A 71,312-nucleotide genomic window follows, 5' to 3' on the forward strand; every position below is an offset into this window, starting at 1 on the left:
TGACTTAGATTAGGTAAAATGAGAACTGTATTGTTTGTAAATTGACCTTCCTCTAAAATCTGCTAAAAACTGTTTATCATCTATGAAAGGGGTTGGCAGCGGCTGGCTGTCAGAGCCCCGCTAATATGCACGTCTCTGATTGGTAGAAAGATGCTGCTTTCTACCAATAGGATCTTTGGGTATGTGTGGACCACTCATTGTGGTGGCCCACTTCAATGTATCCATTGGTGTGACTTACACCAAGGTGAGGAAGTATCCAAAACTTTTAACAGATATCCTATCTGTTAAAATCACAAGTGACTTGTAGCCACTTGTGCGTGTAACCCCGTTACAATACCCCACTCGCTTCCGCTGGGGCTCTCAGTTCTTCGCGCGCTGCAACTGCAGCGAGTGATCCGTGGATGCCGTCCGCGTCCGAGATCTCGGAGCGGTATGGGAACTCGGTACCTCCGAATGAGGTGCCGTTATACGTATGCAGCGCCATCAAAGATGACGCTGTGGCTGTCGAGCTGCACTTTGATGCGGAAACGCGTCAAAGGTGCGATTATTACGTCGGATTCTTCCATGAGCTCCGATGGTTTCAAAGCAAGAAGACATCTTCTCGCAGCAAAGTGCCCGAGTGGCAGGCACTTTGTCAAAGTTGGAACGCCTTTGTTGAAAACTTCAACAAGAGGCCGAGTGCTTACCGTGATCGGATAAAGCAAGCGCGTGATCGCTTCGAGACGTACTCGAAGCGTGGAAAGCTGGAGCAACTCCACGTTGCTGCGGAGGAGGCAAATGTGCCGTGCGCTGTGCCCGAGGGTTTTCAGTGCACGAAGTGCTTCCCAGGTACGGTCCGCTTGAGCGACCGCGACCTGAACGGGTACACGTCGTTCCGTGTGCCCGAGAGTCTCAAAAAGCTCCGTGCTAAGTTCTTAGCACGTGAGGGTTCGGGCGCTAGCGATGATCGCAGCGCTCGTGTTACTTCCGCTGCGCCAGCGCGTACTGCTCCTCGTACGCCCTCACCATTTCCGGAACGTCCTCCAGCAAGGCGTTCCGCGGCTCCCATATATCTCGATGGGGAGGAAATCCTCTCCAACGAATACGAAAACGAGCCCCTTGAGGGTTCGTTTTCGGGATACTATGGTCAACAATCCGCTCAACAATCCAGCGGGTTGAGCCGCGGGCGTCACGGATCGGCGGTGGCGGGGGTGGGAACACGCCCCGGGTATGATCAGCCCCGGGCTGATCAGTATGCGCCTCTCCACGACCGGGTGACCGCCGTGGAGCGTTTGCAGGGCGCTGAGTTCGCCGCCCTGAAGCAGGAACTGGCGAACCAGAAGGCCCAAGTCGCGGCGGTCTCGCAGACCGCCTCGAATATCCAGGTCGAGCTGGGGACCCAGATGAAGGGGTTGCTCCAGCGCGTCCGCGCGCTGGAGGAGAGGCTGATCGTTGCCGAGGCCAAGGCTTCCGCTTCTGCCGAGCTAGATGGCTCGTGCTGCAGGTATGGCTTCAGCCGTCCGACGTAAAAGTCGGATAGAGGCGCATGCTAGACGGTATGTCTAGCGTGTAAGCGTTGCCGTGCCGTGCCAACACAGTGAACGGCCCGATGAAGCGCGGAGCAAGCTTGCTTGCTCCGAAATCCGAAACGGCATGTCTAGGCAGGTTTTGTGTAGCTAACAAAACCAATGAACCAACTTTCAATTCATTTGTGTTGCCTCTGCCCGCATTGTCTGCGTTCAGCTTCTGTTGATCAACAGAAGCTGCTATTGTGTCTTGGACAAACCGAATCACGGCTTGTCTTTTGGTGATGAAACTGATTGCATCCGAGTTGAAGTCATTCAGCTCGCTCTCCGCTAGAGGCCCGGCCTCTGCGTGGTTCTTTGCGGTGTCTGCGCCCTGCGCAGACCCGTGGTCGTTGGCCTTGTTGTTGGGGGAGTCTGCGCCCTGCGTAGACTCATGTGGTTTGTCCATTGTTGTAGCTGACACTGTGCAAGTGTCAGCGGTTTTCTGCGGCTGCTGTATTGCAGTCGTAGATCCTCCCCCACTTAAAGTGGGAGCCATCACTCCGAGTAAACTCGGTAGACGTGGATGTCGCATGGCATTCACGTAGAACGGTGTATACCCGGTCGAGGCATGCACTGAGTTGTTGATGGCAAACTCTGCCATCGATAAGCACTCGCTCCAGTATTGGAACGAGTGAGCGTAGCTCTTCAACATATCGACGAGCACGCGATTCACGCGCTCGGTTTGGCCGTTCGTCTGCGGATGGTCCGCAGTCGACATTGAAAGCTGTCTCCCAAGAAGTGTAAACACTTCTTGCCACAGGTGCGTTGTGAAGCGCGGGTCTCTGTCCGACACGATGTCGGTCGGCATGCCATGGTGTTTGAACACCATGTCGACGAACAGACGGGCCGTCTGTTTCGCGGTCACTTCTGCCGGCACCGCAGCAAGATGTACCATCTTGCTGAAGCGGTCGACGAAGACCACAACACCGGTGTTCCCTCCGCTGTCCGGGGGAAGACCAAAGATGAAGTCCAAAGACATGGACTTCCAACACTCCGACGGAGTCGGTAGTGATTGTAAAGGAGCCTGCGCGAATGGCGCAGGCTTTACGCGTTGGCATACCTCGCAAGCACGGATGTACTTGCGCACCCACTTATACTGGTGGTGCCAGTAGAAGTCGCGCGTGAGAAGGACGTATGTCTTCTCACGTCCGATATGTCCCGCGGTCGGGGCATCATGGTATTCGTACGTGATCCTGAGTCGCAGGTCATGGTCATTCGGCACGACAACGCGATCCGCGTTGTCGTCGACTGCATTATAAAGAAGCAGTCCGTCGTGCACTCGGAAGCGGTGTGCACGCGCTCGAAGGTGCTTGGGCAGCTTCTGACGGGACTTGTCAGAAGGCGTTGTGCCATAGGCCAGCAAGAGCTTCGCGTCCGCGTCGTGCGTGTACGCGGCCTTCACATCGTCCAACAGAGACGATGTGGGTTTGCTCAATCGCATGACGTCAATGGCATTGACGTCAGCAGCTTCTGCGTAGTCCGGCCGACGTGATAACGCGTCGGCCACTACATTCAATCTGCCGGGTTTGTAATCGACCCGGAAGTTATATTTTGCAAAGAATGAGAGCCATCTCGCCATTCTTTGTGATATGTGTGGCGACTTCACTGCGGTGCGCAGTGAAGCATGGTCGGTGTAGACCACAAATGGTCTACTTCCAATCAAATACACTCGGAACTTTGCGAGTGCGTACTTCATGGCAAGGAGTTCCTTGTCATGCACCGGATAGTTGCGCTCAGCTGGCTTCAGCTGACGCGATTGGTAGTAGACGACACGATCACGGCCCTCGTGATCGTGCTGCATCAACGCACATCCAATCGCGAAATCGGATGCGTCACACACTACGTGAAATGGGCGATCGTGGTCAGCCACTGCCAAGATCGGTGCCTCAGTCAAGCCCCGCTTGACTGCATCGAATGCCTTTTGGCAATCGGGTGTCCAATTCCACACAGCTTCTTTTTTAAGAAGCTGTGACAGCGGGCGGATCTTGCCCACATAATCCTCCACGTACTTGCACAAGTACGTGGCCAAGCCAAGGAACTGCCTCAGTTCCTTGACACTTGAAGGCGTTGGCCATTCGTTAATCACTCTGACCTTTTCTGGGTCAGGGCGAACACCATTCTTTCCTACGAGACACCCGAGGACGGGTATCTCGCTCGCCCCGAAGATACACTTCTTCAGGTTCGCGTAGAGCTTATGCTTTCGCATAAGCTCAAGTAGCTTCCGGAGATGCACCCTGTGCATCTCTACGTCGGTCTTTCCGTCCACAGCCCGGCTGTGGGTGAACACATCATCGAAGTAGCTCGGTGCGAAGTCGCGCACCGAGCGCAACAAGTGCGTCACGCACCTGTTGAAACTCGAAGGGGCATTCTTAAGCCCCTGTGGTATTACCAGCCATTCCCAGAGCATGCCGCTTGGCGTACTCACTGCCGTGAGAGGGATATCGCTCTCACGCATTAGGATTTGATAGAATCCATCTCGAAAGTCGAGATCACTGTAAACGGTGCTCCCGACCATCGAATCGATGATAACATCTTTTCGCGGTATCAGCGTCTGCGCCGGTACCGTCGCATCGTTCGGCTTGTTATACGCATGAACGATGCGCCATCAGCCCTGTGGCGTTTTGACACAGAACGTCGGAGCACTGTGCGGGGACTTTGATTCCCGCACTTGTCCTGCTTTACGACGACTTTCAAAGAAGTCGTCGATCGCTTTTACTTGCTCTCGCGGCAGTGGCCACTGCCGCGTAACACAATACTTCGTGCCCGGCACGAGATCAATCTCGTGCTGAATGCCTTTATCCTGCGGAAGCTCCGCAGGAATCTCTTCCAGGAGTACGTCTTTGTACTCCCTCAACAATTCGTAATAGGGACTCGACTTCAGCAAGTCCCAACCTTGTTCCTCGAAGCGCTCTCGCTTCGTCTTCGCACTGAGAGTGTCTTCACTCTCAGTGGTACTTCCCATGAAGAGCAGTCTCAGCTCTTCGCTCTCGCTCTTCGTTCTTTCGCTGTTCGACAGAACGCAGACTTGCTCGATGCGTCCATTGCGCAAGTCGCGTGTGAAGCGCTTCCAACTCATGGCTGGAAGCGAAGTCAACTCCGACGCCGTCGTCGGAGGATTCGCGAGTCCCATTTCGCGATACTGGAATCCAGTATCGGTGCGTGAAGACGCTTAGCGTCTCGACATCCGGCGTCACCGCCTCAGTCTGCCCAGCAGACTGCTCTTGTTGCGTCTCGGTCCCGGACCGAGACTTGCGCAGCGTTCTTCGCATGCGCCGCCTTCCTGTTGTGCGGAGCCCGGCTCCGCACAGTTGTTCTTCTGGTCCAGGCCCGGCCATGGACGGTTGTTCGCCGGCGGACCCTGTCCGCGGGCGCGCGGTATCAAGCCCGGCTTGACCGAATTTTCCTTCGTGCAGCCCGGCTGCACGGTAATGTGTCCCTTCGCCGGCCGACCCTGTCTGCGGGCGCGCGATATCAAGCCCGGCTTGATCTCATGGCGCTTCGTCGTACAGCCCGGCTGTACGACAGCATGCAAATTGCGTCAGTGCGGTACGTTTGCAACCGTCCGCACTGTTTGCAGCGTCAACTCCCGGAGTTGACACGCCTTCGTCACCTCGACGCCATTCATTGGCGGAGCCCCTCATGCCCGAGGGTGCGTCGGCTCCCGGAGCCGACGCGCCGTTGTCGACCTGACCTCTTCGGGTCAAGGACTGTCCCTTACACGCTTGAACGTGGGTGTTGGTTCCCGGAACCAGTACATCTCTTCCTTCCGACGTCGGCAGCATTGCCGACGCGGGTTTCACTTGTGCGCGCCCTCGCGCACTCCTTGGGCACTCCGGGACAGCGGCATAAAGCGCTGTCTCGACTGGTGAGTCGCGCGCACCAGCAGGTGCGCGCGCTGCGGTAACAGGGCCATCGCTCTCTGTTCCGCTGTCGCGTCCGAAGCGCACGAGCGTGCGCTTCTTCCAGTCTATCACCGGATCATGCCGTGCAAGCCACGGCATGCCCATTACTACGTCGAACTTATCGTCCAGGTCCAGGACGATAAAGTGTTCGACAAACACTCGTTGTTTGTACGAGAAGCGCACGTTCACGACGCGCTTCTCAGTCTTCACGATGGCACCTGTTGCCAGTCGTACCTCCAGAAGACTTCGAGGTACATTTACCTCCTCGAAGTCAAGACTCGGCAGGCTCCGTAGTCGAACAAAGTTGTTCGACGCGCCTGAATCTACCAAAACTCGAAGAGAGTCACTCACTCTCTTCGAGTAAACCTTCAAGATGACTAGGTTTGGCCTGTCATCTTGTTTCTTGCAGTGAGAGCTGGTCTCACTGGGGGCTGCAGTCCTCAGTGCCGCGTGCCCGATGCTGGCACGCGCGACTGCATCACCAGTAGGGCGCCCCGCGCCTACTGGATGTTCGCGTTTTTTATTGGTCCGCGGCGATGCCTAGCATCGCCACGACGGCCACCTCCAGGGGGCATGGGAGCTGTGCACTCCCGTGCAAAGTGACCGATCCTTCCGCAACGGAAGCATCGCACGTTACCTCCCTGCTGCTGGTAACCAGCAGTTGTTGCGTTCGAGAGGTCCATAGGCTCCGGACCTCCCGTCCTCGCTACCGGGCGCGGTTGCGGCCTCGGTACGTTCACATGGAGTTTAGCCTGCCGCAGGCTAAACTCTTCTTGCATGGCAAGAGTGATTGCAGCTTCGAGAGTACTCGGGTACTCTCGGAAGAGATAGGTCTTCACGGGCCCATCTCTAAGTCCTTTCATGAACGTGACGACCTTGGTCGCCTCGTCAATCGGGTTAGTCACGATATTTGATACCAAATATCGTGCGCGCTGCGCGTAAGCATGGACGTCATGCTTACCCTGCTGAAGGTCGAGGAACTCCGCCCTCGACCGGAACTCGTTTTGCGGGTGCTCAAACGCTTGTTTGAGCTCCTCTTTGAACACTTCGTACGTGCTCAAGCACGTAGGATCGGAGAGTCGGCGTCCATACGCCCAACTCCTTGCGCGTCCGCCAAGGCAGGACATGGCGAACGCGACTTTCGACAGCGGGTCGACGATGCGTCGAGCCGCTATGGCTGTGTCAAGCTTGACAAGCCACCGGAGGAGAGGCTCGCCTCTCTTCCCACGTAATTGCTTACGCTCAACTTTAATGGTTGAGCACGCGGTGTCGTCCCTGACGACGCCGTCACTGAGGAAGCAGCATCACGCTGCTCCTTCATGATGAACCCCAGAGCAACACCATGTTGCTCCGTCGGCGATAGCGTACGCAGCATTGTAGCTATCGCCGCTTCTCCAATGACTGTTGACAGTCGTTGGAGGGCTTCCCACTCTGGGTCAGACAGGTGGGGGCAGTCAGCGCGTGCAACATGCGTTGCAGGCGTATTGGAGCTCTCCATGGGCACCTCCGTTCACATGGGGTTCTCGGCTCCGCGTTCGTACACCTCGTACGAACGTCAAGTAGTCGGTCGTTGGACGGACTACAAAGTGCTACCAGGTGTAGTGGGCCTACTTTGGCTCACTACTTTAGCTTACACGTTGCGCAACGTGTATGAGGAAGCGTAAGTACTTCGTAATTACTTAGGTTAATTATATTTGAATACACAAATATAAGTTAAGTAAGATAGGATTCCAAGTGACTTAGATTAGGTAAAATGAGAACTGTATTGTTTGTAAATTGACCTTCCTCTAAAATCTGCTAAAAACTGTTTATCATCTATGAAAGGGGTTGGCAGCGGCTGGCTGTCAGAGCCCCGCTAATATGCACGTCTCTGATTGGTAGAAAGATGCTGCTTTCTACCAATAGGATCTTTGGGTATGTGTGGACCACTCATTGTGGTGGCCCACTTCAATGTATCCATTGGTGTGACTTACACCAAGGTGAGGAAGTATCCAAAACTTTTAACAGATAACCTATCTGTTAAATTCACAAGTGGCTTGCAGCCACTTGTACGTGTAACCCCGTTACAGAGAAGAAGTATATAATATTCCAACCGGGTAAAAATCGGTGGTCCCGGAGTCAAATATGGCAGCGGGATCCCCTTGTGGCGTAGGACAAAGGTAAAAGGATAGTCAATGAGGGCCCCGTTTTACTGCATCCAGTGAGAAATCGGGCAGAGCCTATTTGAGACTGCGGTAAACACCTGGTTACTAATCCGCCTTTTAGAGTTATGGAGATAATCGCCTTTAAAGTTAGCCGAATGATTTTCGGAGTTAAGTAAAGTTTCAAGAAGCCGCAGGTTTTGTGTTTTGAAAACTCAAATGTTTTGAAAACTCAAACAGTCACAAAACTGAAATTTCCCCGCACATTGCACCACTCTATTGCAAATCACATCGCAATCCACCACTCTGATACAAGCCGCAGCGACGCCGTCAACTTCCGCGCCCCCAAGCTTCATGCCGGGCTCTTCCACCGTGGACCAACCACTGTCAAGTTCGCTGACGCTGATTCCCCAGTCCCCAAGTCAGTTTGCAACTGCAACTACGCCCCAAGACGACATCCAACTTGCACAAAACTCTCAACGATTCTAGAGTCGAGATAGTGAGCGAGATATGGAGAGTGAACGCGAAGAAGAGATGAGTGACGATCCAGATGACAGTGCGGACGAGGGCTGATGTGAGGAAGAGAGTTCTATTGAACAGGAGAGCTCCGATTTGACGGCTGACAGTGTGGAAAGCGCTGATGAAGACGACAAGGTCATAAGTAACAATTGATTGAAGTCGATCTTCAGCAGAAGGTCCCCAGCCTGATTCAGGCGGATGAATGCGAACGTCGTTGTCTGGAGGGGAAAGAGCGTGAGATCGAGTGGTTGGTGTGCTCCCTTTCGTAGATGACTCGCTCGGAGCGAACGACAAGTATCTACACGGTGCTTGCATTGCTGATGTAGACAGACACTGTGACTCGTCGCCGAGGCTCGGGAGCGCGTGACAAATTCCACTACGAGTTCGTGACGGTAATATCGCCCCGAAAGTAGCTTAACAAGCATGCAGCAAAAGTTAATGTTGTGTGGCTTGTGAAGTGGTCTCAAAAGATTGTCGCAGAAGTTGCCGATGTGGTTCCTGCACGAGTTCGTCTGCAGAAGGCCAGCAATGGGAAAACGGCAAAGTATTATAGTCGCGAGGACTACACCATGCTACTGGCAGGCTTTACATGGACCGCTATTTACGACATCCACACCTATATGGATCGAATCAGCCTGTGAATGAGGGAGCTAGCCCCAGCCACGACGCGAAAGCTGCTGAGCCTTCACTGTCTAACTATTCGTATTCGTTCTCTTTGGTCGAACGTTTGTGACCTCTGCGCTATCTGCCAGTCAAGAATGCGGGGCGGACCGACTGCTGATGAATCCGAGGAGCTTGGGCTTCACACAGAATCAGCGAGACGCATGAGGTAAGAATGAGTGATGTGGATAGAAGCAACGTTTTATTTGGCGAAGGTCACTAATATCATTTTATTCTACCTTATGCTGAACAGAAAGGAATACAAAGCTGACAACGCAGCAACGCGTACCGATGTGTCAACCAATGACACGGCTGTCATTGTCATGGATGTTTTTCAAAATCTGATAGTCCCTTCACTTTCGTCAACGCCATCGCAGTGGTACATTTGTTCGCTGTGAACGTCAACGTGTTTAGGATCTTCTACGAGGATGACGGTATTCAAACAAACTACGTGTACGATGAGAGCGTCAGTGGAAAGGGCTTAGATCAAGTGAACTATATGCTTGATCACTTTATTCGAACGTTTCTTGTTCCGGCTGAGAAGAAGAAGCTGATAGTCTATGTTGACAACTGTTCGGGTCAGAATAAAACAACCTCCTGATCAAGTTCCTACTAGCCCATGTTCAAATGGGCGTCTTCGAGAGGATCGACTACAAATTCTTTGTCAAAGGACATACAAAGAGTTCCTGCGACATAGGTTTCGGGCACATTCGCAAGCACGTCTCACGGCAGGATCTGTGGACCATGGACTATATTGTAAATACTGTGAAAGACTCGGCGACAACGAACACTACCGTACACATATCCCGGTGCGGCGATTTCTTCATGAGCTACAAACCACTGGTCAGTGAACTCTACAAGACGTTAGTTGGCGTTCAACACTACCAGCTTCTCACGATGAACCAGGTGTGATACAGTGCCGAAAGCGTCCCGATAGCTTGGTGGAAGAGAGGATCTTCGGGAAAAGATTGACGGAATGCTCACGGAGGGCACCAAGGTTACCAGGATGTTCACCACTTCCTATCCGCGCTTCCGCCACCGCCGAAAAGGTGCCACGATGAACCAAGTAATGCGTAAGTACGTGTCAGACGAGTTCAAGATGGTGCATTGTATGCAGTACCGACGGAAGAGCAAGATGCTGACGCTCGACCGGTCAAACAAGCGCGACGTGGGCATCGCGCAGCAACGGCTGCTGCGGCAAAGACGAAAGCTGAGCGTCGCGGACGAGAGAACAATGCAAAGAGTGCTGGAACAGCAAACAAAAAGCTGAAAGCGACTCGTGATATGCGAGAATGTAGATCTGGTCACATTGATACGTATCTCCATGTCAATCAAAATGTTACTAATGTGAGCAGATGTCATTCAATTGAAATTGGGTGAGAAATCGAGAATTTTATTAACTTCCCGTGTGAATCCGAAGAAACGGACGACGCCATTGGCTCCGCCGCGAAATTTGACATCTAGCTCGCCAATAAAAAATAGATTCTCTTGATTTGAATTTGGCTGCGCCGCTCGCTGGTTTTGTATCAAATCTTCTGCGTTATTGTCTGCGCCAAACGCAGACAAGTTCGAAAACCCACTTGAGTGGTCGCCATACAAACTGCTGTTATTTCTGGAGTAATCCAGAATGCTCAAAATTTGTCTACGTAGGCAAAGACAAAATGTACCGTAAAAGTCGCTTCTTCCAACGGAGGGCCTTCCGCAGCGGCAATATGTATAAGAGCTGGGTAGACTTTTCCAAGCGTTCAGGATAGATACACTCGGTATGAAGCTGCCGGTGATATGATTGTGGGTTCTTCGCAGAGATTGTGAGTCCAAACTATCATCACAGAACACTCGGCGGCCGCAATAAACTCAGTACTGCAGGTGTCATCTTGGGCAATCGACTGCTTATGGCTTTTGTAGGCGTAAGTGCATCCATTCATCTGAAGCACAAAACCCGTGATCGATATGCGATCATCCTTTTCACTGCCGAGATCTGCATCTGCATAAGCCGTGAAATGCAAATCAGGGCTTGCGGGCTTCTTCCACAAAAGTCCATAGTCCCGAGTGCCTTTTCAATGCCGTAACACTCTCTTCGCCGTCACAAAATGCTCCTTGGTGTACTTACTCATATACTTTCCAAGGGTTCGCACTGCTTTAGCGATATCCGGGCGAGCACCTTGCAGTAGGTACTGGAAACACCCACCAGCTCTCTGTAGGGTATGCTGGGGTCATTAACCTCTGGTTCGTCCTCCCCCACAGGTTCAGGCAGATTTCCTAGTGCCTGCGGAGTAGCAACGGGCCGGCAGTCTTCCATGCCAAAGCGCTTCAACACTTTGTCAATGTAGCCACGTTGTGACATCCACAGTGCCTCGCCAGGAACATAAGAAGCCGCCATACGCAATAAATCAGTAACAGGACCCAGGTCTTTGATCTGGAACTGGGCTTGGAGTTCACGCAGAACAAGTTCAATGTTTTCATTAGTCCCCACGACAATCAAATCGTCTACATAGATGGCTACAAATATCGGGCTGCCTCCCACTGAGCGCGTGTAGATGCCTCCGTCCATCTTATTCCGGCGAAAGCCACACTTCCTCAAATATCTGTCCAGGATCTGATACCAGATCAATGGCGCTTGCTTCCATCCGTATAAGCTGTGCAACAACTTGCACACACGACCCGATCCGTCATCGAAATACTCAGGCATCTCCATGTAGATATCAACGTCATCATCAATCGGTCCATTTAAGAACGCAGTTACAAAGTCTACATGACGGGCGGAAAGCCCCAAGTGGAGAGCCAACAGCAGGATAAATTTCACTGCTTCCTGTGCGACTACAGGAGCTTACGTCTCCCAGTAATCTACACCATAACGCTGCTGACATCCTTTTATTGTGATCCTGGTTCGGTAACGCACGACATTTCCCTGAGCATCACGCTTCCTCGCCAGCACCCACTTGCCTGTCAGCACCTTTTGTCTTTGGGCCGCTCAACTAGCTCCCAAGTGTTGTTTCGCATGAGGTCTCCATACTCCTTCTCCAGAGCTTCGATCCACTTTTCTGCATCAGGTCCAGACAAAGCTTCATCTAATGTCTGCGGCTCCATCAGAATATTCACAGCCTCAATTACCAAACTTAGCGGAATGTCTACTTCATAGTCTTTGTACTTCGGATTTGCTCGTCGTATGCGAGTCGAGCGTCGAAACGACTCAGCAATATCACTCAGTTCTTCTTCATCCTCATCGCTCCCACTGTCACTAAGTGCATTAGCAACTTCCGTCATCGGAACGGCGCGATCTCCAGACGCAATAGGAACTGACGTCTTTTCCTCTAGATCATCAACTTCAGCAGCATTGAGATCAACATCACAGTCAACCTCACCGCCAACCACTCCCTTCCCCACCGAAGGTGAGGTTCCTCGCGATATCTCAGGCAGCTGACTAAGAACAGGACTGCCGCTAGGCACACCCCGCTGGTCTCGCATATCCTGGCTGACATCAGCCTCAGCACGTATGGTACGCAGGGGGTTAGCCCCGCGCAACAACTGCTGATCCCCCACCGCAGCAGGAGAAGTTTCCTCAGGACCACTCGACAGCCTTGCATTAGGCGCACCTGTACAAACCGGGGTATCCACTTCAGTATCGAAGGTAGCAGCGGCATCACCGTCGCAGCGGCGGCGCTTTAAAGGATGCTCATCAGAGGTTAAATCACTGTTATCACATTTTACTCCAGTCACAGGTAGTCGTACGAAAGGAATCACTCCAGGCAGAGCGCGTTTACGCCCTTTGTCATAGCAATTCGCGAGCAAGCGATCCACATAGCTTCGGTCGACAGTCCATCCTTCGTGAAATTCAACTGATCGGACCTCTTGCACTTTGCCAGTGATCATACTTAATACACGGAAGCTTTCAGAATGCTTAGCAAAACCCATGAACAAACCAGCCTGTCTGGATTCTCTAACTTTGACTTCCGTAACTTTTTGGGCGTGAATACGAACACTAGATAGCCCCAAGTCCGCAGCTTGGACACGTCAGGGCGCTCACCGAAGCGCCGGTAGTACGGCGTCTCCCCACCAAGAGCTTTTGTTGCTGAAATATTCCTCACTTCCACCGCAAAACCAAATCCCTCCCCCCACAGAAGGTCGGGCATGTTCGCAGCAGTCAGAATGCAACGCACTTGAGCCGCGACGATACCGTTCATCCTTTCCAGCAGTCCGTTTTCTTCGGGACTGTATCCATTCGTCCAGGTATACTCAATTCCTTGAGAAGTGAGGTACGTCGTCATCTTGTTGTTGAGGAGTTCACGGCCTTGATCAGAGTTCAAAACTTCAATCTTTTGGCCTTGAGCACCAGCCACTTGACGTGAGTTAACCCTTTCGTGGCAGAAGGGCGCAAAACTCGCCCTTTGAGCATGTTTGCAAAACAGGGTAGCCAAACACGCCCTTAAAGGGAAAAACGACTCAAAACACCAATTTTAAGAAATTCCCAATCAAAGAGCCGTTTGGGGTGGACATCATGGGATGCTGACCTAGCCGAGCACCCCATGTAGTTTCAATCTACATCCGCCAACCGCTCGCACTCCTGCACATGCAATCCTGCGTAACATTCACACTGTGATTCACCATGGTAATGTATTTCGAACCTGCTCCGCACCCTTCCAGGCCAGGGTCCATGTCGGTCTCCCAGTCTCACGTGTGTCGTCGGCTATTGAACAGTTCTTTTGTCCACGAAGGGAGGCGGGGCTGCTAGCTAGACGAACTGTTTGTGGCTCGTGCGGTAATGCATTTTACAGGTCCATGGAGACCTGTTAAGTGCTGCCGTCGTCTCGTAGCTTTTAGTTTTGGCCAATCGCATCTTGCGATTACGGTACTCTGTTTTGTTTCATGCAGTGCTTGAGAGGCCTAAGCTGGTCGGTCTCTTTGGAAAGAGGCACAGGCAGATCTCGCTTGTAGTGGATGGAACCGGAGCCACCCTTGTCGATCACTTCAAATAACCGCTCGCCTAGTAGTTCTCGCATGGGGAAGCGCTTCAGAAAGGTCTCCTTGCCCATGCTGATTCCGTCTTTGCTGCTGGCTAGACCCTTGAAAGTCTCGCGCAGCAGCCGCATATCCTCATCGCCAAACCGCTTCGTGGCCTCTCGCTCCTCAGATGACAGCCGACGGCCCGAAAACTCGCGAGAGAGCGGCGAGTTCCCCATCTTGGCTCAAGTCTTCACACAACCAGATCTTTGTAGCTCCTTGTACTCTGCAGCAAGATGCAAGATGGGAAATGAATAACGTCGAGGATGACGCTAACAATAGCTGGTAGTTTTGCACAGGAGTCTCTTACCTCGTGCACGTGCACACCGTCCCGTACATTTACCTCACGCAGGACGAGAAGCAAATGGACCGCAACACGGCCATGCAGGCGGTCAAGTTGATCCTGCATTTTGGCTTCAAATTTGTGCACAAGGATCAACGCACGCGTGGCGGCAAGAAAAAACACTCTGGCCACATCAAGGTGGTTGGTCGCAACGTGAACGCTGAGGCTCACAACGTGAGCGAGGGGGTGTGTCTGGCTCGCGGCGCTACCACCATCGTGCTCCTTACTACGGCAATGATATAAAATAAAGCCAGATTTTTAGCTAAGTGATAACACTTCGCTCACCTCTCGACGCACAGCCACTCGTCCACCCGACTGAATTCCTGGTTAAGCGGCTCCTGTTCCTTCAAAGAGACGCCTGCGACGACGTTCTTCCTGCAGCGCGTTAGTCTGCCGTACTTAGTTCTTCACTACCACATCGCCCCACTACAGACCCGCTTGCACCTGGTAACTCCAGCAGGCAATGGCCCCCTCCTCGGGTCATGATGGTCATCACAGCCACCAGTGTGAGCACATTCTGCAACTTGTACCATTTTCCAGGTACATTTATCATCCGTCGCATTCCATTCTGACGATGCTGGGCATTAGCCGCGCGCTGGGTCTCCGCCCGCAGGCGCGTCTGGGGATCCTCCCCGCTGGCCGGCAGTTGGGGCCGACCGCGGCGTCTCGAGGCTTCGCTTCCTACCGTTCCCAGGCGCCGTCCAAGTGGACCAGGAGGCTGCTCATCGGTGTCCCCACATTGGGTGTACTCACCTTCGTGGTACCGTGTACTCCTAGTAGAAGACAGCCCCCAGTCGTTCGAAACCGTGAGGGGCCTGCTCACGCCGGAGGCGACAATCTCTGGCGCCTGTAAGTACGCATGCTCTGCGAGAGCGTGAACCAGCATGATAATGCGCTGTCATTCTACCAGGCAGCTATGAAGAGTCTCAAGGCAGTGAATGCCATCAGCGTCCGCTGCGTCGTCGGCATAAAGCTCATGGACCAGATGGGGAAATGTTACCACTACCTGTACGTGGTTGCGTTGACAGTGAGCTGTGAGATTGTTGGGGTAGTTGTATTCACTTGATTATTGTGCTGGTTTTTATGGGTAGAGGGCGGCACGAACCAACAGAGAAGCTCTTCAAGAAGGTCGTCCGTCTGTACGAGAAGTACCGTGGCGAGTTCTCCGAGAACGCCCCGTCTCGTTCGAACGACCACGTAATGACTTAGCAATGTCCTGTGGTGGTAACTGCTGAGTTATATACCGTGCCGAAGTTGTAGAGGACAGCGTGAAACGGCGGAGAAGTTCTTCCAGACGGGCATCCATCTATACGTGAAGTATCACGACGAGTTCTCCGAGCACCAATCTCGCTCGACAAGCAATGTCCTTGCGGGTCTTGATCTAAGCGTTAGCAGCGTGTTGATTCACTACGCCCAGCTGATGGTAACCTTAGCGAGGTGTCCGCCTTGCGCCAGCTTCTGGTTCCACTCATGCGCAGAAATCTGTCCTTGCGAAGCCTCTGGCCAGGTTTGACGACTTGATGTCTCTGCAAGCTATACGAGATGAACGTCGACGTGGACGAGGAGAAGGATACGACGTGTCATTCTACCTGTAGATACTGTAATAGATTAGCAGGGCGTACCATTTACGAAGAAGCGAACCGTGAGCTGACCTAAGCGATGAGGTCACAACCACAATTTTCCAGGAAGCGACAAACGCTTCCAGGTGGTTGCTGCCAGCACCGGCAGCCTGCGAAGGACGAGGTCCAGCGCTAGTAGAGGCGGAAACCTTGCAGCAGCGGACACGTGCTGCGACCCATACCGCTGTCAGGGATGGTGGGTGCGGTAGCGATGTACCAACATGTGCCAAGCATCGTGCGTTTGAACTGAACTTGTGAGTGATCTAAAGTAATAGACTTCATTTACCAACTTTGTTGCTTAGTGACAATGTCTACTCTCCTCGCACTCCCGCTACCGCCGCAATTCTCTCCAAGTAAAAAGCAGGCCTCGACGCCAGCATCAACCTCGCCCTGCACGACCACGACGCCAGAAGCCACCTCGTCATGCACGACCTCGACGCCAGAAGCCACCTCACCACGCACGACCACGACACCAGAAGCCACCTCGCCATGCACGACCTCGACGCCAGCACCGACCTGCAGCGCCTCGGAGGCTGCTAACTGCTGCGCAGCGAGTCAGCGGCCGCCCCAATATTTTCACATCGGGCAGGCTGGGGCTCAAGCGCAGCAGCAGCAGTCTTCGGTGCCTGCTACAAACTCGCAGTCGGAGTCAGAAGCTCCAATGCATGCTCGGCGTTCGAAACGCCTGCGCGCCATTCCACCGGTCTCGTACACGACCATGTTGGGGCCGCCTGAAAAGCGCCCACGCCGGTTTGCTCTTCGGTACGAAGTGAACATGCTGGTCGACCACCGTACCGAGGATGGCATCGAGCAGTTCCGGGTGACGTGGCGCCACTACCCGCAGTCCACCTGGGAGCCGGCGTCCATGCTCAAGGACGACGGCATCCCGGACTGGTACTTCCACGTTGTGCTGCAGTGGAAGTCCAGTGGTGGGGGGCAGCCATTCATGAAGTGGGTTAGCGAACATGTACTATTCGCCCGTCTCATGCAAGCGCGCGGCAATCAAAATGATTGCGCGCAGCATGCAGTCGATATGGCGCTGCAGCTCCTCGGCCATGTCGGCGCCGTCACACAAGAGATGAAGAACGCCGACATGGCCGCCGCGAAGAAGAAAGGCATCGATTTGTCAAAAGGTATGAGCTTTAAGAACTTACAGTTTTACCTAGATCAAATAGTTAGAGGGCGAGCGATGGTAGATGTAGACATGGATATATTCAATGCTAATATTTGTGAGGGGGGGAAGAGAGGGGTCGAGGGCCTCAAAGGACTCAACCTTCCCACAGGCATCTATCTTGTGTCTGCTTACTCGAGATGCATGCGAGGCCACTGTTTCTGCCTACAAGTATTAGATAAGTTGAGCTTAGTATGGGAGGAAGGTGAAGCCTGGGATCTCCAAGAGGAGGAAACATGGCTTCGCCGTATTAGCTTTGTTCGGCGCTTCCAGCTGATTGGATAATAAATCAACCTATATTTCCTTTCATTGGCTCAAATTGTACAATGCATAATAGAGACCTTTCGAAGCGACTGTTTGTTGTGGTTTGTGGGATGCGGTTATCTCACAAACCGAACATGCCCTTCTCGTCGCATAGAGATCATCGGTGTTTACTTGAACAACAAGAAGGTAACCATCGTCGGGGTCAACCCGCTGTCGAAATTCGGAGTGTGGTCACCTCCATCGCCTCGGACGTCGGCCGGGTCCTGACTTTGACTTGCCACAGCTAGGCGCACTGGCACTGTCGTTCTTGCGCCCACCGTCTTCTGGATCCAATTCCTCGTGGTTGATGTGCTCGTCTCCGTGGAAGCCTGACTGGCACTCGTGGTCTGGCTCGCCTTGAGTGGTTGCCGGCTTCGTAGTGCTCCGCTCTCAGATTCGCTCTCTTCAGAGCTGCTGCGTGTCTAGGGGCTGTCTGAGCACGCTGTGGAGTCCGCACGTAAATTCACCACCCCCGTAGGTGTAGCGGCTTCAGACTGAGGAGGTTCATCATGCGTGTAGCGCGCTCGTGTATCACTCGTGGATCCGAGCAGCCTTATCCGAGTGGGGTTCTTGTAGTGCGAACCTGGAGCGGGGCTTGGACAGAAGGTCGAACGCGCCGTCGCGCAGCGTATGGTCCTGCCTGCAGGCCACGCACACGCTCAGCGAGAAGTGCTCGAGCAGGACGTGGTCCAGGTACTGTTCGTCGTCGCCACACTCGGCACAGCGGCCTACGAGTAGGGAGTCCCTGCCCGTGGGCTCCTTGCCAGGGAGCGAAGGCGATCCTCAAGGGTCACATGAAACACTTCAATAACATATAGGTTGACTACCGGTACGGAGTATCAAACATAGGAGTTTAGCGACCTCGAAGAGGTTCCAACATCCAACAAAGATGTTGGATAGAGGGGCGACAACACCGATTTTTCACGAAGAATTTGTGGGATACGATAGGTCCGAAACGGCGCGTGGACGTTTTTTTTTGTTCCTATCCCACAAACCACAAACAACACTCGCTTCGAAAGGTCTCTATTAGAATGAAGGCTGTTCTGTATGTATGACCACATACAAATGTACTGTAGCTATATGCATCGCTATCTTAGTGCTCACTTCAAGTAAGTGTAAGAGCGGTACAGCCGCAGTGAAAGCTCGACCTCAAACTCCAGTAACTACGTAAACTACGAGCTAGTAGTAGTATTAGAATATTGTCAATCAATATGGATACGTAGACTGTAACTTCATTTCAATTGTAGTATACGTTTCTTCTTTGCCACCCACACTTGCCTGGATTCAGCCGCGGTGACTTACCACTGAGGTTGGAGATGCGGAAAGCATGTATTAGTGCAATGACAGCGCTATACTGAACGTCAGTATGTATGGGTGTCCCACCGTCCCCTTATCTAAGCTTCGCTATGACGCCACGCTCTTACGTAGTTTTTACAAGAGTAATTACGCTTTCACGTCGCCCCTCCAATCGACATGCAGTATCTAAATGTGTGAGAATTATCACCCCTCTTGTAAAGTCCCAGCGCAGAGAAATCAGTTCACTATTCGAATCGTGGCAAGCCAGTCGAGCGAAAGCGGTATGTTGTCGCGCATACTCCTGCCACTTTAGTTATCTCCTCTCTTGCTAACCCCAAATGTTTTTGCGCGATTTAGACAGAGAACTGGCCATAAGTAGGGCGGTCAACAATACTGGTGAGCGCGCCGCCCCTGCTCACGATATAAGGGCCAGCAGCACAGCTGTTGGGGACCCTCGTGATGCAGAGGAAGCAGGGCGAGAGGGGTTCCAACGTCGTCGCCAGGCCGACCCTGTCGATAACCTGACGGCAGCTTCGCCCCCCGCCGTCCATGAGCAAGTCAACCAGGAGGATGGTTGGCCGCTTTCGGAAGGAGTTGAGTCTAATCTGTCAAGCCCAACAACTTCCGGCTCTCCAACGTCAACGTACCCCCAACTCGAGGTCGAGTGCGTTAGCCATGGCCCTGCTTCCCAACCGCCGACATCCAACCAGCTCTTCGACCAGCTTCACCACACCGTTCCGGTGTGGAGACTCGTGGAATATAAGCCTGACGCAGCTGGCTACACACCGAACAGCCGAAGGTATCCTCTGTACGAGTTTCCAATTGCGCACGTTCAAGATGCGAGCGATCGTGCAAGGGGGCTGCTAAGCCCACACCTCGCCAAGATGGTCACGTTCAGCCCCCAGCACTTCTTCGTCGAGCTATTCTTCATTTACCGGTTCGTTTCGAAAAAGAAGAATGCGACTGTGCTTCCAAGTTTGCGGGAACTCTCCGCTGCATGGGACGGCTCCGTTGAGTCTATTGTCAGGTGGAATGGAGTGGGCGGTCAGGACGACTGGTTCGCAGTGTTCAACGTCCGCTTTAGCGACTTCCGGACGAATACCTTGCTCGGTGTTAAGTGGAGGCTTCATGAGCTTTGCGCTGAGCGAGAGTTTGGTTGTCCCCTGCACTGGTAGTGCTCCGAACCATACTTTAGTACAATAGGCAGATGCTCTTTTCCTCTGGGATTCAGGCATTCTGCCTGAAGGCGTTCCAGCCGCAACTGTGCCTCCGGTTCAGCGATCATTACTTCTTTAGCTGATTCCCAAATGAAGTTCGCTGTTTTAGCTGTGTACGGATCGAAGATCTGGTAGCTTGGCTTTGAAAGTCCATTTCGTGCTACTACTACAAAGATCGGTCGTTGTAGCAACTTGGCAGCTAGTCGTAGCGTAACATCAGAGCCCCAGAAGCTTCTGGCGATGAAAGCTGCACTCTTTGAGCTCGTTTGAGCTATATCTTCCATGTACTCCATCAGTAATTGCTTCGATTCCATTTCCGATAAGTTACTCGTATTTTCCATGCAAGCTAGTAATCGTAACTTACGTTCGTCGTGCTGGTACTCCTCGTCAAACCCATGCATCATAGCAATTTGCAAACCTTTCTTTAGTTTTGCGGTTAAGTTCTCGATGGCTTTTTGTTTTTCTGCTGTGGTGAAATCTGTGTTGAGTAGCGCCATGGCGATAGCATAGTATTGGCAATTTCCTGTTCCTGGTGTGGCTACGCCCTTTAGACCACAGTATTCAAGGACTTGGTGGCCTGCTGTCGTTGCCCATTCCAGGTCATCAATGACAAGATTGCGTAATTGTTCAGTGTCCTCCCGCTTCGGTTCCGGGTTGCTGCGACTTATCGCTTCCATGATTAATCTCTGTTGTTTGGACAGTGCTGCTGGTCGACGAATTTGTCGAGGGCCACTATCTGTCGGCTTTACAGCTTCCTTTCCTGGTCGACCTTGCGATTCCTGCTGGGATCCGTCTTCGCTGACTAGATCTATCACGTTCTGTTGATGGTTGTCTGTGGACACTTGCAGTTCTGATGATGACAACCTCTTGCTCTGTATGTGTTTGTAGCTGGTATTACAGTCTGCCCTCCCAAATCTGAACCCCCCTCAATCGATATGATATGATAAGTGATCAGATTTTTCATTTTTGTCGTCCCCCGATTGTTGTAATAGGAGTTTCCGATACTAAAGCAAAGCACTCGATATTCCCTCTCAGTACTGATAAGTGATAAGTTCTGGGACCAAATATCATCTATATTAGACAGGTTTAAAGTGGTGCGTGATTGTTTGCTGCTTTCTAGACGCGACTAAGACCCTGGAAATCATGACGGCTCTTGAACGTGGCCAGCCAGCCGTTTGAGAACTTGGGGGGCTCCGGGCTTTGGTTTGGATGAGATCGTCGGAAATGGGGACCCGGTTGCCCTGCTGCGCGAGTACCCAGAGCTTTAGGGCCTCGTCGAGGCCAGGGTAGCTGACGACATGATTCGTTTTGCGGTCGTCGCTCACCACGGCATCAAGGATCTCGGTGGAACGTTTGAGAATACTGGAGATTGTTGCCTGTGCGGGGGCCTTGGACAATTGGAAGTGAACGCGACACCACTCTCTCAGCTCGTTTTGCGTGAGCTTTGGCTCGCGCACGTGCTTCTCGATCAGCTGCCGCTTCTCCTTTTGAGTAAGGTTTCCTGTGCGGAGCGTGGTTGTCTTGGATGGCATGATCGCGAGCTGGGGTGCGAAGAATGGGTGTGGGTGTGGCGAACAGGGAGGGATTCTTGAGTGAGAGGCTCTCACTGAGAGCCAATCATGCTCCCTTCTGAATATGATAATTTGCCAAATATGATAACTGATTGAGCTGGCCTTTTCTCCCGTGATAATCATCTGTGGGAGGGCAGACTGTACTGCGTTTTCCTCGCGACTTCGGTGTGATCCACGTTGAGATAGGCGCTGGTACTGCACTTGGGACTTCCGCTTGAGATTCGTCTTGGTTTCCGTCGTTATTGTTCGTGGCTAGCGAAGTAATAGGATGCTCAGTTACATCGTGGCGATGCTGTAGACTCGTCCACATACCTTCAAGCTCTTCGAAGCTAGTTATCGTTGATTTTTGCTTGATAAGTGTGGTGAGATCTTGTCCATTTACTGTAATGCAGTTTGCTTTAGATTTCCATTGATCTGTTGAAGCTCGGCATTGAACAACCGTGTGGCCAGGCTTACCCCAATTGTAGCACGGAGAAGCTGGACTGCTACCAACGTGATGGACTAATAGTTTGGTTCCTAGCCAGTTAATAAATCTGATTCCCTCCAAAAAGGGCGGGCATCCTGGGGATCGAAAGAAAAATTCCCACGCTCCGGTTTGTAGTGTCTGGCGTCCCGAGGTAGGTTCTTGATACGTACTAAATTCTCCATCAAATCTCGATCGTAGAAATGCATCAACGGCTGCTTCATCTATGAATCGCGAGATATTGAGTAGTTTGATTTTGTAGCGATCATGTTGACGTTCATTGGTGATACCATCTCTCCCTATCTGGCGCGCCCAAACTCGTGCTGCGTTGTCACTTGGTGTTCCATCTCCAGAAGCGACTTCAGGGTGTACGTTTGTTAATACAAACCGCCTGCTTTGAAATGGGATGGACTTGTAAATTTTTGACCACTTGTCTGCAGCTTCTCTAGTCCAATAAATTAGGTGGACCGAGTGTTGCTGGGCATTGTAGCACACCTGCTTTGTCTCGCCTAGCATTTGTGTCAACTGTTCCATATTGAACCCTCGGCCTGTCGCTCCTTGAAGCACTGCGTTGCATAGCCGATCTCGATTCTGAAAATCCGGGTAAACAGGGAATTGGCCCGGTAGTCGAAACATTAGTTCTCCTTCAACCTGAGCGTGGATAGTATTCTGAATTACTCGTAGCATCTCGTTGTTGCATGTGCGCTTCAGAAATTGAGGTAGCTCTTGCGCTAGAATTGTGCCTTCTAGCAGGCCTTGAATAATTATTTTTTCTGTAAAAGTTGGCTCTCTCAGTTCGGTTGGAAATCCGTACGGCGTATCGTAGACGACTCGCATTTCAGCGATTTCTTCTGGCGAGTATACAGCGGTTTTGAATCGAACAATATTTGAATGTTGTTCTTCTCCCATCGGATCGTCGTCATCTTCGTGGGTATTTTTGAGCAACGGGATATTGGACCATGGGTTTTCATTGCGTGCGTAGTGTACCTTGATCTCACTTTCTTTCAAAGAAATACCATCCAGTAGAGTTCGCCTACTGTCGAAAATGGATGCAGCAAGACCCTTGAGTCGTCGCAGCCATATTTGCGCCGTACCATCGTGCTGCACCACTTCTAACTTGAAGAGCCGGATCAGACCTCGAAGTTTTTTTGTTGGAGAATGGGATAATGAGATTTTTCTTCTGATAACTCCTTTTGGTCTTGTTGCTTGAACGCCATCGTGAACATTTGCTGCATGACTTGATTGCGTGTGTGTTCTTCTTGCTGATTCATCTGTTCACCTTGATCAAATGTTCTCTCCATCTCGACCACCAGTTCACTGAAGGGGGCTTGTTTCTCTGGTATCCCTTCCGGGTTCTGGCTCTTGTTCTCGGATGGCTCAGCTTCCGGCTCGATTTCTCCAACTGGTGGTGGTGTAGCTGGTGGTTGTCGCTCCGTTGATTCAATTGCCTCCTGATGCATTGTCTTCACGACCTCTTCTTGTCCACTCTGATCTTCAGCCTTCTCTGGTTCCTTTGGTAGCTTTGTCGCCGTTGTTTTGTCTTGGTGGAGGGCGCCAGGGTCCGGTGGGTGATTTCGGGCCTCCATGGTGCACGGAGATGGCAAGATCTTAGTGCTCCCAATTGAAGACCTTATAGTTTAACCAAGCTTAAACTTCAAGGGTTGCTCGAATGCTGCTCCTTTTGCTGTCGGTTGGCTAGGTGGTGTACTCCCACGCACCACAGGTTGGTTCTTATGCGGCTGGTCGGTCTGCGCGACTGGTCGCAAAAACGGAAGTCAGTTGAGTTGACAAGCGCAACATCTTCGGTGGTGAGCACTTTAGATCTTAGTCTCCGAAGAGCTGTAAACCGTTGAGGGTTCCGTTTCCCTCTGTTTTGGCTAGTGAGCAGGCATACATGCTGCGTCTAGAGTGGTTTGGGGAGTGGTTAGCGATGACCCAGGATGTGATGTTTCTATTGTTGACGTCTCGGCAAATTTGATCAAGCTCGACGATATCGAACTTGGCAGGGAAGCAGCTGATCGTGACGATAGACACCGAATCTCAGTCCCACTGATGACGCAGACACCATACAGAGAATCAGCGAGGTCCAGGGAACCAGAAATAGCGCGCCAAGATTAGTGGTGTAGGAGAACAAGTAGGGCCGGTACTAGGACATGACTCGGATTCAACCAGCACCAGACACCGCCGCCTGCGCGTCAAGACCGGCGAGACCACGGCGGATCCGTCCACCCTGAACTCGAGCAACGACGAAAGCGACCGCGATATCGACGCCGACGAGGGCGGCGTCCCGGCAGACGTGACACTCTGCGTCGGCATGACGTAGCAAGGGTAACACATTAAAGAGAGTTGATGTTTCCATCTTCATCACAAGTGGTCTTCGCCTTCGCACTACCGGGCACGGGATATACTTTGGCCAACCCGACATTCCGCCAAGTCAGTGACGCCTCCAAGATCGAATCCCCGGGACACCAGGATTGCTTGGCCCAGCGTCCGTCAACCCTCGTTCCAACCCAACGCTAGAGGAACGGCAAGCAAGGCAATGCAAGACAAGGAAGAGCGATCCAGCCCACCGACGGGTACAAAAGGTGAGGATGAGCAGCTTCACGGAAGATCGGAGTACCCCCTCGGTTAGTCGGCACTTCGGGCGCCGTGTGCAAGAGGATCCCCGCGATCCTCAAATTTCGCGGAGCCGCTTCGCCACAGTGGATCTGGAGAGCGCGTGCATACGCAGGAAGGGTCCTCATCTTGCATGTCTACATGTTACGGTTACGAGGCGCAAGGTTGGGCCTACAGATCAGCCCAGGCTGCGGCTAATAACAAGAGTAAGGTTTCTTGTCAGAGTGACAGGGTTTGCCTGTCGGCAACTGGGATTCTTTGGAATGAAGTTGAAGTTGTAAGCGAAGAGGAATTGTGGTGAAGTGGTTCTCAAAGAATTTGGAAATGTGATAATGAGGGATCCGGACCACGTCATAAAACCGCAAGACTGACAGAGCTGGATCCAGATCCAAGGGGTGACAGCAGATTACTACAAGGTGTGGATCTGGGCTATGGAGTACATGAAGTGTGTGGATATGACGTGCAAGGGCTCCTGAAGGCAACGCAGGGTATGGGAAGGCTAGATCCAAAGGTTGGATCAATTTGGATCCAGGCCCAGTCTGGATCAATTTGGATCCAGGCCCAGTCTGGATCTGGAGTTATGCGGTGGATCTACAGCTGTGGCCCGGCGGAAGTAATCAAGGGAAACGCAAGGAAGGTAGACAGGGCATGTAGAGTCGGTCGACAGTGATGGGAAGATAGGATCCATAGGGATGATAGGACTTTGGGATTGGACCGAACTTAACGGTAATCAGACCTGAATTTGCTTTGGACATCGCAAGACCTCCCTTCCTCGCCTGGATCCAGGAACTACATTGGCCCGATACGGCGTAGAGAGGTTAGCGGTACGAGATCTAGTGTTGGTAATTACAGAGCTGAGCGTGGATCCGCCGGCCAAGTAGATAAATCCGGTGGATCCGGGATCCAGGCTTAGGATGAATCTCTAGGAGGTTGGATCTGGCCAATATATAATCCATATATAATCCATATATAATATATGGATAATATATTGGCCAGATCCAACCTCTTAGAGATCCATCCTAAGCCTAGATCCAAGATCCACCGGATTTATCTACTTGACTGGCGGATCCCTTCAGCTCTCGCAACCCAAGATCCCATCATAGGAGATGGCAAGTATGACAAAGGAAGACCTGCGAAGACAAGGAAAGGTGCCACAACACACCCAAGGCAACCCTTCGGCCGGATCCAGATCCAGGCCGCCAGATCCAAGTACAGGGGTATTGGATCTGCAATAAACGCGAGAATAGTGAGGATTTCCGTACTGCTCCACCTGGAACCCCGCGTCTCTCCACCGCTTGGACTCTTCGGAAGACACCAGATGAGCAAGATCCAGCCCTACCAACGGGTACACAAGGCGAGAAGTTCAGCACAGATCACGGATCATCGGGGGACCCCCTCCGTTAGTTGGTGTCCGGGCGCTGTTGGGAAGTTGGATCTAGCGATCTCCCAGATTTCGCGGATCCCGCTACACCACAATGGTGCGCGTGCCCGGATCTTCTGGTGACTCGGGATTTCACCGTGAGTCCCAAGAAGATGTTCAAGTGAAGAAGGAACAAGGGGACCAGGCGTCGTCAAAGTTTGGATCTACGACAACGCCACTGAATGGAGCTAGACCCACGGATCGACAGAGGGCTGGGAGGACCTCTGTCGACGGAAATGAAGAAGCTCCAGATCTGGAAAATAAACCTCAAATTCCTCCCCAGGTCCCTTCGGGGACCCCGATGTTTCTAGACCCATATCTAGATTCGCCAACAAAAAAACAAACCAAGGCAGGTATGGATCGGTATATATTTGCTGATTCACCGATTAAATTCGAGCCATACCCCTAAAGCTCGCCGCTCTCCGCGCCGGTAGACCAACCAAGAACAGATGAAGAAATGTGCGGCGCGATCGAAGATGCAAGCCCCGGATCTGGACGACGAGGATCCAGGTACGGTGAAGATCCAAAGGGCCCTGGATCTGGGGGGTCTGAAGCCACACTCGAGTATGCGTTCCGCCAGGCCGAGCTACGCGACTTCATCGTCCAAGATTCAGTCATGCGGATCCTGGATCTGAAGCAGATCGGAGATCCACTTGGCCCTGTTACTGCTCCCGCGGCGACAGGCAACAAGTTACTGCGGTGATGGATCTGATGCATCTACTGCTAGAGGCCGGACTTGGATCTGGCCAGTTCAACCCCCAGGATCTCTTCAAGCTGGATCTGGAGGTGATACAGTCCTCGTTCCAAAGGATATTCGACATGCTGAAGGCCTGGTTGGGCGAGATCCCGGTGATCCAGGCCCCGACGGCCTTGGATCCAGGATCATCCGTGCATCTGCCGGGATCCACAGGATGCCGGACTTCATCGCCTTATGTATCCGCAGCCGTAAATGGATTTGACACTTCGTCTGAGCCGCAGCGTATGTCACTTGGATCATCAGGTGCCTCATTAATCCAAGCTATAGCCCAGATCCAACGTGAAGGAAGGCCGCAGCCTAGATCCAAAATGCAACCCGCAGCTTCGGTGGATCCAGCTGCCACGGCTATTGGATCTGAATCTGGATCCAGCGAGACAACTGGCAAGCTGGAGTCTTTCTTCCACGCCGCCATGAGCCGCTTCTTGAAGAACAGGAAGCACTGTCGCAGATCCAGACGCCGGCGGAGATCCAAAATCCTGGATCCCAAGATGTCGAGATGGAGTCGACCAAGTCACAGGATCCCGACCACTCGGACCGTGAGTATGACCCGGACGAACTGGACTTCCCGACACCGACGCGCGCCGCAGTGGCCACAACGACCGCTGGATCCACGGGATCCACCTTGATCCAGCGAGTCAGGATCTCGGCGATCTCGGATCGGAAGGAATTCTCCGGCAAGGATCCAGATGAGGATCGAGCAAGGGCCTGGGTGGACAAAGTGAAGTCAGCGTTTCTCCGCGATCAAGCATCCGATAAAGAGAAATGTCTAACCTTCGCGGATCTGCTATCTGGATCCGCCAGGAACTGGTACCACCAATTACCCAGATCCATTCGTAATAAGTGGTCGGATCTGCTGCGCTGCTTCCAGATCGAATATTGTGGATTTGGGATCCGTCGTGCGCCAGTATTACCATGCGCGTAGACGGTCGGATGAATCTCCGTTGGCGTATTTACAACAACCCAATGTCGCTGGGCTTCGAGCCCGCCTGGAGGTCAAAGATGGTGGATCCAAGAAAAAAAATGTGAAAATGTGGATCACTACATCGAGACTTTGGGCGACCCGGACCTGGCCTATCGGCTGACGTTATTGAGACTACCATATGCTGACGAACACGAAGAACTCCTGCGCGCTTTGGATCGGGCCAAGAACCGGCAGAAGAAGTCGGCGGCTGGATTCAGCAAGTATCGGCAGGAGGCCCCAGCGAATCCTGCACCGGCGGTCCCCACCAAGTATGTGCGCGCGGTCCAGATCCAAGCATCCGACCCTGGATCCGACTCGAGCTCAGATGGATCTGACTCCGACGGAGACGAATATCGTCGGATCTACCTCGCTGGAAATGGCGTTCCTCTGCCTCGAACTGGAGAAGAACCAAGGACCTTGGATCCAAGCAAACCGGAACGTCGTCCACTGGATCAAGCACCTCGTGACCCCAGATCCAGGATCCAAGCTGATGGGTCCGACCGCAGTCGCTGTTCGCACTGTGGATCCAGGAAGCATACTGAACGTTGATGCTGGAGGCGCTTGACGTGCCAGAAGTGCGGCAAGAAGGGACATCCTGCGGATCACTGCTTGTTCGTGTGCCGTGGGTGTACCGAGATCCACGGCAAGGGTAAATGCCCATGGAAGAGTTCTACAATTAAATCCGCCAATGCTACAACCCGACCAAGCACGCGGGGATGTTGCCTGAAAAGGTTCCGAAGATGTTAAACTAGGACGCTCGCCGAGTTGGAATCCGGTAGGAGCCGAGCGTTCTAGGTATTGCATTTATGCATTTGTGAACAAGACATCGATACATCCAGTCGGTAAACGACCAGAACAACACGATAATACATGTAATCTGCACGGGAAATGAACCGCCGCGATCTCGAGCCTCTACCAAGAGGACGACTTCTACAGATCCAACGTGACGATGGCTGTGGATCTGGATCCCAAGTACCCAAAGGTTATTGGAAAAAACAGGATCCGAAGCGGTGGTTCAGACCTGCTGACGGTGAAGATACTGCATCCCACAACTCCAGATCCAAGCATGTTAACGCTGTCCGTGGATTTGGCGGGGGTCTGGATCCAGGATCCGCCGACCTCTTACCTGGAGAGTCTCGCGATATTGGAAACAGCATTCGCCAGGCAAGCGGTTTCAACAGGCGAAGATCGCAGGCAAAATCAACAATTAGAAGGGGATCTTACTCCTAGATACAGGTGCCGAGGTGTCCATCGTGGACACCGCCTTTGCTCGTAAGGTTGGGTGCTACGTTGACAGGAGCCAGATCCAAGACTGTGTTGGGATCGGGGACAATGTATATACGACATACGGAAGGACGCGGATCAAGATTACCCTAGCTGGATTCCTGGTATATTTCTTTGATATTTGGGTCGAGGATCTGTCTGGGCAGGACGCCATCTTGGGGATGGATTTCATGGCCCCGACCGAGATCCGGCTGGATCTGGCCGACGGATCCCTCTGTCTCCCCGATGAAGTCCGGATCCAGCTCAGCGGGTGCTGGCAATTCTACAATGACAAAGCCAAGCTCGTGATGCTGGATCAGCACTTACAACCGGGTGTTGGGGAATCCGTCGGGCTTCCGCTGCACCTTCGAACATCGGATCACGACTAGTTATGGATTACGCGTGGGAATCTCTGGGTGCCAACAGTGGTTAATGGACCAGGCAAGATCCGATACCTGCAGATCACCAACATCAGCGAGGAGAAGCTAGTGCTGAAGCGCGACGAGCAGATCGCGATGTGGCTGGCAGGAGACCGGACCCCGCGGCTGCAAGGCTTCGTGTCCGTTGGATCCCGCCGCTACCTGGAGTGGCAGAACCTTGCCCTGCAAGCCACGACTTACGCCGACGCTGGATCTGCGGAGGCGGAGCCTCCAGAATCCCCGCCGTTGCCGCTAGTGGAGCTCCCCGAGTACCCCGTGCCGCGTGCAATAATAGATCCAACTTGGATCCAGCCGGTGAGGGTGGGCTCGCGTGACCCTGAAGATGGGCGGATGGATATACAGGCCGATCCTCTCGATGAAATAACCATGGGAGATGGGGCGGTATCAACTACTGAAATGGTAAGGATCCAAGCGTTGCATGTGTCCGGTTCTCCGAATCGAGTGCTGGCCAAGTCGATAGAGTGTCCCAGAAGCGGAGATCCAGCGGCCACGATTTTGGATCCAACGCTGGATCCCGGCCCTCTGGCAGGCGATGAGGTGCAGACGTCTCATACAACGAGGATGTCCGAGCGTCGGAGGATCGCCGTGATGTGCGACGCGCCCACAAGATCAGTGCCCGCCTGGGTCCCGTCGGCGGAGACTGAGGAACCGGTTGATGGCCGCAGTCAAGACTCCCGGACGGTGGATCTGGGGGCCACGCAGGTTAATGTGGAAGGACCGCCAATGGTAATGTCGTTGCGAGCCTCTCGAACTCTGGAAGATTCCGACCAAGTACCCGAAGCACCCCAGCGCCGGATCCAGACCGCCCGTGCGCCGTCAAGGACGACTTGGATCTAGACCCAACGAAGATCCACCGGCTGGGACCGACCGTTACGCCCGTTACATATTGCGACGGAGGGGCAGTGGATCCAGCCGGCGTGGGACAGGCAGAACATACCGTCATCCTATCGGACTGTAATCAGGGTGGTAATCACCCAAAGACAGGGGGCGGATCTGCAGATCCAACAAATGGTGCTACGGGACAGGACAAGTATCCAGCAGGAGTACACGCATCCAATGATAACCGAGTGGGAAAATGCGTGGATCCAATCGGCGGGATGAGAGAGAAGCCAGATCAGACGACGGACTCAACAGTCGCGGGGCCGTCGAGCCTAGATCCACCGGGTGTTGATCCATCTGGCCTGGATTCACCAGAGGCAGATCCAGCCGAGGAAGAACAAGTGTGCATGCATGAGGGTGGGGATCTACACGCAGAGGATGTCGAAGCAGATATGGCGGTGCTACCTGAACTATCAATAGGCGCTGACGAGGTGGCAATTGACGATATACAGGTAGGTGACCCGGGGATCCAGTCTGAGGGCCAGATCCACAGCTTGCAGGATTTAATATGGAAGCCCGAGACTTGCTGATTGGCAAGGGGAATGCGTTGCCCCCAGCCGCCCGCGGTGTTATGTGCGATATTGACGTCGGAGATGCGAAGCCGGTTGCCCTGCGCGTTCGCAAGGTCGCCCGCAGGTTCGCGAGGAGGTGTCGGATCTAATCAAGGGTCTGCTTGGATCCAAGATTATCCAAACTTCAACCTCGCCGTGGGCTTCAACTATTGTGGTGATCATCAAGAAGAACGGTGTGGATACGACTATGTATTGATTGCAGAGTGGTTAACCGTCTCACTCGCGTGATGATCTACCTGATGCCCCTGATTAACGACCTGTTGGAGGATCTGGATAAAGTGCTACGGTATTGCTCGTTGGATATGGCTAGAGAATGTTGGGTGGTGTCAATGACGGATCGGGCTCGTGCGATCTCAGCTTTCATCACCCCGTTCGGATTATTGGAGCGGAACCGAATGCCCTTCGGTCTGAAAAACGCTCCGCAGATTTATCAACGGATGCTGGACAACGCATTATATGGTTTCACCCGGATCCCGCGCTCTGGATCCAGTGGACCTGGATCTTCCGTTAGTGGATGTGAGCCTGAGAGGCCGTGGTTCAGAATGTTCGATGAAGCCATCGGCCCTAGGGCGTCGGTCTTATATCGATGACATCTTGGTGACCGCTGGATCCTGGGACCACCTATGCGAACGCGTCGATGCTTTGCTGGAGGCGTGGGACGAATGGAATCTATGAATCCGTGGGGTGAAGTGTTTCTGGGGGTAAAAACAAGGTAGAGTATCTGAGCCATCGAATATCGAACTCGGGCGAGGCGAACCCCAAGGATCTGTCGGCACTGGTGGATCTGCCGTACCCACGTATCCTCAGATCCATGCAGTCATTTCTCGAAAGCCTGAATTATTACAGTCGGTATATTTAGAACTGAGCTGTGTACACTACAGTCCTCTATGAATTACGAGAAGTGGACTTCGCTGCGATGTCAAAGCCCGAAATCCAAGCTCAGATCCAGACATTAGTGAACCAGTCCGCGGTGGATTCAGGTCGACCACAACTTTGACGCCCAAGCTCCGTGTGTAGTGGGTCTAACTTGACTCACTACTTTAGCTTACACGTTGCGCAACGTGTATGAGGAAGCGTAAGTACTTAGTAATTACTTGAGTTAATTATATTTGAATACGCAAATATAATTTAAATCAGATAAGACACCAAGTGACTTAGATTAGGTAAAATGAGAACTGTATTGTTTGTAAATTGATCTGCCTCCTAAATCTGCTAAAACTGTTTATCATCTATGAAAGGGGTTGGCAACGGCTGGCTGTCAGAGCCCCGCTAATATGCATGTCTCTGATTGGTAGAAAGATGCTGCTTTCTACCAATAGGATCTTTGGGTAGGTGTGGACCACTCATTGTGGTGGCCCACTTCGATGTATCCATTGGTGTGCCTTACACCAATGTGAGGAAGTATCTAAAACCTTTAACAGATATATATATCTGTTAACCATAAGTGACTGTTGTCACTTGTGACCGTTGTCATGCACAAGTTACCGTTGTCATGCACAAGTGACCGTTGTCATGCACAAGTGACTGTTGTCACTTGTGTGTAACCCCGTTACACCATCCCCCCGTTAAGCTTAGACGTGTCGGTCTCGACACGTCAATTAATATTGACTGCTTGTCAATTGTTTGTGCTGGGGGTTTCCGTGCTCATCCGCAATGAGCACGACCAAGCTGAAGATTGTCATTGCAACAGAGTGTAAACCCTCTGTTGCTGAGTACCATGCGCGGTAGCGCGAGGTGCGCCGCTACCACAGGGACAGACAACACAGTGTCTGTGTACGATTCTTCGATGTCGACCGCGTCTATGCGTCGACATCTCTAAGCGAATTTCTGTTGCTTACCGTGATCGGGTAAGCAAGCGCCAAAGCACTTCGAGTCCTTCTCGAAGTGAGGCAAGTATTAACAACTCCACGCTGTTGCGGTGGAGGCCGGTGTCCGTGCGCCGTGCGCACTGTTCGTCCAGGTGGCGGTGCGTATTAGCAACCGCGACCACAACAGGTATACTATATGTATACCTGAAAGCTTCAATGATCTCCGTGCTAATTATCTAGCACGCGAGTCGTCAGGCGTTGTAGATTACTACAGCGCTCGCACTACCTTCTTGCTGGTAGTGCGTGTTGGATTTCGTATTCCTTCACCATGTCCGGAACGTCTTCCATCAGGACGTTCCGTGGTTCCCACGTGTCGTGTTGGGGAGGGAAACCTCTCCAGCGAATGTGAAAACAATCCGGACCTCGGATTGTTTTCCTATGATCAACAATTCGCTGGACGATCCAGCGAATTTCTCCGCGTGCGTCTCGCAGCGGTGGCGGAGGTGGTGGAAACACGCCCCGATGGTCAACGCCGTGTTGACCTTCATCTCGTGTTGCTCCACGACCAAGTGACGGTCGTGGAGTACCTTCAGAGAGCGGCGGTTGCCGCTCTGTTCCTTCGTGTCCCGGCTCTGGCGGTCTCCCAGACCGCCTTGAACGTGCCGGTCGGGCTGTAGGCCCGACTGTATTAACTGCTCCAGCGCGTAGTCGCGCTGTAGAGGAGGGTTTCCCCTGCCGAGTCTGTCTCTTCGGGTCAGACGAGCCACGTGGCTCGTGCTGGAGGTATGGCATTAACCGCCCGATATAAAATGTCGGGTGGAGCCGCATTCTAGACGGTATGTCTAGCGTGTATGCGTTACCGTGGCGTGCCATCACCGTGAATGGCCCGATGAAGCGCGGAGCAAGGTTACTTGCTCCGAAATCGGAAACTGCACGTTTAGGCAGGTTTTAAGTAGATAACAAAACCAATGAACTCACTTTGAATTCATTTGTGTTGCCCCTGCCAATATTATCGGCGTTCAGCTTCTGTTTATCCACAGAAGCTGCAATCGTGTCCTGGACAAACCGAATTACGGCTTGTCTTTTATTGATAAAGTCAATCGCATCCGAGCTGAACTCGTTCAGCTCGCTCTCCGCAAGAGGCCCGGCCTCTGCGTGGTTTTTCGCGGTGTCTGCGCCCTGCACAGACCCGTGGTTTTTGTCCTTGTTGCTGGAGGATTCTGCGCAGGGCGCAGACTCATGCGTTATGTTCGTTGTTGTTGCAGCTGACACTGTGCAAGTGTCAGCGGTTTTCTGTGGCTGCTGGGTTGCAGTCGTAGATCCTCCCCCACTTAAAGTGGGAGCCACCACTCCGAGTAAACTCGGTAGATGGGGATGCCGCATGGCATTCACGTAGAACGGTGTATGCCCGGTTGCCAAAGGTGCGCTGTGATGTGCGGGTCTCTGTCCGACACGATGTCGGTCGGCATGCCATGGTGTTTGAACACCATGTCGACGAACAGACGGGCCGTCTGCTTCGCGGTCACCTCTTCCGGCACCGCAGCAAGATGTACCATCTTGCTAAAGCGGTCGACGAAGACCACAACACCGGTGTTCCCTCCGCTGTCCGGGGGAAGACCAAAGATGAAGTCCAAGACATGGACTTCCAACACTCCGGCGGAGTCGGTAGTGATTGCAAAGGAGCCTGCGCGAATGGCGCAGGCTTTACGCGTTGGCATACCTCGCAAGCACGGATGTACTTGCGCACCCACTTATACTGGTGGTACCAGTAGAAGTCACGCGTGAGAAGGACGTATGTTTTCTCACGTCCGAGATGTCCCGCGGTCGGGGCATCATGGTATTCGTACATGATCCTGAGTCGCAGGTCATGGTCATTCGGCACGGCAACGCGATCCGTGTCGTCGTCGACTGCATTATAAAGAAGCAGTCCGTCGTGCACTCGGAAGCGGTGTGCACGCGCTCGAAGGTGCTTGGGCAGCTTCTGACGGGACTTGTCAGAAGGCGCTGTGCCATAGGCCAGCAAGAGTTTCGCGTCCGCGTCGTGCGCGTACGCGGCCTTCACGTCGTCCAACAGAGACGACGTGGGTGTGCTCGTTCGCATGGCGTCAATGGCATTGACGTCAGCAGCTTCTGCGTAGTCCGGCCGACGTGATAACGCGTCGGCCACCACGTTCAATCTTCCGGGTTTGTAATCGACCCGGAAGTTATATTTTGCAAAGAATGAGAGCCATCTCGCCATTCTTTGTGATATGTGTGGTAACTTCACTGTAGTGCGCAGTGATGCATGGTCGGTGTAGACCACAAACGGTCTACTTCCAAGCAAATACACTCGGAACTTTGAGAGTGCGTATTTCATGGCAAGGCGTTCCTTGTCATGGACCGGATAGTTGCGCTCAGCTGGCTTCAGCTCACGCGATTGGTAGATCTGGGCCCTCGTGATCGTGCTGCATCAACGCACATCCGATCGCGAAGTCGGATGCGTCACATACGACGTGGAATGGACGATCTTGGTCCGCCACTGCCAAGATCGGTGCCTCAGTCAAGCCCCGCTTGACTGCATCGAATGCCTTTTGGCAATCGGTTGTCCACTTCCACACAGGTTCTTTCTTAAGAAGTTGTGACAGCGGGCGGATCTTGCCCGCATAATCCTCCACGTACTTGCACAAGTACGTGGCCAAGCCAAGGAACTGCCTCAGTTCCTTGACACTTGAAGGCGTTGACCATTCATTGATCACTCTAACCTTTTCCGGGTCAGGGCGAACACCATTCTTCCCTACGAGACACCCGAGGACGGGTATCTCGCTCGCCCCGAAGATACACTTCTTCAGGTTCGCGTAGAGCTTATGCTTTCGCATAAGCTCAAGTAGCTTCCGGAGATGCACCCTGTGCATCTCTACGTCGGTCTTCCCGTCCACAGCTCGGCTGTGGATGAACACATCATCGAAATAGCTCGGCGCGAAGTCGCGCACCGAGCGCAACAAGTGCGTCACGCACCTGTTGAAAGTCGCAGGGGCGTTCTTAAGCCCCTGTGGCATTGCTAGCCATTCCCAGAGCATGCCGCTTGGCGTGCTCACTGCCGTGAGAGGGATATCGCTCTCACGCATTAGGATTTGATAGAATCCATCTCGAAAGTCGAGATCACTGTAAACGGTGCTCCCGACCATCGAATCGATGATAACATCTTTTCGCGGTATCGGCGTCTGCGCCGGTACCGTCGCATCGTTCAGCTTGTTATACGCATGAACGATGCGCCATCAGCCCTGTGGCGTTTTGACACAGAACGTCGGAGCACTGTGCGGGGACTTTGATTCCCGCACTTGTCCTGCTTTACGACGACTTTCAAAGAAGTCGTCGATCGCTTTTACTTGCTCTCGCGGCAGTGGCCACTGCCGCGTAACACAATACTTCGTGCCCGGCACGAGATCAATCTCGTGCTGAATGCCTTTATCCTGCGGAAGCTCCGCAGGAATCTCTTCCAGGAGTACGTCTTTGTACTCCCTCAACAATTCGTAATAGGGACTCGACTTCAGCAAGTCCCAACCTTGTTCCTCGAAGCGCTCTCGCTTCGTCTTCGCACTGAGAGTGTCTTCACTCTCAGTGGTACTTCCCATGAAGAGCTGTCTCAGCTCTTCGCTCTCGCTCTTCGTTCTTTCGCTGTTCGACAGAACGCAGACTTGCTCGATGCGTCCATTGCGCAAGTCGCGTGTGAAGCGCTTCCAACTCATGGCTGGAAGCGAAGTCAACTCCGACGCCGTCGTCGGAGGATTCGCGAGTCCCATTTCGCGATACTGGAATCCAGTATCGGTGCGTGAAGACGCTTAGCGTCTCGACATCCGGCGTCACCGCCTCAGTCTGCCCAGCAGACTGCTCTTGTTGCGTCTCGGTCCCGGACCGAGACTTGCGCAGCGTTCTTCGCATGCGCCGCCTTCCTGTTGTGCGGAGCCCGGCTCCGCACAGTTGTTCTTCTGGTCCAGGCCCGGCCATGGACGGTTGTTCGCCGGCGGACCCTGTCCGCGGGCGCGCGGTATCAAGCCCGGCTTGACCGAATTTTCCTTCGTGCAGCCCGGCTGCACGGTAATGTGTCTTTTCGCCGGCAGACCCTGTCTGCGGGCGCGCGATATCAAGCCCGGCTTGATCGCATGGAGCTTCGTCGTGCAGCCCGGCTGCACGACAGCATGCAAATTGCGTCAGTGCGGTACGTTTGCAACCGTCCACACTATTTGCAGTGTCAACTCCCGGAGTTGACACGCCTTTGTCACCTCGACGCCATTCATTGGCGGAGCCCCTCATCACCGAGGTGCGTCGGCTCCCGGAGCCGACGCGTCGTTGTCGACCTGACCGCTTCGGGTCAGGGACTGTCCCTTACACGCTTGAACGTGGGTGTTGGTTCCCGGAACCAACACATCTTTTTCTTCCGACGTCGGCAGCATTGCCGACGGGGTTTCACTTGTGCGCGCCCTCGCGCACTTCTTGGGCACTCCGGGACAGCAGCATTAAGCGCTGTCTCGACTGGCGAGCGCGCGCACCTGCTGGTGCGTGCGCTGCGGTAACAGGGCCATCGCTCTCTGGTCCGCTGTCGCGTCCGAAGCGCAGGAGTGTGCGCTTCTTCCAGTCTATCACCGGATCATACCGTGCAAGCCACGGCATGCCCATAACAACGTCGAACTTATCGTCCAGGTCCAGGACGATAAAGTGTTCGACGAACACTCGTTGATTGTACGAGAAGCGCATGTTCATGACGCGCTTCTCGGTCTTTACGATGGCACCTGTTGCCAGTCGTACCTCCAGAAGACTTGGAGGTGCATTTACCAGGGGGCATGGGAGCTGTGCACTCCCGTGCAAAGCGACCGATCCTTCCGCAACGGAAGCATCGCACGTTACCTCCCTGCTGCTGGTAAGCCGCAGTTGTTGCGTTCGAGAGGTCCATTGGTTCCGGACCTCCCGTCCTCGCTACCGGGCGCGGTTGCGGCCTCGGTACGTTTACATGGAGTTTAACCTGCCGCAGGCTAGACGCTTCTTGCATGGCAAGGGCGATTGCAGCTTCGAGAGTACACGGGTACTCTCGGAAGAGATAGGTCTTCACGGGCCCATCTCTAAGTCCCTTCATGAACGTGACGACCTTAGTCGCCTCGCCAATTGGATTAGTCACGATATTTGAGACCAAGTATCGTGCGCGCTGCGCGTAAGCATGGACGTCATGCTTACGCTGCTGTAGGTCGAGGAACTCCGCCCTCGACCGGAACTCGATTTGCGGGGGCTCAAACGCTTGTCTGAGCTCCTCTTTGAACACTTCGTACGTGCTCAAGCACGTAGGATCGGAGAGTCGGCGCCCATACGCCCAACTCCTTGCGCGTCCGCCAAGGCAGGACATGGCGAACGCGACCTTCGACAGCGGGTCGACGATGCGTCGAGCCGCTATGGCTGTGTCGAGCTCGACAAGCCATCGGAGGAGAGGCTCGCCCTCTCTTCCCACGTAATTGCTTACGCTCAACTTCAATGGTTGAGCACGCGGTGTCGTCCCTGACGACGCCGTCACTGAGGAAGCAGCGTCACGCTGCTCCTTCATGATGAAGCCCAGAGCAACACCATGTTGCTCCGTCGGCAATAGCGTACGCAGCATCGTAGCTATCGCCGCTTCTCCAATGACTGTTGACAATCGTTGGAGGGCCTCCCACTCTGGATCCGATAGGTGGGGGCGGTTAGCGCGTGCAACATGCGTTGCAGGCGTGTTGGAGCTCTCCATGGGCACCTCCGTGCTCATGTGGTTCTCGGCTCCGCGTTCGTACACCTCGTACGAACGTCAAGTAGTCGGTCATTGGACGGACTACAAAGTGCTACCAGGTGTAGTGGGTCTAACTTGACTCACTATTTTTGCTTACCCGTTGCGCTACGTGTATGAGGAAGCGTAAGTACTTAGTAATTACTTAGGTTAATTATATTTGAATACACAAATATAATTTAAATCAGATAAGACACCAAGTGACTTTGAATAGGTAAAATGAGAACTGTATTGTTTGTAAATTGATCTGCCTCCTAAATCTGCTAAAATTGTTTATCATCTATGAAAGGGGTTGACAGCGGCTGGCTGTCAGAGCCCCGCTAATATGCATGTCTCTGATTGGTAGAAAGATGCTGCTTTCTACCAATATGATCTTTGGGTAGGTGTGGACCACTCATTGTGGTGGTCCACTTCAATGTATCCATTGGTGTGACTTCCACCAAGGTGAGGAAGTATCTAAAACTTTTAACAGATATCCTATCTGTTAAATTCACAAGTGGCTTGTGGCCACTTGTACGTGTAACCCCGTTACACATCCACTCACCATGGCATCGGGGAATTGGGTCAACACGGCCTTGATTAATCCTGCCTCAAAGTCGCATATTACAGTGGAGGGGTTGAGCTTTTGATCGGTGGCTTGAATCACGTGGTCAATCACATTCCAGTACATGTCAGACTCTTTCGAGCTGCATAGCACGTAGCAGGCCGGTAGAAAGCAGTCCGAGGTTTGGTCGTGGACCATAATCACAACGCATTGGTGAAACGGTTGTGGAACGCACCTAAATGTGCCATCCACAAACATACTGACGCCCTTCTACTTCAGCTTGCCAATAATCTCAGGATGGCCCCAGCCGTTGAGGCGCTCAATCTTCGTGCCGCTGCTCCCTTTATGAGCGTATACACGGTGAAACTAAAAGAAGCTCATAGTTGACCCTTGAACCAATGCCAAAGGTGGCGCTTCGACGAGACCATGCATTGACCCACCAAAGTACTCACGCCGCGTTCTGTACGCGCGCTGGCGTACCTGGTCACGACTCAGGCCTTACACAGCCACATTGTCGGCAGCGTAAAAAGTATCACGTACACTTTCCAACACAAACTCGGCTGGCATCGCAAGTTTCGGAGAACAGCTCGCCGAAGGCGTCCTTCATCTCTTTTTCCACGTTACGAACGTCAGGTACAACATTGCCCTGGTGGCAAACATGAGCTCGAAATTCGTAAACGCCATGTGCTCCACAGTGAAATCCACTCGGCCCTTGCATTTTTCCTTGCGCCGATAAAAACTACAACGATAGGTAACCTTCCTAGATGGTGTTCCAGCTTTTGTGTACTGAAAACCATTCAATCGGATGACGGACTAAAATTTCGTGCGCTGTGGCTCGCCAGAAACCAACAAGCCGGTCAAGCAGGATGCTTGGCTGTCAGGTGAAGTATCTACCAGAGGCAAGCTTGACTGGGGGGACGGCATGCTGCCATCAGCTGCGCAAGTCGACGAAGTTGGTGACACGGGCAGCAATGGCGAGAGGGACGGTGGAGTCGACGCCGGTACCATAGTGGTAGCTTGTGGAGTCGTAGTGTTGGACTGCGATCGTGGCGATGACCACACAGGCAGCAGTCGGTGCGATGACGGTCCTGGTGTGGTGCATGAACCGGAATATAATGCCGGTGATGACGCCGTCGATGATGGAGGCGATGGTGTGGGGGCAGCCGTGAACCATGAAGAATGCTGTGGTGCAGCTGGGCTGGCAACTACCGGTAATGCCGAGGCTGATGCATTCGACGCTTGTGATCTACCCACTCCCAAGCTAAGCTATTGCTTGGTGCGAGGTCGTGCAGGTTCTTGCCGAACTACCTTCCGCACAGATCGGGTAGACTTGGTCGCGGTAGCGCAACGCACCTCCACATCAATCACTTGGTGGAAGCCTGCTACCAAGATCGGACAGCACCCCGACCAGCAGCTTTGGAGAGGACCACGCCGGCGCTCTTGAGGCTGGTCCTGCGTGACAAACAGGTTGGCATGTGGCCACGCTTGTGGTATATGAACTACTCGAAAGTGATATTGTAACTTAAAGTCCGTACATGTACTCTCTTGTGCACTACAAACTGCAAGTTTTACAAACCAAGGTGCAAATGAAGTGTCCATGCATTTTTAATTTAAGGCTATTTTTTGGCGATTTCAAGAAAGGACGACATTTTTCACAAAAACATTCGGAGCACTTTTCAGACAAGTTGCAAACCCATGCTAAAGCACCTTGGAACTCCGCTGAGAAGTGGTCCGAATTTTTCGCAAATCATGAAAAATGTGGTTCTTTCTTGAAATCGCCAAAAATAGTAGTAAATTAAAATTTGCATGGACCAGCTTGGTTTGTAAAACTTCAACTTAACCAGGAAACGGTATAGAACATCTTATTATGGCCCTGGTTTCTTCGTCTGTGTCTGGGTTGCGGAATAAATTAAACGAATCTGATTGGTTGGCTGTTTATCCCCAGACAAGCCATTAATTCCCACCCCCTTGGGGGTGGGAAATGTTTGAGGATTTTATTCCGAGATAGGCATCAATTCGGAGAGGCAGACTATCGCGTGGTTGCCATGGAAGACAAAGGCAACGACGCTGCAGCACTTGTGGCGCGTACTCGGGGCCCCGGGAGGAGCGCGCTTCGTCTCAGCCGGACCTTCTTCGCGGGCGGGATCTTCTCCGCCGCCAGCAGCACTCACGGTGGCGGGTTGCGCAGGGGGTGGGGAAGTCATCAGGCGGAGCGTCGCATCCGGGGCGGGCGACAACAGCATCTCCATGACGCTTGTTTGCGTGCCGGCGCGACGCAAATTTCCAACTTTCCAACTGCGAGGAGGCATCCTCCCTGGGGTTGTGTATGAGATCTGAATGGTGCGACGAGACTCAAGCTAGAAAAACGATTTTGACAGGGTATTTGTGGCAGCAACATAATCCCCAGCACCAGCAATCTGGGGACAGCGTCTGGGAATTGCATATTCATTAGAACGCTTTCCATGTTCGGCATATTCTGGTCAAAGACTGGGTCTTTTACTGGGACCGGGTATAAACCCAGCGGGATACCCGGTAGATGGTGAAATACCCCTAACTGCGCGAATAAGTGGTTGTTCTCTGAGGAGACACATCTTTCTCGAGACAGCAAGCATATCGTGATTAAATCGATCTCCCAGCAAATCACGGTTTTTTCAGTGTGTAGCTGTGTGTTCTGCCGATTTACGTAGATTTTTCCATGCCCACATACCAGACAAAGTCAAAATACCAGTGTAAGTGTGTCCAGTGCTGCCTGCACACTGACGAACCCCAGTTAATGATCTCGACCGGTACGCTGGTGATTGGACAGATGCCGAGATGTGTCCTCGCATGCTAGCGGGTTCATATTCGCACCAATTCAATACCATGTCTGTGCATTACCACACCGAGCAAGCAGTATGCCCCCTCATACTTCGCTCAGAACCCGCGCCTCTACGTGTTGATCTCGTTCCCGATCGAACCAGTGCATGCTCGAGTCGATGTACTTGGATAAGATCGAAGGGTAGCGAGCGTAAGCGCGTTACAGTTGGCATGGGAGTGCTCAAGTGCAGGAATTCGTGAAAAGCGTGATATTCAAATAGTTACATTGCCTCTCTTGAGCGACTGATTTGCACACGAAAAACCATAGATTATCCCTAATTACCTAGTCTTTTGTAGGTTAATAGGTCCTTCATGCGATTTGGCATGGTCTCGGGAGGATCTATACTTTATCACCAAAGATGCGATATTTACCGAGGTGCCGACCAACTCCCTAGATGACCTATTTATCCCCAGACCCAGACCCAGACGGAGAAACCAGGGCCTAACATTCGTTGTTGAATGCAAGCGTTAGTTGACGGGTCGCCCCGTAAACTTCACCTTGAGGCCGTCCCGTAAGTCGTCCCGTAATACGTATCGTAGATACCACGAAATTATAAATTACGTGCTGAGTACAATTAATTAATAACGAAACCAGTAATGTATATACCACAATGCGTTACATTCTGCTAGTCCTTATCCGAGCCTCCAGCTCCGCAAGGGCGAAATGCGTGCCAGGGCCTCGTCGGGCGCGGCCTGCAGCGCGCCCGAGATCTTGCGGGACCACTCGGTGCTGGCCTCGTTCGAGTCCACCTGCATCTTGACCACCTGGTTCTTGAGCTCGCCGCGCAGAACGAGCGCGATGGTGAACTCGGGAGTGAACTCGACGTCGTAGACGCGCCACCGCCTTGATTGTCGACTCGCTCATGCAGCCCTGACATCTACCTAGCATGCAGTGCGGTCCATGTGTCTTATTAACACGGGCATCTACTGCGCTTGCTTTGCAGCCGCAGCATCTGCCCACCTACACCGGAGCTTCACAACCATTAGACTCCATTCCAACAAAACATACCGAAGAATGTAGCGTGCAGCAACCAAGCTCGCTGGTGATTCTTACTGAAAGCCAGAATAACCCAAGTGTCGCCGAGCTGTTGTTGGCAGCAATTCCCGCTGCAACCTGTTCCATGTCTGTGCCAGACGGTTCCTATTCGTACAGATTTTGATTGGCTGAGACGACAGTTACAGCCCCTTCTCTGCATGTCTATTCCTGGACAAATAACAGGAGACTCTTTTCTGCATTGATTATTTGCATTTATCGTATTAAATTTATTATACATGTACGACCAGAAAAGAATCTGGGATTTATTCCGGCACAGATTGGTGAGAATTTCCGGCGTGCATAATTTGTATAACAGACAATCCTCTCTTAGTACAATATAGGGGAATCACTATCTGGAGCTGTACCATTATGATGGTACAAACAGCACTCATACCAGTGTTTGAGCCACAATTCGAGCGGAATACCGCTAATAAGTCGTAACAGGCCCCCTTCTACTGTATCGTATCGCCGACCACGACCACAAAAACGTATAGTCGTGACGTGATGAATAATAATATGTTGGTCATTATACAGAAAGGCTCTGGAGAACTGGGTGAGCGACCACAGCGGGTTAACCTCACCACCGCTTACTGCTGGTTCATCGGCTATGTTTGTCCAGGCTTGAGATCGCTTACCTAGTAATGATACCATGTACATTTCGTTGGAATAGAATCAAGCCAGTGCAGCAAGCGACCCATACTGTTGCTGAGATTTGCTGGACGTAGTTCACGAAACGGATTCATTCGATAGTGAATGACGTCTTGATAGTGCTAATCGTCAATCTCGTATCACCAATGGAGGCTACAGTTTTTTTTTGCTTGTGTGTATATCATGGGTCATCGCGAGAGCGCGCTAGTACTACTAAGCGGAAGGCGTCACAAAGAGGATTGTCTGTAGTTTGTATCGGTTTGTACTAATTATACGAAGTGGTTTAGATTTACATATGTATCGACGAACTGGAACAAATCAGTTCAGAACCAGCTCTCTGGTTTGTAACAATAGTCTCTGTCTTGATGTCTGGTACACATGTTCATTAACACCCAGCTTCTATAACTGGCGAAGTCACGTCATCAGATCATACAGCTTCATCGCCAAGCAGGGCTTCAACTATCCTCGAACGACCAATACACATGTACTAGTAAACAGTAAGCACATCCGTCGTAGATCGACGGCTGAGTCCACTCGCCTTGCATCGGCACTGCCGTCCTATTACTTCCCATTTCTCCACAATGGCGACAAGGCCCAGTGCGCGTGCTTCAGCTTGGCAGTTATTGATCGCTGTCTTCATACCACTGATCATCTGCAGTTCATTCTCGTCGGCAGCAAATTCCAACGCGAACAAGAAGACATCGGATGCCTCAGCTGTCACGCCAGCAGCCGGAAGCTCACTCCCGTCTCAAGTAACGACCGAAGGAGCCGCGGGTGGTGTTTCTCAAACTGCTGGACATGCTACCTTTGGCGACATCACGTCACAGAAGGGTGGTTGCATCATCGGCAACCCAAACACGTTTATCAGTACCGCCGATGTCGACTACCAGTGGAACCGCATGAGCAAGACCGTGCCGCCGTTCAAAAACCTCTTCTTCGATCAGATCGTGAACAACAACGGGTCGCTCAGCTACTGTGTGCGCTGGGACAGCCCCGAGAAGCTGTCGAAGAGCGTGGCATCCAAGTTCGGAGCCATGATCGCCCGCCAGTTCAAAATCTGGAACCATTGGTTGATCGGGTATGACTGCTGGCCGTACGAGAAGATCGACATCAAGGTGGTGGGCTTCGCCGTGCGTGACGCTTCGCTGTTGGATTGGAATGACGACTCGCTGGGCAAAATATACGAGGGTGTTCTGGACAGCGAAGGTGTCCCCAAGTGCCCTGACGAGTGCTACAAGCACCTCGACTTTCAGCCCAATGCCGACACGAGCGCATGTAAGGGCAAGCCTTTCGACATGTCGCTGTGGCCCTCGACAGACGTTCCCGGCCAGAGAGTGGATGGCGCCGGCGGAGATTGGGGCCAGCGCGTGGAGTTAGATTCCATGCTAAAGACCATGGAGGATGAGCAGATGATGACGCTGGCGCATGAAATTGGCCACGGATTCGGTCTGATGGACTTCTATGGGCCCACGGATAAAACTGCGACGTTCCCCGCTGCTCTCATGTACCAGAGCGAGACGCTCACGGACGCGGATGGCTGGATGCTGCGGCGCGTGCTGGAGCACATCAAGTCTCGCTACAACTTTTAGAGTCGGTGCCGAACCCGAAGGCGCCAAGGCTTGTGCCGAGCGTAGTGTGCGTAAGATACAATTCATAGATGTTTATTTTTGACGGATCTCGGGAATTATGAGGACTGCTCTCAAAATCAAGAAGAGACGTTAAAGTCGAACTTGACTTGTACCACTGTCGTGGAAAATGAATCTACTCGATTTGCGGTGTAGCGTTAGAAATCGGCTGGAGCCGTTTGGGCAGGCATCGCCAGTAGGAGCAATATGGGACTCATCGTGGCTCGTAACTCTCGGCGTGCATCTCACAAGTCATGATCAGTTAATTACATGTACCGCAGTAGTTTACAATCGCTTCACCATTCTTCCCATGACACATCAATCGACAAGCTCAAGCTCAAGCGCAGGCTTCGTAAACTGCTTGAGGGAGTCCAGCTACACTTATTGAGCCAAGCGCCTCCGAGGCCACTTCAACTTCAGTTTTGGAAGCTTGTAGTGGGCTGTGGACTACGTCCCCACTCTCTTAGTCAATCTTCACATGGCAACTCGTCCTCTTCCTGGACTGCCCAGACAAAGGCAGGTAAGACGATGGGGTTACCATGGTACCGTTGGTCTCTTGCGAGACTGATGGCACCAGTTTGGGATTTACCCTCCGAGGAGCAAGTCCTCAAGGTAGACTATCACACAGAGCTAAGCAGCAGCGATATTAGTATATGTTGGCGTGCTTTGGGAGTTCCAGCTCCCACGATGGTGTTCTTTGTGTGTCCCCGACCCACTACAAAGCTGCATGCACCTCTCACCACCGTAACTGCTGCATTAAGCCGCGAATATCCGGGTACTCCGAACACTATTCACCTCTCGGATACTCTGGTGCAAGGGTATTCTGGGCCCTCCACTCGGCTTGAGCCATGAGTGTGGCGCCGCGAGCAGCTCCCTCCACGTCGGAGCGCTCAATGGTGCTGTCTCGACGAGGAAGCAACCGCCAAGAGGAGGACCTGACAGTCGGAGCAATTGTCGTGATGCTCAGCGACAAAGCGGAGGAGCAGAGCGCTGCAGCCTATCGCATGCCTACTGGAGATGCAGGACAAGACGACTCAATGCCGCTTCCAATGCTGCACCGCAGAAAGAGTAGCGGTTTATGGCTGTGTTGGCCCCGAGTTGTGACGCTGCTATGGCTTCGCTATTAAGCCAACCGCCAAGAACGTATCTGTTGGCAAAGGAAGAAGACGCGGCGATCACGGTGTATGTCAAGTGTCGACAAGCTGTAAGAGCCCTGACGGTGCTGTTGTGTTTGAATTGTGCTCCGAGCCGTACTTTGATGACGATACCAAACTTGAAGACTGGAACTCGTCCATGATTCCAACAGGTTACGCTCTGGCGTTGATGCCTGAGGCGTGCGGATTTTACATTTTAGGTTCACATAGTGCGGACCCAGATTCGTCTTCGAGCGCAGTGATACAAGTTCGTCAAGTCGAATTTCAACAAGTTTGCGATCACAGTGGCGGATGGAACACTGAAGCCGTCGGCGCTTCTGTTATCGACTTCCTTCTCGGCTACTGAGAACAAGAAACGGCAGATCCTGGCGCAATTTTCCCACGCCATGCGCTTTGACATCTTCTTCATGAGCGCTAGAAGCGATGACTCGGTGATTTGTCGCTTGGCACATCAACTTTGACAGCTGCTTGGAGCTCGCATTTGCCTCCCGTCCGAGTTAGTTGACTTTTTCCGGGACCTCGTTGCTCTAGTTCCTGTTTTCGTGCGATTGTTCTTACGTAACCAAGGCATTGCAACTCTCTGGAAGAACCTGCACCAGAACGATGTTGATAAAGATGTAGCATCTGATTCCCGAAGCAGAACAAGTATACGGTTTTTTCGGGCCGTCACAGCCTCTACAAACTCTCTTCAGGCAAAAGGAGATCGCAAACCGCTATTATTGGGATTGTCACGAAAGAATCAAACGAAGTCGCGGAAGTCGTTGTCTCTAGGAACAAGCATGTCGACAGCGCCATTTCTAAGCTCAAAGGCGCTTGCATTTTTTCGACTCAGTCCTCTGTCGATACAAGTAGATCTTGGAGCAAGATTACGTGAAAGCCAATTCGTGTACCAAGATATTTGGACTAGTGATGCGAAGCTAGCAAGGATTGTTTTCTGTTGCTGTTCTAAACAGCATCCTGACGAGTTGCGATCTCGATCCGTGTCATTTTACGGACAGCCAGCACCAAAGTCTAGTCCATGTGTGCGCAAATGCTTGAGGTCTTCCCCAAAAATTATTTCGTATGAACTTACATTACAATTTTCGCTGCGCTTCTTGTATAACAAAGCGTCGTTTGTAAGCTGGGACCGAGACGTCGCACTTTTGCTTCGTCTTGAAGACCTTCATCGGCACCTTTTCAACGAGATCGTCAGCATCGTTCGCCGTCGATCACACACACTTGATGTTAATGCAAAATATGCAATTGTAGTAGTGGTGCTCTCAATGTGACGAGAGGACATGGCGAGATGGTGATCGACTTTACGACGACGTGAGCAGTGTGGTGAACACCAACGGGCTGGTGATGGAATATGTGACGACGGAGTGGGCGGTGACGACGGCGAGCCAGCCGGCTGCCACCACTGGTCGGTGGGGGTAGCGGAGGATCGGCAGAGAGGAGATGTCGAGTCGACATTGAAGGACGGAACGCTGGAAGATCGCGGGAGGGGTGAACCGGCGAGGACTCGTAGCAGGGATGAATGCAACACCAGGAGGGGCAACGACGTAGAGTGCGAGGCCAAGGAGGGCGAGTAGGTAGTAAAGGGCGCCGAGCTTTGCAACAAATCGATAGATGTAGGAGGGTAGCGAGCCGTGGTCTGCCGCTCCACCCTCCGTTGAGATTTGGTGCAGGAGCGGCATCTGATCGAGACTAATAAAAGTCACTTGGTAGCCGAACGCCAGAGGTGGTGCTGTTGTGCCTAGTCTGAGTGGCGTCTACCGCAACGGAGCGAGGTACGCGGGTAGGCGATCGCGTATACTTCAATTGACAGTAGGGTGCTGGGGGCCTCGGAGAGAGACCGAGGGGGCAGCGGCGCCGGTATGCGCGCCGGCGTCAAGGCCGAGGGACACGGGGATCGGCTAGCGCACTTGTGCCGACGCCCCGAGTCCGCTGCATATTTGCATGTAAACCGGAACGCTTGCGGGAAGCAGCCTAAAGACCTAGAGGGGTTGCGGTCGCCGATTATCGCTCCCTCCCCACTGTCCATATCCCTCGCACGGAGAGCGTACAGGACCAGCATCGGACTGGTTAGTCATTGAGAGCTGACGCTTCCTACCTACGCGAGACCGCTGCCGCTGAGACGACGTGCTGACCGAGTAGCTTTGGTAAAGTTATTCGCCACCGGGAGGGCGACAGCTACACACTCACGTGTGAACTTCGCGTGGTGATTGTTTGTGTATCGACGCTGTTTCGACTGGAAAGAAAGCGAAGGCGAGAGGTAAGTACGGTTACTGGTTACAGGAAATACGCGTCATTCATTAATTTATTCCGGACGAAGCTTCGGTAATTTAATCATCGCCTCAAAGGAGAAGCAAACACAGACGCCAACGCAGAAGGAGGAAAAGGAGAAGAAGATGATCAGATTGACAAAGTTGAAGAACGTTTTCTCATGGCAATGGTTGAAGTCATTCGATGGATCCCTAGGGCTCTATTGGATGAATGGATAGTGCTTTCTTTGAAAGAATTGCTGCAGATGTTGGATGCATTGACCAATGTGATCAGACAGACCCCAATAGCACCAAGTGAAAAAGCTGAGGTGGTGACAAGGTATCTACTAGATTACGTTTAGGATCGAGAAGATAACGTGTTGGGTGACTCGCTAGCACCCGATTCAGTCTCGTGCAGTGATGCAGCTCTGGAAGCATACGAAAGATCGATTGTGGAGACGCTCAAATAAAAAAAAATGACTCTATCAATGTGTTACAAATGACTATCAACGCAGCGAGCCCCTATCCGGTTTTGGCGAGCTAAAACCACTGCTGGAAGGGCTCCGTCATATGGTGAAGAACATCGCAGAAACTCAAAGTTCAACACAGATCATTGTATTGGGCGACCCTGCTACGGTAACTGATGATGTTGTCACGCATCTGGTGTGTGAACTTCTTGACGCAAAATCGTGGAGAGGCTATGCCAAACAATTCTGGAAAGCCAACCTTGCGTGTCACAAGTATCACGCGAGCCGTTTTTGATATGCTTCCACATTAGTGGAAAATCCACCGATCGCGTCTCTCACGAATGGAAACTATCGTCGAGTGTATTCGAGCTGAGTATGCCAACGATGAGGAGTCATTTGAGAAGGAATTCGCAGGCAAAGTGTAGGGAGAGATGACTATGAACAGGATATTCAGCACTATACGGAAACGGAGGCGAGCTAAGGGCTAGTCGACCACTATTGTACCCCCATCCTCAAATGTACTGTTGCCCTCTATTGTACCGTCGTCATCTTTTGTACCGTCGTCTTCACTTGTACTGTATATGGTTTTCAATAGAATAAACGAATAAAATACTACTTTAATGTACGTGTTACGCACGCTATACCTGACCACGTCAGTCATCGCCGAGATAATAGTCCTTGTCTGAGTCGTCAGACCCACTCTTGAGGTGGCATGGGTGATACGCATCAGCGCCATTGGAGTCACTAGCTGTCCCTCTTGAATTTGCATCCTCTCGATCTTTAGGTTTATCGTAGTGTCGTCATTGTGGTCGTTGCCGGCAGTGTCTTCGTCGTCACCGACAAATTGATCGACCGGGAACGGTTTTTGGAAGCCAGGGCAGAGGAAATCCTTGTCTCTGGGTCAACCTAAGTACTGCATGTTGTGTGCCTTCAAATAATCGTAATCCAGCTTGAGGTCAAATTCTGGTCCGTCCAAAACAATCGCCTGGATAAACTCTTTGCAGACTAGGCACATCGGTTGGGCAGGGATGTGTCGTGTAGGAATTCACGATTTTACGAGTCCTCGTCCCTCAGCCTCGACAAATGGGACGAGTCCTACCAACAACACACGCTTCCCTCGAAAGGTCGGCGAAGATTGTTGGGATTAAACCTGAAGACCAGGTCCGATCCCTTACACCGGGCTGGAAATATGCCTTGTGTTGAAGTATCGGTCAGGAAGGTAGAGCCCACACACAGGCACCGCCAGCCACGAGCAACGGCTGGGGTGCGTAAATATAAACGCTTTCGCGCTAAACCCACTGTGGTCCCTCAGAAAGGAAGGGTACCGGGCCGGTCAAGGCCTTTAACAGGGGCGCCGAGGTGAAACCTCGGCCAAAGAGTGAAACACACTGGGGGGTCACGCCACGCACCCAGGTCAACGTACAAACGTACAGGGAGGACTCTCTACCTCCCAACACTCGGCCACTATCCACTCTTGGCCTTACCAGGGCAAACTCTCGGTCAATGTACCTTAAGCTCACCGGCAGACATACCCCGCGTCGGCCGAGCGTATCCTGACCCTACAGCGAAGCTAGCTAGACTTACCGTAGACGGACTTGACCCTGATGGCTTGGGGGGAATATTCTGCTCTGATTTAATAGTTAGAGGCGGTGAGGCCTCGACTATAACTAATCCCTAATGTCTATACAAATATCTAATATGGACCGAGCCTTCGGTCTAATCCTACAGCCGGACGAGCCTTCGTCTTAAGTCCGGATTCCTAATAGGAGGCAAAAAGGGTATCCACTGTGACTACCTGGAGGGCTCGCCGGGAATTTATTAGGACCCGCCGTGCCCCACAGTCACTAACTAGCTTTCTGTCACTCTGGCGCGGTAAATGTGAGTAGCCAATAGGAGACCTCGGTCTTCTCCTCTCAAAGCCTCGATGCCGTTAGACCTCGGTCCGGTGACTCCACTCCGCAGTCAAAACCCAATCTCACAGATGTCCCCAACAACCATGGCCTTTCCATCTTAAATATCGACATCGGTGGGCTCGCGACAATTATCACACCTTTAATCACGTGGAATACAGCGAATCAGACAGCGTCGGTCAAAAGGTTGCCGGCAAGTCTGTTTTCTGCATATTCAAATGTTTTCATCTTCTTCACCGTCGTGGTCGTCTAGAGATCGTAAACAGATGCGACAGTCGCTGTCGACTTCTATCAGTTATTAGTCCCACTATGCAAAGAAGTAAACTGTAAATACATCAAAAAGCATAATTGACTTTTTGCAGATGGGGGTACAAAACCCTTGGAATGCATATATTGCAATTGGTGGCTCCTACAGCTGCCACGTGACCACCAACCTGCCCACCATATCACGAGTTTGAGCAGCCTCCTGCGCTTTTCAGATGCAAAAATAAACCGGCATTAACCCAGTTTCACCACCGAGCAGGGTTCGGCTGATTCCAGCAGTGAAATTGCTGTCCGACATCGACGAGTCATATTCCACACCAACGTTCGCGAATGAAGTTCCATCTACTCTACCGCAGTATGACATGTAGCCCTCCCCCCCCCCCGATTTTCGCCAACGACGTGCCGTCACTGATTTGACTTGGGGACTGTATTGAGTTGTGATTGGTGGAGAGAGAGGATGCGGCACGGCCGTACCCGTGTGACATAAATGACGACAGGGAATGGGCGTGTTCGTGTGGAACGAATCCTGCGCATGGGCCCAACCGGCCGGAAATGTGAAATCCTGGGCGTGCACACCCAGTGTAGTGGGTCTAACTTGACTCACTACTTTAGCTTACACGTTGCGCAACGTGTATGAGGAAGCGTAAGTACTTAGTAATTCCTTAGGTTAATTATATTTGAATTCACAAATATAAGTTAAATAAGATAGGATTCCAAGTGACTTACATTAGGTAAAATGAGAACTGTATTGCTTGTAAATTGATCTTCCTCCTAAATCCGCTAAAATTGTTTATCATCTATGAAAGGGGTTGACAGCGGCTGGCTGTCAGAGCCCCGCTAATATGCATGTCTCTGATTGGTAGAAAGATGCTGCTTTCTACCAATAGGATCTTTAGGTATATGTGGACCACTCATTGTGGTGGTCCACTTCAATGTATCCATTGGTGTGTCTTACACCAAGGTGAGGAAGTATTTAAAACTTTTAACAGATAACCTATCTGTTAAATTCACAAGTGGCTTGCAGCCACTTGTACGTGTAACCCCGTTACACCATCCCCCCCTTAAGGTTAGACGCGCGGGGTCTCCGCACGTCAATCTTCGGAATTGACCATTCGTCAATTCTCCGCGTTTGGAGAAGAAATCCGCGCTCATTCAACGATGAGCGCGCCTCAGAAGAAGTCTTCAAAGTCGGTGGGGAGTCATCTCTCCATCGACAACTACTTCGAACGCCAGAAGGCGAAGTACGGCGACGTCGTCGACTTCGACGACGACGATGAAGATATGGAGGGCGAGGAGACTCGCCCTCAAAGCGCAAAGACTCAGTGTCGAGCGAATCGCTCGACCCTCACGCCAAGAACGTTCGTCCGCGTGAAGGGGACGAATCGGACGCTTCGAGTTCAAAACGTTCGCGAACTGAGAGTGATACCCCACTCACTTCCGCTGGGACTCTCAGTTCTCCGCGCGCTGCAGCTGCAGCGCGCGATCCATGGATGCCGTCCGCGTCCGAGATCGCGGACCGGTATGGGAACTCGGTACCTCCCAATGAGGTGCCACTGTACGTATGCAGCGCCATCAAAGATGACGCTGTGGCTGCCGAGCTGTACTTTGATGCGGAAACGCATCAAAGGCGCGATTACTACATCGGACTCTTTCATGAGCTCCGATGGTTTCAAAGCAAGAAGACATCTTCTCGCAGCAAAGTGCCCGAATGGCAGGCACTTTGTCAAAGTTGGAATGCCTTTGTTGAAAACTTCAACAAGAGGCCGAGTGCTTACCGTGGTCGGATTAAGCAAGCGCGTGATCGCTTCGAGACGTACTCGAAGCGTGGAAAGTTGGAGCAACTCCACGTTGCTGCGGAGGAGGCAAATGTGCCGTGCGCTGTGCCCGAGGGCTTTCAGTGCACGAAGTGCTTTCCAGGCGCGGTCCGCTTGAGCGACCGCGACCTGAACGGGTACACGTCCTTCCGTGTGCCCGAGAGTCTCAAAGAGCTCCGTGCTAAGTTCTTAGCACGTGAGGGTTCGGGCGCTAGCGATGATCGCAGCGCTCGTGTTACTTCCGCTGCTCCAGCGCGTACTGCTCCTCGTACGCCCTCACCATTTCCGGAACGTCCTCCAGCAAGACGTTCCGCGGCTCCCATGTATCTTGATGGGGAGGAAATCCTCTCCAACGAATACGAAAACGAGCCCCTTGAGGGTTCGTTTTCGGGATACTATGGTCAACAATCCGCTCAACAATCCAGCGGGTTGAGCCGCGGGCGTCACGGATCGGCGGTGGCGGGGGTGGGAACACGCCCCGGATATGATCAACCCCGGGCTGATCAGTATGCGCCTCTCCACGACCGGGTGACCGCCGTGGAGCGTCTTCAGGGCGCTGAGTTCGCCGCCCTGAAACAGGAGCTGGCGAACCAGAAGGCCCAAGTCGCGGCGGTCTCGCAGACCGCCTCGAATATCCAGGTCGAGCTGGGGACCCGGATGAAGGGGTTGCTCCAGCGCGTCCGCGCGCTGGAGGAGAGGCTGCTCGTCGCCGAGGCCAAGTCCTCCGCTTCTGCCTCGGCTCCTGCCGAGGCTTCGGGTCAGCCGAGCTAGATGGCTCGTGCTGCAGGTACGGATTCAGCCGTCCGACGTAAAAGGTCGGATGGAGGCGCATGCTAGACGGTATTTCTAGCGTGTAAGCGTTGCCGTGCCGTGCCAACACAGTGAACGGCCCGATGAAGTGCGGAGCAAGATTACTTGCTCCGAAATCCGAAACTGCATGTCTAGGCAGGTTTTGTGTAGCTAACAAAACTAATGAACCAACTTTAAATTCATTTGTGTTGCCTCTGCCCGCATTGTCTGCGTTCAGCTTCTGTTGATCAACAGAAGCCGCTATAGTGTCTTGGACAAACCGAATCACGGCTTGTCTTTTGGTGATGAAACTGATTGCATCCGAGCTGAAGTCATTCAGCTCGCTCTCCGCTAGAGACCCGGCCTCTGCGTGGTTCTTCGCGGTGTCTGCGCCCTGCGCAGGCCCGTGGTTGTTGCCCTTGTCGGTGGAGGAGTCTGCGCCCTGCGCAGACTCATGTGGTTTGTCCATTGTTGCAGCTGACACTGTGCAAGTGTCAGCGGTTTTCTGCCGCTGCTGTATTGGAGTCGTTGATCCTCCCCCACTTAAAGTGGGAGCCATCACTCCGAGTAAACTCGGTAGACGTGGATGACGCATGGCATTCGCGCAGAACAGTGTATGGATGGTCGAGGCATGCACTGCGTTATTGATGGCAAACTCTGCCATCGATAAGCACTCGCTCCAGTATTGGAACGAGTGAGCGTAGCTCTTCAACATATCGACGAGCACGCGATTCCCGCGCTCGGTTTGACCGTCCGTCTGCGGATGATCCGCAGTCGACATGGAAAGCTGGCTCCCAAGGAGTGTAAACACTACTTGCCACAGGTGCGTTGTGAAGCGCGGGTCTCTGTCCGACACAATGTCGGTCGGCATGCCATGGTGTTTGAACACCATGTCGACGAACAGACGGGCCGTCTGCTTCGCGGTCACCTCTGCCGGCACCGCAGCAAGATGTACCATCTTGCTAAAGCGGTCGACGAAGACCACAACACCGGTGTTCCCTCCGCTGTCCGGGGGAAGACCAAAGATGAAGTCCAAGACATGGACTTCCAACACTCCGGCGGAGTCGGTAGTGATTGCAACGGAGCCTGCGCGAATGGCGCAGGCTTCACGCGTTGGCATCCCTCGCAAGCACGGATGTACTTGCGCACCCACTTATACTGGTGGTGCCAGTAGAAGTCACGCGTGAGAAGGACGTATGTCTTCTCACGTCCGAGATGTCCCGCGGTCGGGGCATCATGGTATTCGTACATGATCCTGAGTCGCAGGTCATGGTCATTCGGCACGGCAACGCGATCCGTGTCGTCGTCGACTGCATTATAAAGAAGCAGCCCGTCGTGCACTCAAAAGCGGTGTGCACGCGCTCGAAGGTGCTTGGGCAGCTTCTGACGGGACTTGTCAGAAGGCGCTGTGCCATAGGCCAGCAAGAGCTTCGCATCCGCGTCGTGCGCGTACGCGGCCTTCACGTCGTCCAACAGAGACGACGTGGGTGTGCTCGTTCGCATGGCGTCAATGGCATTGACGTCAGCAGCTTCTGCGTAGTCCGGCCGACGTGATAACGCGTCGGCCATTACATTCAATCTTCCGGGTTTGTAATCGACCCGGAAGTTATATTTTGCAAAGAATGAGAGCCATCTCGCCATTCTTTGTGATATGTGTGGTAACTTCACTGTAGTGCGCAGTGATGCATGGTCGGTGTAGACCACAAACGGTCTACTTCCAAGCAAATACACTCGGAACTTTGAGAGTGCGTATTTCATGGCAAGGCGTTCCTTGTCATGGACCGGATAGTTGCGCTCAGCTGGCTTCAGCTCACGCGATTGGTAGATCTGGGCCCTCGTGATCGTGCTGCATCAACGCACATCCGATCGCGAAGTCGGATGCGTCACATACGACGTGGAATGGACGATCTTGGTCCGCCACTGCCAAGATCGGTGCCTCAGTCAAGCCCCGCTTGACTGCATCGAATGCCTTTTGGCAATCGGTTGTCCACTTCCACACAGGTTCTTTCTTAAGAAGTTGTGACAGCGGGCGGATCTTGCCCGCGTAATCCTCCACGTACTTGCACAAGTACGTGGCCAAGCCAAGGAGCCGCCTCAGTTCCTTGACACTTGAAGGCGTTGACCATTCATTGATCACTCTAACCGTTTCCGGGTCACGGCGAACGCCATTCTTTCCTACGAGATACCCGAGGACGGGTATCTCGCTCACCCCGAAGATACGCTTCTTCAGGTTCGCGTGGAGCTTATGCTTTCGCATAAGCTCAAGTAGCTTCCGGAGATGCACCCTGTGCATCTCTACGTCGGTCTTCCCGTCCACAGCCCGGCTGTGGATGAACACATCATCGAAATAGCCCGGCGCGAAGTCGCGCACCGAGCGCAACAAGTGCGTCACGCACCTGTTGAAAGTCGCAGGGGCGTTCTTAAGCCCCTGTGGCATTGCTAGCCATTCCCAGAGCATGCCGCTTGGCGTGCTCACTGCCGTGAGAGGGATATCGCTCTCACGCATTAGGATTTGATAAAATCCATCTCGCAAGTCGAGAGCACTGTAAACGGTGCTCCCGGCCATCGAATCGATGATAACATCTTTTCGCGGTATCGGCGCAGACGCCGATACCGTCGCATCGTTCAGCTTGTTATACGCATGAACGATGCGCCATCCGCCCTGTGGCTTCTTGACACAGAACGTCGGAGCACTGTGCGGGGACTTTGATTCCCGCACTTGTCCTGCTTTGCGACGACTTTCAAAGAAGTCGTCGATTGCTTTTACTTGTTCTCGCGGCAGTGGCCACTGCCGCGTGACACAGTACTTCGTGCCCGGCACGAGATCAATCTCGTGCTGAATGCCCTTATCCTGCGGTAGCTCCGCAGGAATCTCTTCCGGGAGTACGTCCTTGTACTCCCTCAACAATTCATAATAGGGACTCGACTTCAGCGAGTCCCAACCTTGTTCCTCGAAGCGCTCTCGTTTCGTCTTCGCACTGAGAGTGTCTTCACTCTCAGTGGTACTTCCCATGAAGAGCTGCCTCAGCTCTTCGCTCTCGCTCTCCGTTCTTTCGCTGTCCGAAAGAACGCAGACTTGCTCGATGCGTCCATCGTGCAAGTCGCGCGTGAAGCGCTTCCAGCTCATGGCTGGAAGCGAAGTCAACTCCGACGCCGTCGTCGGAGGATTAGCGAGTCCCATCTCACGATACTGGAATCCAGTATCGGTGCGCGTCAAGACACTTAGCGTCTCGACATCCGGCGTCACCGCCTCAGTCTGCCCAGCAGACTGCTCTTGATGCGTCTCGGTCCCGGACCGAGACTTGTGCAGCGTTCTCCGCATGCGCCGTCTTCGTGTTGTTCTTCTGGTCCAGGTCCGACCGTGGACAGTTGTTCGCTGGCGGACCCTGTCCGCGGGCGCGCGGTATCAAACCCGGCTTGACCGCATTTTCCTTCGAGCAGCCCGGCTGCACGGTACTGTGTCCTTTCGCCGGAAGACCCTGTCTGCGGGCGCGAGATATCAAGCCCGGCTTGATCACATGGCGCTTCGTCGTGCAGCCGGGCTGCACGACGACATGCAAATTGCGTCAGTGCGGTACGTTTGTAACCGTCCGCACTGTTTGCAGCGTCAACTCCCGGAGTTGACACGCCTAGAAGGAAGAAGCGCACGAGCGTGCGCTTCTTCCAGTCAATTACCGAATCATACCGTGCAAGCCACGGCATGCCCATTACCACGTCGAACTTATCGTCCAGTTCCAGGGCGATAAAGAGTTCGACAAACACTCGTTGTTTGTAAGAGAAGCGCACGTTCACGACGCGCTTCTCGGTCTTTACGATGGCACCTGTTGCCAGTCGTACCTCCAGAAGACTTCGAGGTACATTTACCTCCTCGAAGTCAAGTCTCGGCAGGCTTCGTAGTCGAACAAAGTTGTTCGACGCGCCTGAATCTACCAGAGCTCGAAGAGAGTCACCCGCTCTCTTCGAGTAAACCTTCAAGATGACTAGGTTTGGCCTATCATCTTGTTTCTTGCAGTGAGAGCTGGTCTCACTGGGGGCTGCAGTCCTCAGTGTCGCGTGCCCGATGTCGGCACGCGCGACTGCATTACCAGTAGGGCGCCCGGCGCCTATTGGATGTTCGCGTTTTTTGTTGGTCCGCGGCGATGCCCAGCATCGCCACGACGGCCACCATTGTAGTGCACGGGAGCTGTGCACTCCCGTGCAAAGTGACCGATCCTTCCGCAACGGAAGCATCGCACGTTACCTCCCTGCTGCTGATAACCAGCCGTTGTTGCATTCGAGAGGTCCATTGGCTCCGGACCTCCCGTCCTCGCTACCGGGCGCGGTTGCGGCCTCGGTACGTTTATATGCAGTTTAGCCTGCCGTAGGCTAAACGCTTCTTGTATGGCAAGGGCGATTGCAGCTTCGAGAGTACACAGGTACTCTCGGAAGAGATAGGTCTTCACAGGCCCATCTCTAAGTCCCTTCATGAACGTGACGACCTTGGTCGCCTCGTCAATCGGGTTAGTCACGATATTTGATACCAAATATCGTGCGCGCTGCGCGTAAGCATGGACGTCACGCTTACCCTGCTGAAGGTCGAGGAATTCCGCTCTCGACCGGAACTCGTTTTGCGGGGGCTCAAACGCTTGTTTGAGCTCCTCTTTGAACACTTCGTACGTGCTCAAGCACATAGGATCGGAGAGTCGGCGCCCATACGCCCAACTCCTTGCGCGTCCGCCAAGGCAGGACATGGCGAACGCGACCTTCGACAGCGGGTCGACGATGCGTCGAGCCGCTATGACTGTGTCGAGCTCGACAAGCGAACGGAGGAGAGGCTCGCCCTCTCTTCCTACATAATTGCTCACGCTCAATTTTAATGATTGAGCACGCGGTGTCCCCGACGACGCCGTTGTTGAGGAGGCAGCATCACGCTACTCCTTCATGATGAATCCTAGAGCAACACCATGTTGCTCCGTCGGCAATAGCGTACGCGGCATCGTAGCTATCGCCGCTTCTCCAATGACTGTTGACAATCGTTGGAGGGCCTCCTACTCTGGATCCGATAGGTGGGGGCGGTTAGCGCGTGCAACATGCGTTGCAGGCGTGTTGCAGCTCTCCATGGGCACCTCCGTGCTCATGTGGTTCTCAGCTCCGCGTTCGTACACCTCGTACGAATGTTAAGCAGTCGGTCGTTGGACGGACTACAAAGTGCTACCAGGTGTAGTGGGTCTAACTTGACTCACTACTTTAGCTTACACGTTGCGCAACGTGTATGAGGAAGCGTAAGTACTTAGTAATTCCTTAGGTTAATTATATTTGAATTCACAAATATAAGTTAAATAAGATAGGATTCCAAGTGACTTAGATTAGGTAAAATGAGAACTGTATTGTTTGTAAATTGATCTTCCTCCTAAATCCGCTAAAACTGTTTATCGACTATGAAAGGGGTTGACAGCGGCTGGCTGTCAGAGCCCCGCTAATATGCATGTCTCTGATTGGTGGAATGATGCTGCTTTCTACCAATAGGATATTTAGGTATGTGTGGACCACTCATTGGGGTGGCCCACTTCAATGTATGCATTGGTGTGTCTTACACCAAGGTGAGGAAGTATCTAAAACTTTTTTCAGATATCCTATCTGTTAAATTCACAAGTGGCTTGCAGCCACTTGTACGTGTAACCCCGTTACACCCAGGATACAATGGTGCGTTCAGTCCAACCCCCGAACGTTTCCTTACGACGAGTGCCTAAAGGCTGGCGGAAAGTGTCTCTGAAGAACGTATCCCAGAGTACACCTCGTCTTGCTGTGGTCTAGTGCGACAAGATGGATCATATACCAAGAAACACCCACTACCACCACCATGATCACGCACTGGAAGCCGTACGAGTTGATGTTTGTGGAGATACACGCTAGTCTGCGATGACGAAGAGTTTGCACCCAGGGTGCACCACGGAAAACCAAGATTCACTTGTGTGAAGACAAGTGTCCCAGGATTTCAAGATGGAATCCTGGGATTAGACCGCGAATCCAGACGTTCTATACTAAAACCAAGTATCTCCCAAGCCGAAATCCAAGATTCGCCAAGTTACGCCAAGATTCCAAGAGTCACCCACAATACGAAGTGGAATCCTGAGTGTGAATGCGAGTGTGAAGCCAGTTTGAGGCCAGTTTGCAATCAAGTGATGCATGACTTGAAGAACCGTTAAGAATCCACCAAGAACTGTCCACTCGAATTTTTCGAAGAGAAGAAGGAGAGTGCTCACACTATACTGCGACCAATACAACGGTCTTGTTTCCTAGTGAAACCAAATCATTTGTTAACCCACGACGAAGGTGCGACGACCGAAGTCGACACTAGTCAGGACCGCTGAACCCAAGGTATACTGAAACCAAGGTATTCGACCCGAAGCATAGTGAACCGAAGACATTTACCTGAAGAAGAGTGCAGAGGAGAGAAGTAATAATGGGGTTAATTCCTCTATTTTCCAAGAAGACGACAACGATCTTCTTCGTTAATTCTCTACTTTCCAAGAAGATGACAACGCTTTTCTTGGATTACATTGAAGTTTTAACCGACCCCAATCACTCGGACATGAAGACATGGCGCGCAGTACCGAGCCTCGAACGCGACGAGATAGGTGTCATGCGTGTGAGCGATGTGCTTGCAGGCTACTACATTGAAGAACACAGGGAGGCGCAGCACACGCAACACTGTTTCTTAGCTTTGCACTCGGCGGTCAAGGTTCGCGATCACACGGTCCAGCGTCTACAAAAGAAAGCTTGCATCGTTAGTGAACAATGCCACCGATATCGCCCTCCGCCGCCGCGTTAGCGCGCAGCGTCTGGAAGATCCTCTCCGTTCTATCTCGGGGCGATCCAGCATCACGTGGTAGTTGTCGGGATAAAATGAGACCGCGGCAAACAAAAAGATTCTTAGCCACCAGTTGGAATTATCGAGATAATCGCGTGTAAAGTTGACCAATCAAAATTCGTACATCAAAAATTTAAAATTTAAAAACACTCGCAGAAAGCGAAAAACAAATCTAATTCGATTGTTTTTTTTTCAAAAGGTTTCTGATAACATACAATATGCTAAAATTGAAAAATATTGCGGTCACGCGCCCCAAATAAAGTCCCGCATTTCAGGGGGCCGCAAATGAAGATTGTTTTTTCGACCAATGTAACCCCACGAGTTCTAAACAATTTATAACGATCAATAGCTTAAACGAAGCACAAGACAATGTTCTTTCGATTCATGCGGTTAAATCGCGATTCATACTTCGATTCGTAAGCAATTTGTTTTGTTTGACGCGGTCTCAAATGCGGCCTTTTCGTGAGCCGATCTAAAATTACGAGGATGGTGTCGTGCTTCGCTGTCGTAGCGGGGAGACCGGTCATAAAATCGATTCCAATGGAAGTCCAGCGCCCTGTAAGGGGTGCAATAACCCAGGAGGTTTTTCGGTACGCCGCTTATTTCGCTGGCACGACTCGCACGTAGCAATGTATTCTCTGATAGTTTTGTGCATCTGCTTCCACTAATATCGCGACTGGATTTCCTCAATGGTCTTCTCGATACCAGGATGCCAAGATGTAAGAATATCGCGATACTCCCAGAGAATTGTGTTCCTCATTTCAACGTCGTTGGACGGAATTGAAATTCGCCTCGACCCGTCTGTTTTTGTGGTGACGCGCCTTCCAGAAATCGCAAACTCAGATCCCAGAATCCCAGGTTCAAAACCCAGGGATTCCAGAACTAGAGTGCGCGATCCCGGAGTCACTTGACGACCGGACCGCGTCGGGAGGGCGTATGTGTTCCCTCGCTTGTAATCCCTTGGGTAGTCCTTGACGGGAGCTACGCTGTGGGCCCAGGTGTGGGTCGGCTACACCAGCTGCTGCTTGATCCCAGAAATATCCAAATCCACTTGAGCGAAGCTTGGCCCTGGCCCAGTAGATCCCAGTCTGCACGTGTCCGCTCGAATCCGAAATGCCCCTGGATTTTCCTTGAATATATGAACGTGACGATCCACAAACACTTCTTGCCTACTTCTTCTCAGACCCTCGAGTCTCTTAACAGCCTCCACTTTTCCAGCGACGCCGGCTTCGAGTCGCTCCAGTCCCTCCACTTCCTTGGGGCGGTTCAGACTGAGTGAGAACCGCCAACTGGATCTGCACTCGCTGCTTGATCCGAAGGAGCCAGAGAAAAGTTGACTAGGAATGAGTCTGCCAATCCCAGAGTTCTGCGTCTCCACTCTGGGGGCAACCGCGCACCACGCCGACTTGGGCAAATTAAAATCTGGACCCAGGAACCACTATCCTGGGATCCAACCCACACGAATTTCCCAGCAACGCTCGCAAATCACTATCACGATGCGTCGCTCTGCCTGAAACCTCAGAGCCGATCACCTTCGACCCGAATATGAAGCATCACCAGCAGTCCAATCGAAGCCAGTCAATTGATAAGTGAGGCGCACACCAACCAAACCAATAACGAAAATATATCCGAAAACAACTTAATTGGCGAACTTGAATTTGTTTGGAGTAAGTCTTTGAACTGGCGCGCGCTTGGCCTTGTGCCGATTGTGCCCTTTGCGAATGCATAGCACTCTCTCACGTCCTTGGAGGCAAATCAAACTCGGATTATATAATTAACACATGCAAACGGAGACCTACCGGCGCCAGGGCGCCGCTCCGCGTCAAATAGCTACAAAGTGAAGTGACTGACTGCGCGTCTAATCAATGTGAGCGTTTCATCATCCCAGGGTTGGCTGAAAGGGCCGGGTGTGTCTAATCATCCCACTCTTCGACCCATCTCGGGATTGGCTGAAAGCCGGAGCAGCCCGAACGTCTAATCATGCCGAGCGTCTCATTATCCTCGGATTGGCCATAATGCGGGACCTGAGTTTGGCGCGGAGTGCCTTCAGCAAGCTCCGGCACTCCGATAGGCCCGCCGATGTGAGGTCATCCGAGGTCGCGGGGCACGCAAAGCTGAGTTGTACTCACGTCAGATCTGGTTTGGACCCACGTCGACTCTTCGTCCAGAGCCGATTGCTCCGATTATTTTCGGCAGATCCCCGACCGTATCTCGTCGCCCACACGAAGTATCCAGCAAAATAGGGGTAGTCCACACCAGACAATCCGGGACTCGGGATCACACACTGGAATCGCAAACACCGGGATCCATCGTCGACACTGAAATCCGGAACGCCAACCCAGGGTACACGACCGCACATCCGTCTGACATCTGGGCTGCCACACTGGAACCGGGCACTTGGCACCGGGATCAATCACTTCAAGCTGAGACCCGCCATGCTATACCCATACCGGCACCGTACTTCGAGATCTGAGTGATCACGCTGGGATGCAAGTCACGACACCTGGATCACCACGTGACACTGGATCAGCCATGCCAATCTGGAATCCATCACACCATACACAGGCCCATCCCGAGAACTGGGATCCCAAATGCTTCACTCAATACTGGGATCAACCATACCGATCTGGAATCGACCAATCCATACTCAACCTCGCAACGAGCGCCGAGATCTCAGAATCGTCACTGGGATCCGAGAAACCGCACTAAAGCTTGCAGCGTGAACTGGAATCCGAGGCGTCATACTGAGCTCATCGTATCACACTGGGATCCGAGGTTGATCACAGACATTCAACTCACTGCTTGCACTCTCCACACATATCAGTTTCATGACTCTGTTATCAATAACCCGAGCACACGCACTTGGCATCTCATCTACCGACTCCGAAGTCACAGCTTGACACTGGGATCAGCAAAGCAATTACTGGGTTCGTCACACCATACTGGGAGGCGAGGGTGTTAGCAGACGCTAGGCAACTGCTGTGCACTCCTCACAAATGGTTGCTCCACGGTTGCGATTCCAGTATCACGAGTGTGCACGTCCTTTGTTACACCCGCCAACACTGGGGTCGCCAGCGAACTCTATGTTGCACACAGACTCCACACACCACATACTCTTCCAGAATACCACCATACCACTGAATCACTCCTGCAACGCCATTGCGCAAGCTAAATTCACCAAAGTCCCAACTGGGATCGGAGAGTGAAACTGAGATCACTAGCCAGCTAAAGTACGTTCGCCATCAATTTGGGAGCCAGTGCCAAATCGCACCCACGTTTACCACAGAACACTTGATTTTGGATAGAAGGGAGTCACGGGTAGTCGAGAGATGGGCTGAGCGAGAGGCGTTTGACAAACTATATCACATTTTTGCAGTAATATACAAGCATTTAGTCCGGATCGTACTTTAACTTGTTCGAGTTTTCGTGCTTCAGGGTTGCTTGGGTCCACCCCGCTCGGCATTGCGCCCTCCTGATCAATGGTAACAGCGTGAGCGGCTTGAGCCGTGAGACTGCATATGTTTGCTTTTGTTTCTGCTGTTCGAAGTCGATCTGGAAGTTTGGGCGACGACTCAACGCGTCCGCCACGGTATTAGTCAAGCAAGGGATATACCTAAAACGCAAATTGAACTCTGCAAATAGATCGTACCCCCTGTATATTCGTCGGTTGATGATATTCTGCGTCAAGACGCGCTCGAGTGAGTGATGATCCGTTTCGACAGTACAACCTCCATCTTGGGGTACACTCTCCAAATGTTTAAGCAGTGGATAATGGCCAACATTTTCTGCTCATGCGTGAGATAGTTGACTTCTGCGACTTTCATTTTCTACCGCAGAACGCGATGTTCTGCTCGAGTTCCTTTTGGCCCGAAGCGGTCTTCTGCAATTGATACAATACGCCACCTATCGCAAATCTCGATGCTGGGGTCGCAAGTAGAATAGCACCCCTAGGACGAGACGAGGAAAACGGAGACGATATTACCGGTTTACAGTCTCTTTGTGCTCCAGACCCAACTCATCGATCGCTATACCGTCTCCAACGAGCAGCCGCAAAAAAAGCGAGACGTAACAACCGCCTCCCCCACTCCGTGTCCTGAACGCTAGTTTCGTACTTTGCCGCGGGTCCGGGGCTCACCCTGTCGAGGTCTAGGATGGGTTCAAACTGCTCCAATTACCGTGAAATGGCCAAACCAAAAGCACAACTAATTCGTGGTGTTGAGTCGTCATATTGGAGGTTTTAATATCGTATCAAGATCGCAGCAGCGCGCAAGGCGCATTGGTCTGTCCCCAGGGTAGGCCTCCTGCCACTTCGTCCAAATGCTTCCACGATGCGCCTGTCATCAGTTCGTGTGAGACTTATTTTGGCTTGAGATCGTATCCACTCTTCCCTGCTTCACAACTCCATTTGCACCAAACGCCACAGTAGCCCCCCCCCCCACGCTCGGGATGTCCAGTGTACACCCTACAGTCAAAGACGCGATCACCAACTTTCAACCTCTACTGGATTTGTGGTCCTCCCTCCTAGACGCAGCGAGAAATCGCTCATCTTTTCGTGTGGGGTTCGAATCGCAGAGGCACCAGCGCTGCCTGCCACTTTCGTGGACGCCGGAGTTCCCGCCGTCTGGATGTGTCTCGCATCTGAGGCCTGTCGATCGAGAGATGATGTGTTTTACCCGTTATCAACAGGGAAAATATCTAGAGCGGCGAAGCATCTGCGTGAAGCCCGTGCAGTAGTGTCGGACAAGACGACGGGCGAGTTGGAGAAAAAGCGTGGGCGGGATTAGGAATTGGATCGGGTCCGGCACTCTCATATGTTCAGTGATGACCCAACACGCGTTTACGTTCTGCTCGAAACTCTTCGGATCATCAACAACAATCTGCCATACCGTATGGCGGAGTACGAAGAGTCCATCTCGATCCGAGAGCTTGTAATAAAAGACGGTATGCACGCTGCTGTTAACGCAAAAGTTATCGTTCATTCCACGGTCGAGCTATATGCATCATCAAAAAGTACCATCTGTCGTGAAATCCATGACAATCGAGTCGGGCACGCAGCGACATTCACTATTGTTCCGGACTTTTGGACTCCAAAAGGCAAGGGAGCCACGGTTTTGGGTCTCTGGTTGTATTTTATCAACAAGCAGTGCGCGTTCAAGTCTACCCTGCTCGGCACCCGACACTTCAACCCGAGCTACAATGAAAGGTCCGGCGGAATCCGTGCGCGATTTCGGCGGTGGATGATCGGACTTTAATCGATTTTGGTTTGACTAGGGCGGACTTGTTTGGAGCTACAAGTGATGCGGGTCCTGACGTTAAATGGATGATGACCAAAGGCTTGCAGCTCAACTGTGAGTGGTCCATACCGCACAGGTCGAGTGCTGCCACAACGAAAACTTCTGGGATGGTCAGCAACGCCAGCAAATCCAAAAATCGAGCTACGACAGCTCTGATCAAGTGTTGAGACTGTATATCAGACAAAATATGTCGAAGTGACTGGGTCCTTGTTCGTGGAGTTGTGCGAGATGGAATGCGGCGGTGACTAGGCGCCACAGCAGCTGCTAGAATATCGCACGCACCGATTGCTGGGGCTTACGCGTGTGGTTCACCGCATTTTAGCCCTGTGGGCACCTTTCGTGAGTTGGTACGAGGAGCGTCTTGCCCTAGCAGATGGTGAAGGGAAGATGCCTCTATGTGCTTTTCCTTTGGCTAATGACTATGACAACCTCACCCAATTGTTGTCGTTGCTCGAGCCAATCACGCTACTAAATACAAGGGCTCAATATGAATCTGCCACCCATGTTGATGTACTTTTGACTTTGCTAAATCTTCGGCGCTCCACTCTTTACCGTGACAAGGTGCTTCGCGACTATGGACCCACGAAGGAGCGGAAGATGTACTTTCGACTAGATCAGCTTACTGAATTGGCACGGGATACGCGCTTGAAGCTCCAAGAAGAATTCCAGCGTGTGTTCTTCTCTTGGTATTCGAAAATTGTTCAGTGTCTATATTTGTTTGCGATCCAACTACTCCTTCACCCAAACGTCAAGAACCTGGACAGCATTCTCAAAGATGTTGGCCTCCTGTGCACTCCAAAAGGGACGTCTCACAAGGGAGATGGTGAGGTCAACTTTGGAAGGTGAAAAACGCTGTCACCAAGATAATGGCACTGACGCAAACAGTTGCTACAGAACCTCCGCGGCACGAGACGCCTCCCCCAGTTCTTCCCAACGTTGTCTTCTCTGAAGATTTAATGGAGCTATTTGACGACTCGGTCGTCTCACAGCATATGGTCAGTGATGAGCAGCAGAATGTCCATGACAGCAGCGTGGTGAAAGAGCTACGACTGTGGATGGCGACACCAAGTTCGCTTCGTCTGGCAGATAACGGGAAAGCTGAGTCGGTACTTTCGTATTGACGCCGAGAGGCAGCATCTCATACGCATCGTTTCCTCCCACCGGTAGCCAAGATTCTGTTTGCTGTGCCTGCGTTGTCAGCGCAGATAGAACGTGACTTTGGTACTGCTGGTCGAATGCTGACACCTGAGCGTTCGTCACTATCGCCACACAACATCGATATGTCAACATTCATCAACTGCAACAGAGGCTACGTCGACATTACTCAATGCCCTAAAATCCCGGCCAGCGCAATCGCCGCACATACCCCTTCCAATGTGCTAGTTCCCTTGGCCGTTGAAGAGAACTCGGAAGATGACGATGTTTTAGAGGAGTGTTTTTCTAGTGACAACGAGGAGGACGATAATGAGAACATTGCTTAGAGTCAACTAAATGGTGTAATATATGAGAGCTTTATAAAACTCAACTGGAGGACTTTCAAAGGCTTTCTACTACTGTCATCAGAGCTGTCAACTCATATTAATTGTCCTGCAGGCCATCGGGATGATTATCGCGCGTATATTTGCTGTTTTGGCGTGCTGCAGTACGTGCCTTGCTAAGCTTGAGCACCAATGCGACACATTCTCGATTACTTAACCCCCCCATCCACCAATGTCGGAGGCTCCGACGACACAAAACTATTCAGGTCGGAGCCGCAGACATGATAGCAGATTAGGAAAACGAAAACATAAATGTGATCTGTACAGTCCACGTGTCACTCATCAAGTTTTGTGACGTGTGACAAGCTGACACTGCGAAAATTGGTAGAAACAGTTAAAATTCACGATTGGTCACAAATTGTAGTTTCCATTGTTTTGCGATGATGATGTTGGTCCTGTGCACGGTGAAGAGGGAGAAAGGCATACCGGTAGTTATGCGGCCGGTCTCCCCTCCCCTCTCCAGCGGTCCAAGTCCTCTCTCCAAGCAGCTCGCAGGGGCACCGCTCGACTTAGAAGGTGTCGCGTTGAGCCCCCCTCAGCCCACCAGCACGGCCTTGGACAATATCAAGGCGCTCATGAAGAAGGCCAAGAAGAACCAGGTGGATACCCTGGCGACGTCCGTGGTGGGCTTTGTCCCCAACCACGGCGTTGTCATCATGGCCTACCTCTTCATGCACGTGCGCATCGTGATCGCCTTCTCGACGATCGTCATGGCGGAGCGGTTCCGGCTGGACACGCACAAGAATACACCCACTGTCGATCGTCGAGATCGTCGAGAAGTTCTCGTCCGTCCCCGTCGCGTCGCCAGCGACCCCGGACATCGAGTGCAACTACACGGAAACCTCCAGGTGGCGGTCAAGTACAAGGCCGAGTTCGCCGAGTACCGCGGCAAGCTCAACATGCTGCGCTACATCCTGTTGCGTCTGTGCATCTTGGCGCTGCTGGTGGTTGCCTCCATCTTCGTGCGCGACCACTTCCCCGACCTCGTCAATTTCACGAGCGCTTCGGCCGTCTCTACCGCTCATCTTCTACCCCAAGCACTATTGGAACAAACTCCCCATGCACGAGCGCGTAGGCTCCATGCTGACCATCGTCATCTCCACGATCCTCGGCGTGTCCGTCACGTTCTACGCGAGCAAGAACCTGCTCAACCTAGACTCGTTCTACAAGGACCTGTTCAGTCTAGACTCGGACGGCGCCACGTTCCCGTATTGCCACGAGGAGTACCAGGCGGAAACGTACTATGCACGCAACTCTACATCGTCGACCAAGGCGTGCTGTAGTCAGCAAGGATAGTAGTAGGACTCCGAGAACCTGCAGGCTCTGGGCGTGGTGACTTACGATTCGGCGAGCAGGATTCCTGCGGCAGGAGAGTCACTATTATGACGAGACGCAATCATTAACGAGACCTAATGGTGTCAAGGTGTCTCGCTGTCCATTTACAACCTAGCCACTTGTCACAGCTACAGCCGGCCGCGATCTCCTCTTTGCGCATATCGATCGTCTCCTGTGCGTAGCCACACTCGGCCCTCCCAATGTTCTCGTTGAAGTAGATTCCGGGACCCTCGGACTCCGATGAACACTCGCGAGACTACACCCTCTTGCAGGTGTCGTCGAGTATGCGTTTGCTGACCAAGGACGCAGTCGGACACGCTGCTAGGTACGCATCACAAAAGTTGGAAACATTGGTCTCGAATTGGTTCAGAATGGAAAGCGTTGCGATGGTTGGAAGTAGCGATTCGTCGTCCGCTATCGAGGCAGAACCGTGGCAATGCATCGTGCCTGCTGTAATTTCTAGTGTTGTTGGAGCTGTCAACTGACCCGCAACAGCTTGGGAAAGTCGTATTGGATCGACTTCGCTCAGAATCCCGCTGCAACAAGCAGGTATGTTTTGCACATTGTGCAATGCACAAACACCATCTCCAACGTACTCTCGTACTTAGCAACGTTGGGGAGTGAACAAACAAACGGAAGCCCCTCCTACGCAATGACCTGTAACGCTGGGAGATCACCCGTGGAAGGGATTTCTTTGACATTATCTAATTACCCGAGGTAGACACATTGGAGAGTTGGAAGGCCAACGAGAGAAGGAAGAGTAGACAGGTTCGAGTGATAGGATAGGTGAATAGTGTGCAAACTCGTCACGGAAATGAACAAATAACTCGGAAGCTCTACGAGAGTTGTGGTGGTACGGACCAGCCTAAGCACAAAGAGGAATATGCAGCACGGACCCTCAGTAAGTTCGGTTAGTCATTCCAACCCCTACAGTACAACAAAAATACGAGAAGATAAAGTGACCACCAAAGCAAAATCTTCACTTGCAACTTTCGGACAAGCAAAAACCTTGTTATTAAATGCCGGCGAGCTGCCCTCACTCCACACAGCACCGAATTGACCATTCGTGTCAAACAGCAACACGCACCCGGAGCCGCGCAGCAGTGCAGCACTACCAGGGCGAAGTTGAAGTGAACGTAGCCGGTAATATCAGCGCGCTCATTCGCCAAAAAGCGCCCGTCTCCTCCAGCCAATGGCGTCCGTCCGCGCCTTTAGCGCCAGACCGCCGCAACTCTCGCTCCGCTTGCTCCTCCTTACCCACCATGGGCGAAGTGACCACTACGCCGCTGGTCGTAGCGCTCTCGGCCGCTGCCTTCATCGTGCAGCACCAGCAGAAGAAGAGCAAGAAGGCTCGAAGCCCAGCAAGCCGCTGCCCTTCCCCACGACGTGCACGCCGGTTGAGCGCGTGCCGCTGGGCCAGCTGCCCAAGCTCAAGAAGACCGGCTGCTGTGTGGCGACCGAACTGAGTGCGTATTCGTGTGGTGCATGCGTCAGGCCGGAATGCGAGCAGATCCGCTTCCCTTTGAGCTGCCTGTGGCCAAACGGATCGTAAACCTTACCGTTATGCTCTCTTTGTATGCGCAGCCACCTACCAGAGTTCTGCGAGCGGTGCGTCATGGGCTACGACTTGTGCTGCGTGCTGGAGCGAGAGGCTGCGTCATGACTACGACCAGTGCTGCGTGTAACGGGGTTACACACACAAGTGACAACAGTCACTTGTGCACGATAACATTTGTCACTTATGGTTTAACAGATAAATATCTGTTAAAGCTTTTAGATACTTCCTCACATTTTAGATACTTCCTCACATTGGTGTAAGACACACCAATGGATACATTGAAGTGGACCACCACAGTGAGTGGTCCACACATACCCAAAAGATCCTATTGGTAGAAAGTAGCATCTTTCTACCAATCAGAGACATGCATATTAGCGGGGCTCTGACAGCCAGCCGCTGCCAACCCTTTCATAGATGATAAACAGTTTTTAGCAGATTTTAGAGGAAGATCAATTCACAAACAATACAGTTCTCATTTTACCTTAAACTACCTACTTGGTGTTTTATTTGATTTATATTATACTTGTGGACTCAAGTATAATTAATTCAAATTATTAATAAACTCCTACGCTTCCTCATACACGTAGCGCAACGTGTAAGCTAAAGTAGTGAGCGAAAGTAGGCCCACTACACTGCGTGCCAGAGCTGGCGGTGGAAGTGAGTCTGCAGCTGCTGCACCGCTACCGCATGGACGCCGTGAGCATCGTCTCGAACATTTTGGTGATCCGGCAGGCCATGGGCATGGGAGTCGTGATAGTGCCCAAGGTGGGCCCCGTGCTGCAGCAACCCCCCCCTGCACGCCCATGGACATCGCCAAGCTAGAGCTCGATTCGTTCTCAGCAACCAGCGAAAAGCTGACGACACCAGGCATCGTGTAGATGTCGATCGCGGGGGCGACGCCACCCACGGCAATGACATCCGTAGCGTGGTCAACGACACAAAAATGACAGGAGGGCAACGTCGATCTGGCAGCCGCGAGCAGTTGACCCGAGCTGCGATTCCACCTCTTCAGACTGGCATCAATCCCCACGCTGAGCAGCTCCATGTGGTGGAACACGATGTCGTGAACATCACTCGTCTGGGTGTAGTGCACAGGCACTCGGGAGGGCAGATGCCACATAAGGAACCCACCAGAACTCGAT

General features: G+C 52.5%; 5 protein-coding genes across 5 annotated transcripts; 4 read left to right on the forward strand and 1 right to left on the reverse strand.

Annotated features, from left to right (window-relative positions):
- Positions 1-13,610: 13,610 nt before the first annotated feature.
- On the reverse strand, positions 13,611-13,946 carry IUM83_01721 (CAMK/CAMK1 protein kinase; the record flags this gene model as incomplete). The annotated part of the gene is made up of 1 exon (XM_067925595.1): positions 13,611-13,946. One exon carries the CDS (start codon positions 13,944-13,946, stop codon positions 13,611-13,613), a length of 336 nt encoding a protein of 111 aa, XP_067800830.1.
- A 1,023-nt stretch (positions 13,947-14,969) lies between these two features.
- Positions 14,970-15,319, forward strand: IUM83_01722 (uncharacterized protein; the record flags this gene model as incomplete). The annotated part of the gene is made up of 2 exons (XM_067925596.1): positions 14,970-15,118; positions 15,202-15,319. The coding sequence occupies 2 exons, from the start codon at positions 14,970-14,972 to the stop codon at positions 15,317-15,319; spliced, it is 267 nt and encodes an 88-aa protein (XP_067800821.1).
- Positions 15,320-16,447: 1,128 nt separating this feature from the next.
- IUM83_01723 (uncharacterized protein) lies at positions 16,448-42,477 on the forward strand (the record flags this gene model as incomplete). Its single annotated transcript, XM_067925597.1, has 3 exons — positions 16,448-16,862; positions 42,118-42,157; positions 42,276-42,477. 3 exons carry the CDS (start codon positions 16,448-16,450, stop codon positions 42,475-42,477), a joined length of 657 nt encoding a protein of 218 aa, XP_067800831.1.
- Positions 42,478-44,228: 1,751 nt separating this feature from the next.
- IUM83_01724 (Neutral zinc metallopeptidase) lies at positions 44,229-44,918 on the forward strand (the record flags this gene model as incomplete). Its single annotated transcript, XM_067925598.1, has 1 exon — positions 44,229-44,918. The coding sequence occupies one exon, from the start codon at positions 44,229-44,231 to the stop codon at positions 44,916-44,918; it is 690 nt and encodes a 229-aa protein (XP_067801152.1).
- Positions 44,919-67,852: 22,934 nt separating this feature from the next.
- On the forward strand, positions 67,853-68,573 carry IUM83_01725 (Amino acid/auxin permease-like protein; the record flags this gene model as incomplete). The annotated part of the gene is made up of 2 exons (XM_067925599.1): positions 67,853-68,263; positions 68,346-68,573. 2 exons carry the CDS (start codon positions 67,853-67,855, stop codon positions 68,571-68,573), a joined length of 639 nt encoding a protein of 212 aa, XP_067800832.1.
- Between the last annotated feature and the right edge of the window lie 2,739 nt (positions 68,574-71,312).

The sequence above is a fragment of the Phytophthora cinnamomi genome (assembly GCF_018691715.1).
Source record: "Phytophthora cinnamomi strain GKB4 chromosome Unknown Contig0, whole genome shotgun sequence".
Classification (NCBI taxonomy): domain Eukaryota; phylum Oomycota; class Peronosporomycetes; order Peronosporales; family Peronosporaceae; genus Phytophthora; species Phytophthora cinnamomi.